Here is a 72,089-nt window from a genome sequence, read left to right as displayed (position 1 = left end):
GGAAAATATACTTGGCTCACCTAAGATGGGTTACAATCAGCAAGACACCAGTTGAAAAGGGGGTGGCCCAGTCCAGTCACCTCCGGTCTCCGACGGGCGCGGATGGGCCCGCCCTTGGACCAGGCTTCACCCGGGCACTCCCGCTCTGCGGGAGGACTGCGCTGAATAAGAGGGCCTCCTCATGCGCCCTCCGGTGGTGTGGTCACGCAAGGCCCTCTGGGAGGTGTAGTCCGCGACCGCCTGGCGGTTCCCCTCACGGCGGCGTGGTGCGGTTAAACTGCTATGTCCCAGGAAAGTCGGTGAGAAAGCTTCTGCTGTGGCGAGTAAAGAGGTGAGTGAAGTCGTTCCTCTCACGGCGTTAGAGCAAAGTCTTAGCGCGTCCCGCACTGCGGGAGGACCGTGCTGAATAAGAGGGCCTCCTCCTGCGCCCTCTGGTAGCGTGGTCACGCAAGGCCCTCTGGGAGGTGTAGTCCCCGACCGCCTGGCCGTTCCCCTCACGGCGGCGCGGTGCGGTTAAACTGCTATGCCCCAAGAATGCAGGTGAGAAAGCTTCTGCTGTGGCGAGTAAAGAGGAGAGTGTGGCGAGTAAAGAGGAGAGTGTAGCCGTTCCCCTCACGGCGTTAGAGCAAAGTCTTAGCACGTCCTTTGTAACATCTTACAAGTATAACTTCCAATTGGGACGAGATAGAGAAATCTAGTTTAGTGTGCCTAAAATTAGAATGTAAAAATGCATCTTTTAGTAAAGATGATTTTTATGTTGTGCGTTTGAAAATACCACTTTTAGAAAGTAGGTATTTTCTTGCTTAGCCATCCTGTGTGCCTCTGCTGTGTTGTGGATTGACTATCTGGCTTTGGAGTGACAGGGGCTGGGGATATGCATTCACTGAAGACAGCCACTGGTAGGGTTGAGGTGTGTCCTGCCTTTCCTGGATGAATCAGGGCTGGGCTGAATAGACCTGGGTTGCATTCATAGTGGTGGGAGGAGATTTACCTTGCACCTGAATGGGCCTGGTCTGCCTTGGCAATGCTGTCTCCACCTCCTGCTGGGAAGCTGGATCATAGTGAACAGAACTGGTTTGGGTTGAGCACAGACACTCTCTGCCCAAAAGAACATAGAGAAACTGAGCATGCATATTGGGGCCCAGACCCCAGAACTGCACATTACTGCTGAACTAAGGAACCTGCCAGGAAGAAGAGCTGGAAATATTATCAGGAGGACCTGCCACTTTGCTGCGTACTCTGCTGTGTCAGTCCTGCTGCTTGCTGCTGGTTAGAGTTTTTTCCAAGGGCTTGAAGTAGAGCTTGCCTCCTGTTGGAAGTCTCAGGGAGATAAAAGACTTCAAAGAACTGGACTAGATCAAGGAACCTGCCAAGAAGAATAGATGGAAGAGCTGCCAGGAGGAGTACTGCCCCTTTGCCATGTTGTTGCTTTGCTGGGTTGGCTTGCAGTTTCTGCTTCTACCTTGGGCAGTGAAAGAGCTGGAATGAACTTTCTTCACTTGTCGTTGAGTATCTCCAAGGGCTTGAAATTGAGCTTGCCTCCTGTTCATGAAGTCTCGGGGACAGCAAAGACTTCACTTACCTCTTGGTACTGCCAGTGGAACCATGGGTTTCAGTTTCCACAGAGGGGGAAAGCCGTTGGCACGGTCACCCTGATCCCATTGATGACGACGACCACCACCGCCACGGAACCAATGCTTGCACCATGATCTGTGGACACCGCACTCCGCACTGCCTCACTTCACTCTGCCCTGGTCTCACCGACTAGGACACTGCACGCTTACCTCAACACCCGTGAGTGCACTGTGGATTGAAGGTACTGCTCGTAAGTCACACGATGCACTGCCCTGTCCCACAACGCAGTCTAGGATGACTGACACCAGCTCCTGTCAACCGAGATTGCCGCTTGCATGATGAACTGTCAGCAACGCAACGAGCACCGCCCTGCTTGCACCACATCCCTGGTCTCACCAATGCTACAGGACGACGTCACTGAGCCGCTGCTTGCACCATGACTCGAGGGCACCGCACGCCGCAATGCTACACTTCACATCACAACCACAAGACCACCTGGCACCTACGCCGTTGGCTGGGACCAAGGGTACTGTTTACTAGTCTGTTGACACTAATGCCAGTCCACACCAACGCGGTCAGCCGGAACCATTAGATTCCATTGTTTTCTTCACAGTGGTAGCCCCGGATGGAGCTACCGGTTTCAAGGACCTGCATTTTAAAGTTATTCTTGCAAAGTGCATATTTTTGATTACTTTATGTTGGTCCTTTATCGTTTCGGTCTTGTTTGCTCAGATAAATATTGGTTATTTTTCTAAAACTAGTGTGGTGTCCTTTTGTAGTGTTTTCACTGTATTACTGTTGGTTAGGTGCAAATGTTTTCCACACTGCCTCAGAGATAAGCCTGACTGCTTCTGCCAAGCTACCAAGGGGGTGAGCAGGGATTATTTCAGTAGTGTATCCCCCTTATCCTGACTTAAGGAAGGGTCCCTATTTGGACAAAGGTGTAAACCATTCTAACAATTAGCCACTAAGGGCCTCATTACAAGTTGCCCGGCAAGCGGTCTGGATTTCACAATGATTCCAGGTGGGGAAATTCTGTACCATTGTAAGTTGGACACTGAGGATCCACTGAGAAAAGAGGATTTACTGGGTATTCAATAATTTTGAGTCTAATTCCTCCGGTAATTCATCATTATTCCATGCACATTCACACAGAGATTTTAGCTGTTTAAAGTGACCAAAATTTCCATGTAAAAGTAAACTTATCCCCTTGGATTTTGAGATCATGTGGATCTCATTCTGATGGTGCCAGAAACTGTAGCTCCCAGCTCTATCAGAATCAGAAGAGGACAGTCGTACTGAAGGTCTAAGGCTCTTACTACTTCTGAAATGTAAATCAAATTCAGGTAAAAACAGGAGATCTGCCTGAATTGGAATTTTGGGTTGTGCAGAAAGCCCATACTGTCCAGTTACCTTTGCCACATAGATTTTGCCATGGATACGCTGGTGAAATATGCACAGTATTGCTTTATTTAAGACGGTGGATTCCCGTGTTCGGCACCAGCTCTACCGTGTTTGGCACCAGCTCTAAAGTGTCATCACTGGAAGTTCAAGGAAGTGGCCCGATTAGGGTAACTGAGTCACTAATGACCAACTCTTAGCCTTCCCTACCAAATGAAGATTTGGTCAGACAGTAGAGAATACAAACCAATAACTGTTTATTAAATACACTCAAAGCGGAGTCCAGTCTGCCCAGTCGCTAGGAGTGCTGCAGAGGGACTGAAATTGACAAACAAAAAGATACATTTTGTACGTTTTGTAACTGAGCCAAAACATGCCCATAATGGAATTGTCCAGGCAGGTGCAGCTAGGCAATGGAATACAAAGAAAAACAGTCTCAGAGCTCATATCTTACACAAAGTTCCGAAGTCCAAGGTTGTTCTAGTCAGGCCCGTCAGACAAGTGGGAGAGAGCCTCTATCTAGTGAGGAAGATATGTGCTAATAGGAACAGTGTACTCATTACGGGAACAGACCTACATGGCAAAAACAAAACTCAGACTGGGGCATTTCTCGAAATTAAACTAGATCGGTTTCAAACAGCCTAAAATGGCACCTGTAAAGAGAATGGCATAGCGAATGCTAACTTACACACGGAAATGCACAAGCGTGAACATTTACTAGTTTAACAGACCCTCCTTTTAACATGAGCTAAAACATTTTCTAACAGCAACAAGGAAAACAGAAAATCAATAAAACAGAAAACCACAAACAATGATAACAATTAATCCTTACGAGTATCCCATGTTATCAGTATCGGGATCGGGACAGAAGACTGTAAGGAGGGAAGAAGTCTCAAAAATGCCCTCATCTATTTTCATAATGTCCGCTATCTCTTTATGTACCATAATTGCAGCGTTCGTATCATGAATCGATATTTTCCGTTTAGGGGTGAGAGTGGTGGTACAATAGGAGCAACAGAAGGGAAGGCACTGAATAACAGCAAAGCACCAGTATTGCAATCATGTAAATCACCTTTTCAAGAATCCAGCCACAAATTCCAAAAAGATTCCAACTCCAATTTCCACTTTCCATTCCCTTGACGTTGTCGAGGATGTCTAGAATATGCTTGGCAATATTCTTTTTCATATTTTTGATCCCGATCACACACTGGTCTCCCACTACCGCGCATACACCACCACTCTTGGCTAAGATGAAATCAACCGCGTATCTTGTCTGCTCAGAATATATTCACATACTTTCCAACTGAGTGGTGATGTTGCGTAAAGCTGCTACGGTAGTATTAGATAAAATTTGTAATTTTCACCTAAAATATTCTCTAGCTTTCTTGCCCCGCCGATTGAAGTACCACCTAAATTGAAAATAGAAGAAAGGATGTATCCAAAAGTAATCCCATTACTATAATTATTGACCTCTATATCAGTCACTCCCTCACAAAATCCAGCAGACATTAGGCTTAGCATATTTACAGGGTGCACCTAAGGGCAACACCATCCCAAGAGCTATGTCGTCTGTACCATTATGAACGTTAGCATAGGTACCATTAGACAAAAAATAAAACCCCAGGTGTGCATAAATTGGCCCTTCATAATCTACTGCAGCATGTCTGATGTTCATTCCAATCTTTGTCATTCACTATGACTCGTATTTTTATACACTATTCCAGAACAATTGATATATAAAAAAGTATCCTTACTATTCACGATAGGGCAACGAGCAGGATAATTCCCAGCCTCCCGTGTAACTATCAATTCCTTATAATGCCAGCCCACCAAATTAACATTCTGTTTTTCCAAATAAATGTTGTCACAGTATGTGTTATTATCGCAACCTGGATAACCCATTCCCAGTGGCTTTCTAGAATATAAACAAGGACCTGGATAGCCAAACCCCAAAACTCCCTTCACTTCTGTAAGTTGTGGTGGATGAGTATATGTATAATTGGCAAGTGACAATGGATATTCAGTCCATAAACTAGCAACAGATTCAGTGGGGTAATAAACTGTCCCTTCTCCAAAGAATCTCTTGGGTGTGTCTAGAAATATTTTGCTCGGGCTGTTCTTTTCTTTCTTGTTGGGGAGATAACCTTAACCTTGGTACATAAAGGCACATCCTGATCATTTTCCAAAACCCATGACACCCCTCACAATAATATTAGCAACAAAACCACAAGAGCAACTCATGTTATTTTCTGCTTACGGGTCCACATCATGCTGAGCAACAAGAATCATTGGCTGCTCCTTCTCAGCAACCGGTCTACCAAAGGGATGAATATTGATTGACGAATAAGGGGGCAAAATGCAAAGGAAATATACATGTTCCCAGTTTCCGTCAGAGCCTCACTGGTACTATTGTCCATCAATATGTTGGCACTCTTGAGCATGGGTGGTGGAGCTAGCTCTGTCCTAAGCTTGTATCCCACGTCGATCAAGATGGTATACCTTCACGGTATACTCAGTCATCCCTATTTAATATTCAAACAACTAAACTGAAGTAAGCAGAAATCCTTTACTAATCTCAACTAATTCCATTGGTACTATAACTCAGAACAACCTGTCTTAAGCAGCCCATCCCTAATCTATTTTCTCCGTAGTTGCATTTTACCTCAGCCGAGGGCGCAAATTATACCTGGTAGCCCCAGGCATCGTGTGATCAGTGAACAAATGTTCTTGGATAGCTCGTATTTCTGGGGGAACAGCCTTGTTCAACACATTCTCATTCGCTTTATCCGTTTATGTCCACGTTAACTGAGCATGACTGAAGGGGACAAACCGAAGCACTTGCTCGCACTCCGAGTCCCCAATTCCATCCTTGACCCACTGGTCTTAGGATAGGGGCAAGGAAATCCTCTTACAGTGGGTCGCATAGACCCAGTTCTTACGGCCAGCAACCTTCACAGCAGTTCGCGTCACCAATAGAACCTGCTCAAGACTCTTCCAGTGCGGCTCCAAACTTTTCTTCCTCTGTAAGTTGTGCAACAGGCTGTAGTCACCTGGCTTGATATCGTGGCCAGGTACCTCTGGTGTGGAAGGTAGGGTTTCACGCACCTGTTGGTGAATAGAATGCAGACTTTCTGTTAAAGTGGCCATGGTAATTGAGCAGCACAGGGTACTCAATATCAGAAAACCTATGAGGACGCGGGACACCCCTGACATTTGCTGGGTTCCCAAACATGACCTCATAGGGAGGCAATCCAGTCCCATCTCTTTGCCAACTTCAGTTTAAGACTCCCATTGTACTTCTCAACCAAACCCGCTGACTGTGGATGATTGGCAGCATGGAATTTCTGCTTTACATGGAGATCCTCACAAATCAATTGAATTACTTTCACATTAAAATGACTTCCATTGTCACTCCAGATTACTCGGGGCAAGCCGAATTGAGGAAACAATTCCTTCAGGAGTACCTTTGCAGTTGTAATGGCTGTATTATCTTCAGTAAGGCAAGCCTCAACCCATTTATTAAATGCACATACAACCACCAAAACATATTTGATTTTTCCATCTCTCTAATTTAATATAATCCATCTGAAGCACTTCAAAAGGAAATGTGGGTGGTGTAAAATTGCCAGGTGGTGTTGGGGTACCCTTCCCTGGATTATGCATCATGCAAACCATACAATATTAAACTAAATGCACAGCTGTCTTAGAGATATTGTCATTCTGCCATACAGGGGCTAACAGCTTACAAATGCCCTTGGCACTAAGTTGAGCTGGACCATGTGCCATAGTGACCACAGAAAGAACAAATGCATCTGGCAACATCCATCTCTGTATCCCTGATTTATCAATCCAACATCGTTCCTCATTCAATTGCGCTGTACTTTCCTGCCATTTCGCTAACTCTTCCATTGTGGCTTCACTTTGTATCTCCTTTACACTTTCAAGGGTATTCTCAAACATGTCCACTTCAGGAACCTACCTAGCTGAACCTGCTCTAAACATATGTTTCATCTCTGTTAGGGCCGTTTCCTTAGTTGCCTGATTTGCAAAAGTGTTTACCCTCCACATGTCATGAGTAACCTTCCTGTGGGCACACATTTATGAATAGCCAATTTATTGGGGAGTACCATAGTGGACAAAAGCCTCAATATGCGGTGCCCCTGCTGAATCTCGGCACCATGGGAAGTAAGGAACCCACTCTCTGCCCAGAGTTGCCCAAAATTATGCGCGACCCCAAAAGACATACTGGCTGTCAGTATAGATGTTGACAACCAGTCCCTGTTAGAAGTTGGCCTGGTATATGCTGGTCACTAGTTAAAGTGGCCACCTTGCACCAGTACAATTCATCTCTTATGGTAGATAGGTTTAAGACAACCTTTTAAAGAAAGCTATCCTAGTGGTAGCTGTGGAGAGCAGCCTTCAGGCTAAGTCTCAGAGGAATGTAAAGCAGCTTGTTTTACCTTATAATCTCTTGAATTACTAAATGAAAGGACACCACACAGGTAGATATATAAAATATATATGTATTTATTACTAGACACACTCTACTAAACTCTTTATGAGATTAGAAGTCAGGAACATATGCACAAATCAACATTTCACAACAAATTAAGCACTTATATGGCTGGGGCCCTAGGGGCGTACTAGACAATATACTAAAAAAGAGGTTTAGGAATATCGACTTGAGAGGGGACAAGGCCTAGGGCCTTCAGAAGCGCTGGGGCCTCACTAATCCACCCAAGGAAGGAAAGTAAAGGACCCACGAGAGACGCATGCAGTGTGAGAACACAGCCGCGGATCCCAATAGACTTCAATGGAGCAAGTCGCGGTTGGAATTTTAAAGTTTTAGGATACTTCGGGAGAGTCTGCAAGCAAGTCACTTACGGGGTAAGTAGTTCTAGAGCTAACACACACAGGAGCACCATAGTGCTGGAGTTACCTCACCCAGGGAAGCCGGGTGCATAGGTGTCTTTTGGTGTCGGGTCGTGGCGTAGTTTTCAATGGGAGCCAAAGAAGACTTGCTGCTTGTGAAGACAGAAGAGGTGTCCGTGGAATCCAAGGCTGGATTCAGAAGAAGGAAGACCTGAAAGCAGAGTAGACAGTGTTCAAAGTCACTTGACAGTGACCCTGGGCAAGGAAGCTGGATGCCCACAGTCGTCGGGTGATTTCAGATGATCACAGGTGTCTTGACTCTTCAGCCACGAGGTCCAGGAGGCGTTGATGACAACCAGGAGCTGGATTCAGCGTATCCCACAAAGTCTGCAGCTAACTGGGGTGTCAGTGACCAGATTGGAGCCAACAAGCCTGGTAACAGCAAGTCTCGTGGAAAATGTAAAAAGTCAGCGGTGCGGACCAGCAAGGACTGAGGGACTCACCCAGCAAGGGTAAGTCAGGGCAGTCCTGGAGCAACCAGGGGAGCCCTTTGGTTCTGTAGAAAAGTCTTCTGGGGACCAACAAGCCAAGTGGCAAGGGATCGCGAAGACTCCTCGGGAGGATTCTCTCAACAGGAGCCCACGGTCACTCGGGAAAAGATAGGCCTCTGATCTTCAGTGGAAATTTTGCTGAAGGCGTGGATCATACGTGGTCCAATGCACAAGTTCTTCGAACGTCATGAATGGGTTGCAATTGAAAATAGTGCCTGGTACACAAGTATTGCGGTTCCTTGTCACTCGTGGGGTCCACTTGCCTCAGCTTCACTGGGGACTCACGATGGCCGTGGAGAAGTCAGAAAATCCACTTCCGGGGCTGCAGGGACTTTGGACTCCGGTGGGAGCGGGAAAGTTTGCAACCCTTGATTCAAAGTTTCGGTGCCTGCCAAGCAGGGGAGTCACTCCTTGACTCCAAGGGAGATTCTTCAGTCTTCCAGAGGTAGTGGAACATCAAAGGTCCAGGATTCTTCTTCAGAGCTCATCCAGGGATATCTAGTTTGCAATGGCAAGGGTTCCCTAACTTATCCTACAAGGAAGGGAGGGACTAGCTCTATGACCCCTCCTATGGAAGGGTAAGGGGAGTGGGTGGCTACACCCACTTCCCTTTGTCCAGTTTCACGCCAGAGAAGGGTCAGGTAGCCCTTGAACTGGTTTGAGCTGGCATATGCACAGAGGAGCCTACTGCTCCCCCAGTGCAGGACTTCAAAGCACTCTAGGAGTGCACCCACCCAGCCCTAATACACTAAACCCCCTCTGGGAGGTGGTTACACCTCCCTGTGACAGGATGCCTATTGTTGGGCCTCCTCCACTGCGAGTTTCGGTCAGCAGCAGGAGAGCAGGCCAGTGTCTGTGCTGGTGGCATCCATTTTGTGATGCCAGGGCTCTTCAGGATTCTACTGTGTTTCCACAGTAGGTACATGTCTATCCCTCTAGACGGGTGGGATCATACTTCCACACCAGTTACTGGTGTGGGGGTATGATTCCAAAGCGTTTGACACCAAACACAACATGTTTTGATGCAGCCATTCCAAAGTTGGCGTTAACCGCGAGTTTATAATGCACTTAAGAGTATATGGTTTAACCGCATCCACAAACAGCCACAGAGAATGGACTCTGAGAGCTGCAGAGGGGCCCTGCTCAGGCAGAGGCAACCCCTCACATGGAAACCAAGCACCCTGACCTCAGGATTGATAGGGTCTGCCTTAGGGGTGACTGATAGGTTTATATGTGTGTGCAGTTAGAGATATGGTGTACCTATATCTCAGTGAGGAGTGCTAACACTACCTCACCCAGGCTGCAGTAGCAGGCCTGTGGTGTCAGATTTAGTCTGCTTCCCAGGGGTGGCATAATTCATGCTTCAGCCCCTGGTAGGCCTGTGAAGAACCTATGCCCTTGGTACCGAAGGTACCATATACTAGGGGATCATAAGGTACCACAGTATCCAATCACTATTGCATCTAATATGCACTCCAAGCTGTTCAGAGAGAACAGAGAGGCTGGGGCCCTGATTAGCAGGGTCCCAACCAGACTATAGCCAGAAACCAGTGTAAACATCAGAAAAAGTGGGGGCAACGTAAGTGCAGATCCTACTCTCCTACACAACCCCCCCCCCAAACGCAGGGACACTAAACTAACCTTGACCAGTTGAGTCTTCGTGTTCTAAGTGGAAATACCTTGAGAGTCCATCTGCATTGGCATGTTGGGTCCCAGGTCTATGTTCCACTGTATAGTCCATCCCCTGTAGGGAAACGGACCATCTTAAAAGTTTTGGGTTTTCACCTTTCATCTGTTTGAGCCATAGGAGGGGCTTGTGGTCAGTCTTAACTATGAAGTGAGTACCAAATAAGTGTGGCCTCAGTTTCGTCAGGGCCCACACCACAGCAAAGACCTCCCTCTCTATAGCTGACCAACATTTCTCTCTAGGGATCAGCCTTCTGCTTATAAAAGCTACTGGCTGGTCTTGACCTTCATCATTCAGTTGAGACAGTACAGCTCCCACACCCAGCTCAGAAGCATCTGTTTGGACAATTAACTTTTTGGTGTAGACTGGACTCTGTAAGACGGGGGCAGTGCACATGGCCTGCTTTAGGTCTTCAAATGCCTTCTGACAGCTAGCTGTCCACTGAACTTTTTTTGGCATTTTCCTTGAGGTAAGATCATTTAAGAGGGTCACTATAGATGCATATCCCTTAACAAACCTCCTATAGTACCCAGTCAGGCCTAAAAAGGCTCTCACCTGTGTCTGGGTGGTTGGAGCAACCCATTCCATTATGGTTTGGATTTTGCTCTGTAAAGGCTGAACCTGGCCTCCACCTACAAGGTGGCCCAGGTACACAACCTGACTCTGCCCTATCTTGCACTTAGTGGCCTTGATAGGGAGGCCTGCTTTTTGCAGGGCCTCCAAAACATTTCTGAGGTGGACCAGATGATCCTGCCAGGAGGAACTAAAGACAGCAATATCATCTAGATAAGCTGAGCAATAAGTTTTCATCCCTGTCAGAACTTTGATCACCAACCTCTGAAAAGTGGCAGGTGCATTCTTCAATCCAAAGGGCATCACCACAAAGTGGTAGTGCCCACTAGGGGTCGAAAATGCTGTTTTGGCCTTGGCATCCTCAGCTAACCTGATCTGCCAGTAGCCAGCTGTTAGGTCAAATGTACTCAGATACTTGGCTGAGGCCAAAGTATCAATCAGCTCATCTGCCCTTGGTATGGGATAGGCATCAGTCCTGGTGACTGCATTGAGGCCTCTGTAGTCAACATAAAACCTCATTTCTTTCTTACCACCCTGGGTATGAGGTTTGGGTACTAGGACTACTGGACTAGCACAAGGGCTATCTGAAGGCTCAATCACACCTAGTTCCAACATTTTCTGGACTTCAGTCCTGATACAGTCCCTGACATGGTCAGGTTGCCTGTAGATTTTACTCTTGACGGGCAGACTGTCCCCAGTGTCCACCTCATGGGTGCACCAGGTAGTTTGACTAGGGGTCAGGCTAAATATATGCCTGTACTGTTGCAGAACTTGTCTGCACTCAGTTTGCTGATGGTCAGTGAGGCTGCTTACCAAAGCAACACCATCTACTGACCCATCATCAGGGTTCTGTGAGAGCAGGTCAAGGAGAGGGTCACTCTCCTCCTCCTGTTGCTCATCTGTTGCCATGAGCAAGCCCATGTCAGCCCTGTCAACATATGGTTTCAATCTGTTGACATGGAGCACCCTAAGGGGGCTCCTGGGAGTTCCAAGATTCACCAAGTAGGTGACTTCTCCCATTTGCTCAACAATTTAGGGCCACTCCATTTGTCTTGGAGGGCGGCTGGGGCCACAGGCTCCAACACCCACACTTTCTGTCCTGGCTGGTACACAGTCAACACAGCCTTTTGGTCATGCCAAGTTTTTTGTAGTTCTTGGCTGGCCTCCAGGTTTTTAGTTGCCTTCTTCATGTATTCGGCCATCCTGGAGCAGAGACCAAGTACATAGTCCATCACATCCTGTTTGGGAGGTTTGAGAGGTAACTCCCATCCCTCATTCACCAAACATAATAGACCTCTTACAAGATGCCCAAACAGAAGTTCAAATGGGCTGTAACCAACCCCCTTCTGTGGAACCTCTCTGTATGCAAACAGAAGGCAGGGAAGTAAAAGGTCCCATTTTTGCCTAAGCTTTTCTGGGAGGCCTTTAATCATTCCCTTGAGGGTCTTTTTGAAACGTTCAACTAACCCATTGCATTGTGGGTGATAGGGAGTAGTGAATTTATAAGTTACACCACACTCCTTCCACATTGCTTTTAGATATCCTGACATGAAGTTGGTTCCGCTGTCAAATATGACCTCCTTTGGGAAACCCACTCTGGAGAAAAACTCCAATGAGGGCTCTTGCCACCACAGGGGCTGTGGTGGTCCTCATGGGAATTGCCTCTGGGTACCTGGTGGCATGATCCACTACCACCAGGATAAACCTGTGCCCGGACGCAGTTGGAGGGTCAAGGGGACCAACAATGTAAATCCCTGCCCTTTCAAAGGGTACCCCCACCACAGGTAGTGGTATCAGGGGGGCCTTTGTTGTGCCACCTGACTTGCCACTGGCTTGGCAAGTGACACAGGAGCGACAAAACTCCTTGGTGTCCTCTGAAATATGTGGCCAATGAAAATGTGGAACAAGCCTGTCCCAAGTCTTGTTTTGGCCCAAGTGACCTGCTAAAGGGATGTCATGTGCTAGGGTCAAGAGGAACCCCCCTAAACTTCTGAGGTATTACCAACCTCCTGGTGGCTCCAGGGGTAGGATCTCTAGCCTCAGAATATAGGAGCCCCTCATCCCAATAAACCTTATGGGACCCACAAGCACTCCCAGCAGCAGCAGCTTGCTGTCTGAGGGGTTCAAGAGTGGGGCAGCACTGTTGCTCTTTGCTCAGATCTTTCCTGGAAGGTCCCCCTGCCCCCAAGAACTCAACCTGACCAGGCTCAAGTTCCTTTGGGGCAGTTCCTTCTTCAGGCATCAGTCCTGGTGATTGCATTGAGACCTCTGTAGTCAACACAAAACCTCATTTCTTTCTTACCACCCTGGGTATGAGGTTTTGGCACAAGGACTACTGGGCTAGCCCAAGGGCTATTTAAGGGCTCAATTACACCTAGTTCCAACATTTTCTGGACTTCAGTCCTGATACAATCCCTGACATTGTCAGGTTGCCTGTAAATTTTACTCTTTACAGGCAAACGGTCTCCAGTGTCCACCTCATGGGTGCACCAGGAAGTCTGAGTTGGGGTCAGGCTAAACATATGTCTAAACTGTTGTAGCACTTGTCTACATTCAGGTTGTTGATGCTCAGTGAGGCTGCTTGCCAAAGCAACACCATCAACTGACCCATCATCAGGGTTCTGTGAGAGCAGGTCAGGGAGAGGGTCACTCCTCCCCCTCCTGGTCCTCATCAGTTGCCATGAGCAAGCCCATGTCAGCCCTGTCTACATATGGCTTACGTCTTTTGACATGGAGCACCCTAAGGGGGCTCCTGGGAGTTCCAAGATCCACCAAGTAGCTGACTTCTCCCTTTTTCTCAAAAATTGTATGGGGGCCACTCCACTTGTCCTGGAGAGCTGCTGGGGCCACAGGCTCCAACACCCACACTTTCTGGCCTGGCTGATAAACAGTCAGGACAGCCTTTTGGTCATGCCAAGCTTTTTGTAATTCTTGGCTAGCCTCAAGGTTCTTAGCTGCCTTCTTCATGTACTGTGCCATCCTGGAGCGGAGACCAAGTACATAGTCCATCACATCCTGTTTGGGAGGTTTGAGAGGTAACTCCCATCCCTCATTCACCAGACATAAGGGTCCTCTCACAGGGTGCCCAAACAGAAGTTCAAAAGGGCTGTAGCCAACCCCTTCTGTGGAACCTCCCTGTATGCAAACAGAAGGCAGGGAAGTAAAAGGTCCCATTTTCGCCTAAGCTTTTCTGGGAGGCCTTTAATCATTCCCTTTAGGGTTTTGTTGAATCTCTCAACTAACCCATTGCATTGTGGGTGATAGGGAGTAGTGAATTTGTAATTGACACCACACTCCTTCCACATTGCTTTTAGATATCCTGACCTAAAGTTTGTACCTCTGTCAGATATGACCTCCTTAGGGAAACCCACTCTGGAGAAAACTCCAATGAGGGCTCTTGCTACCACAGGGGCTGTGGTAGTCCTGAGGGGTATAGCTTCTGGATACCTGATGGCATGATCCACTACCACCAGTATAAATCTGTGCCTAGATTCAGTCGGAGGGTCAATGGGACCAACAATGTCAATCCCTACCCTTTCAAAGGGAACCCCCACCACATGTAGTGGTATCAGGGGGGCCTTTGTTGTGCCACCTGACTTGCCACTGGTTTGGCAAGTGACACAGGAGCGACAAAACTCCTTGGTGTCCTCAGACATGTGTGGCCAATGAAAATGAGGGACAAGCCTATGCCAGTTCTTGTTCTGGTCCAAGTGTCCTGCCAATGGGATGTCATGTGCTAGGGTCAAGAGGAACCCCCCTAAACTTCTGAGGTATTACCAACCTCCTGGTGGCTCCAGGGGTAGGATCTCTAGCCTCAGAATATAGGAGCCCCTCATCCCAATAAACCTTATGGGACCCACAAGCACTCCCAGCAGCAGCAGCTTGCTGTCTGAGGGGTTCAAGAGAGGGGAAGCACTGTTGCTCCTTACTCATATCTTCCCTAGAAGGTCCCTCTGCCCCCAAGAACTCAACCTGATCAGGTTCAAGTCCCTCTGGGGCAGTTCCTTCTTCAGGATATGCTTCTCCTCCCTCAAGAGGCAAATCTGTGACCTGAGACAGAGGGGAAGGCACTGCCTTAACCCTACTGCTCCTCTTCTTGGGAAGCATCTGGTCCATAGTTTCAGGATCCAGAGCTGGTTCAGTTTGATGCATTTTGGCCTGTGACCCGGTCACAGCAAATACCTCTGCAGGGATGCCCAACATCTCAGCATGAGTCCATAACTCTATTTCAGACCAGGCTGAAGTCTCTAGATCATTGCCCAATAGACATTCGAAAGGGAGGTCTGCACTGACTACTACCTTCTTGAGGCTAGTTACCCCTCCCCAGGAGAAATTCACAACTGCCAGCCTATGGTTGGTCCTGACATTGCTTGCATTGGTAACCTGGTACATTTCACTCAGGATGATCTGTCCAGGGTCCACAAGATCCTATGCCACCTTGGTGACACTAGCGCCTGTGTCCCTAAATGCCAAAGCCGGTTTGCCATTTATTACAGGCTGCTGTTTGTATTTGCCCAGATTACTGGGGCTCACTAGGAAGGACATATCAATGTCTCCATCACAAATCAGCAATGCCTGAGTGGGCACTCTGACTTGGCCAGAGTCCACTTCAGATCCCAGGGTCAACCCTACTACACCCTTATTCTGAGTACCACCTCCACCAGTAGCTGAACTAGGGGGAAAAGATAACTTAGGGGCAGGAGTGGTGGTGGTTTGGTCTTTGAACTTGATACAGTCAGAGGTCCAGTGTCCTTTCTGTTTACAGAAATTGCACCAGGGCTTCTTTTGGCCTTTTCCCTTTGTAGAGTGTAAATCCCCACCAGATGCAGATTTTTGGGGCCCTTGCGAAGACTTCTGGTCTTTTGACTTATCCCCACCTTTCTCAGAGACTTTAGGATCTTGCTTCTTGGTGTCACCCCCTTGGTTCTGGGTTTTCTGCCTCACCCTGGTTCTGACCCATTTGTCTGCCTTCTTTCCCAATTCTTGGGGAGATATCAGATCAGAGTCCACCAGGTACTGATGCAACAACTGGTTCTGGCAATTATTAAGGATCTGTTCTCTCATCATAAGATTATACAATCCCTTAAAATCAGTACCTCTACTACCAACCAGCCAACCCTCCATAGCAGTGGTTGCACAATCTACAAAGTCAGTCCAGTCCTGAGTCTGTGCTTTCTGGGTGTCTCTGAACTTCAACCTGTACTGCTCAGTGGTTAAGCCAAACCCATCTATCAATGCACTCTTAAGGACTTCATAATCATCAGCATCCTCTTCTCTTAACAGTGAGGAGCTTGTCTCTACCTTTATCTAAAAAGGAGAGCTACAAGATTGCTGCCCACTGCTTTTGGGGGACCTGTTGTACTCTACAGGCCCTTTCCATAGCAGTTATCCATTTGTGGATATCATCCCCACTCTACTCGGGTACGGAGGAACAACCTTGGACAGGTTCCTATGGTCTGGAATGTATTCTGACTCTAGGGACACTGTTGCTGCCACCAGGGGGTTCTAACCCCTCTCTTTTAGAAGCTCTCTGGAGCTCAAAGGCTTCTCTGTCTAATGCCAACTGCTTCGTTTTGAGGGCAAATCTTGCTTCCTCATACTGAAGCACTTTGTACATTCTTTCAGAGGAGGTCTCTCTTCTACTAAAGTATGAGTTCCTCTGCTGGAGAGATTCTCTGCCAGAGTGATAAGAGTGGTCAGACTCCCTAGGAGGGGACCTAGGCCTCTCCTCCACTCTGTCAGTTCTCTTAGGGAGAATTTCTCTGTCCTTTTCAGATCCTTGTGGATCTGGCCCTTCAACTTCAGAGTCCAGGTCATCTTGATTTTCATCATCTGACCCAGACACTGTAATTAACCCACCCCCTGATTCAGACCTACTAGCTCCTAGAGCTAATCTAAGATCATCTGCTGTCAGCAGATCTATCAGGTGTAGTGTGGAGGGACTCTGTCCTAGCTTCAGGTGCCTTGCAGCACACATGGCTTTCAAGTCAAAGAAAGTCATGTCCTTATACTGAGGCTGAGTGGACCCATTGGCTCCACCCTTTAAGGACATTCTAGTGTTGTGCAGTGTTGTACTACCTACACTAGTTTGTGGCCTACTGATCCTAGCTTGAGCTGTAGAAAGGATGTGCTATCCCTTCACACACAGCTCTAAGTTCAGTAGAACTTATTGATACTAAGCTTGACTGTTTATGTACCTTGAGTACCTTTAGTGGTTTTCAGTTGGTAATTCAAATAGAGATTTTCCGGTAAAACAATAGCAAGCTGGAATCACACACGCTGCCCACCAATGTGAGAAGTTGGCCTGGTATATGCTGGTCACTAGTTAAAGTGGCCACCTTGCACCAGTACAATTCGACTCTTATGGTAGATAGGTTTAAGACAACCTTTTAAAGAAAGCGATCCTAGTGGTAGCTGTGGAGAGCAGTCTTTAGAGATAAGTAAAGCAGCTTGTTTTACCTTATAATCTCTTGAATTACTAAATGAAATGACACCACACAGGTATATATATATAAAATATATATGCATTTATTACTAGACACACTCTACTAATCTCTTTATGAGATTAGAAGTCAGGAACATATGCACAAATCAAAGTTTCACAACACATTAAGCCCTTATATGGCTGGGGCCCTAGGGGCGTATCAGACCATATACTAAAAAAGAGGTTTAGGAATATCGACTTCAGAGGGGACAAGGCCTAGGGCCTTCGAAAGCGCTGGGGCCTCACTAATCCACCCAAGGCAGGTAAGTAAAAGACCCACGGGAGACGCATGCAGTGTGAGAACACAGCAGCGGATCCCAATAGACTTCAACGGAGCAAGTCTTGGTTGGAATTTAAAAGTTTTAGGATACTTCGGGAGAGTCTACAAGCAAGTCACTTACAGGGTAAGTAGTTCTAGAGCCAACACACACAGGAGCACTGTAGTGCTGGAGTTACCTCACCCAGGGAAGCTGGGTACACGGGTGTCTTTTGGTGTCGGGTCGCGGTGTCGTTTCCATTGGGACCCAAAGAAGACTCGCTGCTTGTGAAGACAGAAGAAGTGGCCGGTGGAATCCAAGGCTGGATTCAGAAGAAGGAAGACCTGAAAGCAGAGTAGACAGTGTTCAAAGTCACTTGACAGTGACCCGGGGCAAGGAAGCTGGATGCCCACAGTCGTCGGGTGATTACAGGTGATCGCAGGTGTAGGGCCCCAGTCTCTCTGTTTTCTCTAAACGACTCGGTGTGCATATTAGATGCACTAGTGATTGGATACTGTGGTACCTTATGAGCCCCTAGTATATGGTACCTTAGGTACCTAGGGCATTGGTACTTCACAGGCCTACCCGGGGCTGAAGCATGTATTATGCCACCCCTGGGAAGCAGACTCAATCTGACACCACAGGCCTGCTACTGCAGCCTGTGTGAGGTAGTGTTAGCACTCCTCACTGAGATATAGGTTCCTATATCTCACCATACACACACATATAAATCTATCAGCCACCCCTATGGCAGGCCCTATCAATCCTGGGGGCATGATGCATGGTTTACAATCTGAGGGGGTGCCTCTGCCTGAGCAGGGCCCCTCTGCAGCTACCAGAGTCTATTCTCTATGGCTGTTTGTGGATGCGGTTAAACCATATACTCTTAAGTGCATTAAAATGCTAACTTTGGAATGACTGTATCAAACAGGTCGTGTTTGGTGTCAAACAACTTGGAATCATACCCCCACATCAGTCCATGATATGGGAGCATGATCCCACCCTTCTAGAGGGGACGACATGTAAAACGATAGAAATCATATAGAGCCCTGGCATCACAAAATGGATGCCACCAGTACAGACACTGGGCTGCCTCCTGCTGCTGACTGAAACTCGCAGTGGAGGAGGCCCAACAAAAGGCATCCTGTCACAGGGAGATGTCACCACCTTCCAGACAGGATTTAGTGTATTGGAGCTGGGTGGGTGCACTCCTAGAGTGCTTTGAAGTCCTGCACTGGGGGAGCAGTAGGCTCCTCTGTGCATATGCCAGCTCAAACCGGTTCAGGGGCTACCTGTTTCTGCTCTGGCACGAAACTGGACAAAGGGAAGTGGGTGTAACCACCCCCTCCCCTGACCCTCCTAGAGGAGGGGTCCTAGAGCTAGTCCCTCCCCTTTCTTCACTATAAGATAGCAAGCATTGCCCTTACAAATCAGATAACCCTGGATGACACTCTACAAAGAATAATCCTGGCCCTTCGACGTTCCACTACCTTTGGAAGACAGAAGAATCTCCCTTGGAGTCAAGGAGTGACTCCCCTGCTTGGCAGGCACCAAAAACAATCAACGGTTGCAAACTTTCCCACTCCTGCCGGAGTCCGAAGTCCCTGCGACCCTGGAAGCAGATTTCCTCTCCTCTCGACGGCCATTTCGAGTCCCCAGTGAAGCTGTGGCATCTGAACCCCACGAGCGACTAGGAACAGCAATAACCAGGGACCGTGCACTATTGTCGAGTGCAAACCCTAAGCAACGTTCTACGAACTTGTGCATTGGATCATTTGTGGCCCAAGCCCCCAGCAGGTCTTGCACCAAAAATCAGCGGCCTACCCCGTCCCAAGTGACCGTGGGCTCCTGTGAAGAATTTCCTGTGGTGGCATCTTTGCGATCACTTGCCCGTTGGCTAGTGAGTCCCCCGAAGACTTTATCAACTCAAAGGGCTCTTCTGGTTGCTCCAGGCCTGCCCTCACTTACCCTTGCTGGGTGAGTCCTTCAGACCTTGCTGGTTTGCACCATCGACTTTCTTTAGTCTACACGAGACTTTCATTTGCCAAGGCTTGTTGGCACCAATCCGGTTGACAACACTGCCATCAGCTGCAGACGTTATGGGAAACTCCAAATCCAGCTGCTGGTCATCGTCAATCTCTCCTGGACCTCGTGAGCGAAGAGTCAAAACACCATCAACAACCTGAATCGACGCAACATCTGTTGTCATCCATCTTGCTGGCCACCGGTCACTGGCAAGTGACTTTGAACACTGTCCCCTCAATTTTCAGGTCTCCTCCATCTTGAATCCACCTTCGGATTCCACCGGACACTTCTTCAGACGACGCAAGCAACAAGTCTTCTTTGGTCTCCATAGAAAACAGCGACGCGACCCGACACCAAAAGACACCTATGCACCCGGCTTCCCTGGGTGAGGTAACTCGTGCACTCCGGTGTCCAAGTGTGTGTTGGCTCTCGAAATACTTACTTTGTAAGTTGCTTGCTTGTAGTCTTCCTAGAAGTACCCTAGAACTGTAAAAATCTAACCGCGACTTGCACCACTATAACCAATAGGAAACCCGCGGCTGTGTTCACCCACTGCACGCGTCTCCCGTGGGCCTGTTACTTACCTGCTAACACTGCAGTAGTGAAGTCCCAGCGATTGCCCAGGCCCTAGGCCTTGTTATTTTGTAAGTCGACATCCTTATACCACTTTTTTAGTATATGGTCTGGTACGCCCCTAGGGCTCCAGCCATATTTGTGCTTAATTTATTGTGAAACGTTGACATATTGAATGTGTACCTGGTTCTAATCTCATAAAGAGATTAGTAGAGTTTGTCTAGTAATAAATACCTATATATTTGATATATATACCTGTGTGGTGTCCTTTCATTTGGTAATTCAAGAGATTATAAGGTAAAACAAGCTGCTTTACATTCCTCTGAGACTTAGCCTGAAGGCTGCTCTCCACAGCTACCACTAGGATAGCTTTCTTTAAAAGGTTGTCTCAAACCTATCTACCATAAGTATCGAATTGGACTGGTGCAAGGTGGCCACTATAACTAGTGACCAGCATATGCCAGGTCAACTTCTCACATTGGTGGGCAGCGTGTGGGATTCCAGCTTGCCATTGTTTTACCAGTACTCTAGGTACATATAAAGTCAAGCTTAGTATCAATAAGTTCTACTGAACTTAGAGCTGTTTGTGAAGGGATAAGCACACCCTTGCTACAGCTCAAGCTAGGTTCAGTAGGCCACAAACTAGTGTAGGTAGTGCAACACTGCATAACACTAGAATGTCCTCAAGGGATGGAGCCAGTGGGTCCATCCAGCTTCAGTACAAGGACATGGGCTACTTTGACTTAAAGGCCCTGTGTGTTGCAAGGCACCTGAAGCAAGGACAGAGTCCCTCCACACAACACCTGATAGGTCTGTTAGTAGCAGATGATCTTAGACTGGCTCTAGGAGCTGGTGGATCTGGATCAGGGGGTGGGTCAGCCACAGTTTCTGGGTCTGATGATGAAAATCAAGATGACCTGGAGTCTGTGATTGAAGGGCGGACCCAGAAATGTCTGAACAGGACAGAGGAATCCTCCCTAAGAGGGCTGATAAAGTGGAAGAGAGGCATAGATCCCCTTCAAGGGAATCTGACCACTCATGCCACTCTAACAGAGATTCTGTCCATCAGAGGAACTCATACTCACATAGAGAGACCTCCTCTGAAAGAAGGTACAAGATGCTCCAGTATGAGGAAGCCAAGCTTGCCCTCAGAACCAAGCAATTGGCCTTAGATAGAGAAGCCTTTGTGCTCCAGAGAGTTTCTAGAAAAGAGGAGTTAGATACCCCTGGTGGCAGCAACAGTGTCCCCAGAGGCAGAGATTACATTCCAGACCATAGGAACCTGTCCAAGGTTGTTCCTCCCTACCAGAGTGGGGATGATATCCACAAATGGGTAACTGCTATGGAGAGGGCCTGTAAAGTTCAACAGGTCCCACAGAAACAGTGGGCAGCAATCTTGTGGCTCTCCTTTTCAGATAAAGGTAGAGATAAGCTCCTCACTGTTAAAGAAGAGGATGCTGATGACTATGATGCCCTGAAGAGTGCATTAATAGATGGGTTTGGCTTAACCACTGAACAGTACAGGTTGAAGTTCAGAGATACCCAGAAAGCACAGACTCCGGATTGGACTGACTTTGTTGATTGTGCAACCAAGGCTCTAGAAGGTTGGCTGGTTGGTAGTAGAGTAACTGATTTTAAGGGATTGTATAATCTGATAATGAGGGAACAGATCCTTAATAATTGCCTAAACCAGTTGTTGCATCCGTACCTGGTTGACTCTGAACTGACCTCTCCCCAAGAATTGGGAAAGAAGGCAGACAAATGGGTCAGAACCAGGGTGAGGCAGAAAACCCAGAACCAAGGTGCTGACACTAAGAAGCAAGATCCTAAAGGCTCAGATAAAGGTGGGGATAAGTCAAAGGACCATAAGTCTTCACAAGGGCCCCAAAAATCTGCATCTGGTGGGGAGTCACAATCTGCAAAGGGAAAAGGTCAAAAGAAGCCCTGGTGCAAATTCTGTAAACAGAAAGGGCACTGGACTTCTGATTGTACCAAGTCCAAAGACCAAACCACCACCACTCCAGCCCCTAAGGCAACTGTTCCCCCTAGTGCAGTCATTGGTGGAGGTAATAATCAGAATAAGGGTGTAGTAGGGTTGACCCTGGGTTCCTGAGGGAGGAGAAGCAGAGCCTGAAGAAGGAACTGCCCCAAAGGAACTTAAGCCTGGTCAGGTTGAGTTCTTGGGGGCAGGGGGACCTTCCAGGAAAGATCTGAGCAAAGAGCAACAGTGCTGCCCCACTCTTGAACCCCTCAGACAGCAAGCTGCTGCTGCTGGGAGTGCTTGTGGGTCCCATAAGGTTTATTGGGATGAGGGGCTCCTATATTCTGAGGCTAGAGATCCTACCCCTGGAGCCACCAGGAGGTTGGTAATACCTCAGAAGTTTAGGGGGGTTCCTCTTGACCCTAGCACATGACATCCCATTGGCAGGACACTTGGACCAGAACAAGAACTGGGATAGGCTTGTCCCTCATTTTCATTGGCCACACATGTCTGAGGACACCAAGGAGTTTTGTCGCTCCTGTGTCACTTGCCAAACCAGTGGCAAGTCAGGTGGCACAACAAAGGCCCCCCTGATACCACTACCTGTGGTGGGGGTTCCCTTTGAAAGGGTAGGGATTGACATTGTTGGTCCCATTGACCCTCCGACTGAATCTAGGCACAGATTGATACTGGTGGTAGTGGATCATGCCATCAGGTATCCAGAAGCTATACCCCTCAGGACTACCACAGCCCCTGTGGTAGCACGAGCCCTCATTGGAGTTTTCTCCAGAGTGGGTTTCCCTAAGGAGGTCATATCTGACAGAGGTACAAACTTTAGGTCAGGATATCTAAAAGCAATGTGGAAGGAGTGTGGTGTCAATTACAAATTTACTACTCCCTATCACCCACAATGCAATGGGTTAGTTGAGAGATTCAACAAAACCCTAAAGGGAATGATTAAAGGCCTCCCAGAAAAGCTTAGGCGAAAATGGGACCTTTTACTTCCCTGCCTTCTGTTTGGATACAGGGAGGTTCCACAGAAGGGGGTTGGCTACAGCCCTTTTGAACTTCTGTTTGGGCACCCTGTGAGAGGACCCTTATGTCTGGTGAATGAGGGATGGGAGTTACCTCTCAAACCTCCCAAACAGGATGTGATGGACTATGTACTTGGTCTCCGCTCCAGGATGGCAGAGTACATGAAGAAGGCAGCTAAGAACCTTGAGGCTAGCCAAGAATTACAAAAAGCTTGGCATGACCAAAAGGCTGTCCTGACTGTTTATCAGCCAGGCCAGAAAGTGTGGGTGTTGGAGCCTGTGGCCCCAGCAGCTCTCCAGGACAAGTGGAGTGGCCCCCATACAATTTTTGAGAAAAAGGGAGAAGTCAGCTACTTGGTGGATCTTGGAACTCCCAGGAGCCCCCTTAGGGTGCTCCATGTCAAAAGACGTAAGCCATATGTAGACAGGGCTGACATGGGCTTGCTCATGGCAACTGATGAGGCCCAGGAGGAGGAGGAGTGACCCTCTCCCTGACCTGCTCTCACAGAACCCTGATGATGGGTCAGTTGATGGTGTTGCTTTGGCAAGCAGCCTCACTGAGCATCAACAACCTGAATGTAGACAAGTGCTACAACAGTTTAGACATATGTTTAGCCTGACCCCAACTCAGACTTCCTGGTGCACCCATGAGGTGGACACTGGAGACCGTTTGCCTGTAAAGAGTAAAATCTACAGGCAACCTGACCATGTCAGGGATTGTATCAGGACTGAAGTCCAGAAAATGTTGGAACTAGGTGTAATTGAGCCCTCAGATAGCCCTTGGGCTAGCCCAGTAGTCCTTGTGCCAAAACCTCATACCCAGGGTGGTAAGAAAGAAATGAGGTTTTGTGTTGACTACAGAGGTCTCAATGCAATCACCAGGACTGATGCCTATCCAATTCCCAGGGCAGATGAACTTATAGATACTTTGGCCTCAGCCAATTATCTTAGTACGTTTGACCTAACAGCTGGCTACTGGCAAATCAAGTTAGCTGATGATGCCAAGGCCAAAACAGCATTTTCAACCCCTGGTGGGCAATATCACTTTGGGGTAATGCCCTTTGGTTTGAAAAATGCACCTGCCACTTTCCAGAGGTTGGTGAATAAAGTTCTGACTGGTATGGAAACTTATTGCTCAGCTTATCTTGATGATATTGCCGTCTTTAGTTCCACCTGGCAGGATCACCTGGTCCACCTCAGAAATGTACTGGAGGCCCTGCAAAAAGCATGCCTCACTATCAAGGCCACTAAGTGCCAGATAGGGCAGAGTCAGGTTGTGTACCTGGGCCACCTCGTTGGTGGAGGCCAGGTTCAACCATTGCAGAGCAAAATCCAAACCATAATGGAATGGGTAGCTCCAACAACCCAGACACAGGTTAGAGCCTTTTTAGGCCTGACTGGGTACTATAGGAGATTTGTTAAGGGATATGGATCTATAGTGACCCCCCTTAAATGATCTGACCTCTAAGAAAATGCCAAAAAAGGTTCAGTGGACAGCTAGCTGTCAAAAGGCATTTGATGACCTCAAGCAGGCAATGTGCACTGCCCCCATCTTACAGAGTCCAGATTACCAAAAGAAGTTCATTGTTCAAACAGATGCTTCAGAGCTGGGTGTGGGAGCTGTACTGTCTCAACTTAATGATGAAGGTCAAGACCAGCCAGTAGCTTTCATAAGCAGAAGGCTGACCCCTAGAGAGAAACGTTGGTCAGCTATAGAGAGGGAGGGCTTTGCTGTGGTGTGGGCCCTGAAGAAGCTGAGGCCTTACTTGTTTGGATCTCACTTCATATTTCAGACTGACCACAAGCCCCTCCTGTGGCTGATGAAAGGTGAAAATCCTAAACTGCTCAGGTGGTCCATTTACCTACAGGGGATGGACTATACAGTGGAACATAGACCTGGGACCCAACATGCCAATGCAGATGGACTCTCAAGGTATTTCCACTTAGAACATGAAGTTAGTTTAATGTCCCTGCATTTGGGGGGGTTGTGTAGGAGAGTAGGATCTGCACTTCTCTCTAAACGACTCGGTGTGCATACTAGTTGGCTCAAGCTGCTGAGCTCGCTGCTCTTATTTGAGCTTGTGAATTGAGCGAGGGACTGTAGGAGAGTAGGATCTGCACTTATGTTGCCCCCATTTTTTTCTGATGTTTACACTGGTTTCTGGCTATAGTCTGGCTGGGATCCTGCTAATCCGGTCCCTAGCCTCTCTGTTCTCTCTAAACAACTTGGAGTGCATACTAGATGCACTAGTGATTGGATACTGTGGTACCTTATGAGCCCCTAGTATATGGTACCTTAGGTACCTAGGACATTGGTACTTCACAGGCCTACCAGGGGCTGAAGCATGTATTATGCCACCCCTGGGAAGCAGACTCAATCTGACACCACAGGCCTGCTACTGCAGCCTGTGTGAGGTAGTGTTAGCACTCCTCACTGAGATATAGGTTCCTATATCTCACCATACACACACACATAAACCTATCAGCCACCCCTATGGCAGACCCTATCAATCCTGAGGGCAGGGTGCATGGTTTACAATGTGAGGGGGTGCCTCTGTCTGAGCAGGGCCCCTCTGCAGTTACCAGAGTCTATTCTCTATGGCCGTTTGTGGATGCGGTTAAACCATATACTCTGAAGTGCATTAAAATGCTAACTTTGGAATGACTGCATCAAAACATGTCGTGTTTGGTGTCAAACAACTTGGAATCATACCCCCACATCAGTCCATGATATGGGAGCATGATCCCACCCTTCTAGAGGGGACGACATGTAAAACGATAGAAATCATATAGAGCCCTGGCATCACAAAATGGATGCCACCAGCACAGACACTGGGCTGCCTTCCTGCTGCTGACTGAAACTCGCAGTGGAGGAGGCCCAACAAAAGGCATCCTGTCACAGGGAGGTGTCACCACCTTCCAGACAGGATTTAGTGTATTAGGAGCTGGGTGGGTGCACTCCTAGAGTGCTTTGAAGTCCTGCACTGGGGGTGCAGTAGGCTCCTCTGTGCATATGCCAGCTCCCCTGACCCTCCTAGAGGAGTGGTCCTAGAGCTAGTCCCTCCCTTATCTTCACTATAAGATAGCAAGCATTGCCCTTACAAATCAGATAACCCTGGATGACACTCTACAAAGAAGAATCCTGGCCCTTCGACGTTCCACTACCTTTGGAAGACAGAATAATCTCCCTTGGAGTCAAGGAGTGACTCCCCTGCTTGGCAGGCACCCAAAACCTTAAATCAACGGTTGCAATCTTTCCCACTCCCGCCGGAGTCCTTAGTCCCTGTGACCCCAGAAGCAGATTTCCTGACCTCTCGACAGCCATTTTGAGTCCCCAGTGAAGCTGTGGTTTCTGGACCCCACGAGTGATGAGGAACAGCAATACCCGTGGACCATGGATTATTGTCGAATGCAAACCCTAAACAACTTTCTATGACCTTGTGCATTGGACCATTTGTGGCCCAAGCCCCCAGCAGGTCTTGCACTGAAAATCAATGGCCTACCCTGTCCCGAGTGACCGTGGGCTCCTGTGAAGCATTTCCTGTGGTGGTGTCTTCGCAATCACTTGCCTGTTGGCTAGAGGGTCCCCTGAAGTCTTTCTCATCGACTCAAAGGGCTCTCCTGGTTGCTCCAAGCCTGCCCTCACTTACCCTTGCAGGGTGAGTCCTTCAGACCTTGCTGGTCTGCACCATCGACTTTCTTCAGTCTACACAAGACTTGCATTTGCCAAGGTTTGTTGGCTCCAATCCGGTTGCCGATACTGCCATCAGCTGCATACGTCGTGGTGCACTCCAAATCCAGCTGCCGGTCATCGTCGATCTCTCCTGGACCTTGTGAGCGAAGAGTTAAAACACCATCAACAACCTGAATCGACGCAACATCTGTGGTCATCCATCTTGCTGGCCACCGGTCACTGGCAAGTGACTTTGAACACTGTCCCCTCAATTTTCAGGTCTCCTCCATCTTGAATCCACCTTCGGATTCCACCGGACACTTCTTCAGACGACGCAAGCAGCAAGTCTTCTTTGGTCTCCATAGAAAACAGCGACGCGACCCGACACCAAAAGACACCTAAGCAACCGGCTTCCCTGGGTGAGGTAACTCGTGCACTCCGGTGCCCAAGTGTGTGTTGGCTCTCGAAATACTTACCTTGTAAGTTGCTTGCTTGTAGTCTTCCTAGAAGTACCCTAGAACTGTACAAATCTAACCGCGACTTGCACCATTATAACGAATAGGAAACCCGCGGCTGTGTTCACACACTGCACGCATCTCCCGTGGGCCTGTTACTTACCTACTAACACTGCAGTAGTGAAGCCCCAATGATTCCACAGGACCTAGGCCTTGTTATTTTGCAAGTCGACATCCTTATACCACGTTTTTAGTATATGGTCTGGTACGCCCCTAGGGCTCCAGCCATATTTGGGCTTAATTTATTGTGAAACGTTGACATATTGAATGTGTACCGGGTTCTAATCTCATAAAGAGGTTAGTAGAGTGTGTCTAGTAATAAATACCTATATATTTCATATATATATACACCTGTGTGGTGTCCTTTCATTTGGTAATTCAAGAGATTATAAGGTAAAACAAGCTGCTTTACATTCCTCTGAGACTTAGCCTGAAGGCTGCTCTCCACAGCTACCACTAGGATAGCTTTCTTTAAAAGGTGGTCTTAAACCTATCTACCATAAGAGTCGAATTGGACTTGTGCAAGGTGGCCACTATAACTAGTGACCAGCATATGCCAGGCCAACTTCTCACAACAGGTGTCTGGACTCTTCAGCCAATAGGTCCAGGAGGTGTCAACAACAACCAGAAGCTGGATTCAGCGTGTCCCACAAAGTCTGCAGCTTACTGTGGTGTCGGTGACCAGATTAGAGCCAACAAGCCTTGGTAACAGCAAGTCTCGTGGAAAGTGTAAAAAGTCAGCGGTGCAGACCAGACTGAGGGACTCACCCAGGAAGGGTAAGTCAGGGAAGGCCTGGAGCAACCAGGGGAGTCCTTTGGTTCTATAGAAAAGTGTTCTGAGGACCCACAAGCAGACTGGCAAGGGATCGCAAAGACGCCTCGGGAGGATTCACTCAACAGGAGCCCACGGTCACTCGGGACAAGGTAGGCCTCTGATCTTCGGTGGAAATCCTGCTGGAGGCTCAGACCACACGTGGTGTAATGCACAAGTTCGTAGATCATCGTAAAGGGGTTGCACTTGAAAATAGTGCCCGGTACCCAGGTATTGCAGTTCCTCGTCACTCGTGGGGTCCACTTGCATCAGCTTTGCTGGGGACTCACGATGGCCTTGGAGAAGTCAGGAAATCCACTTCTGGGGCTGCAGGGACTTCGGACTCTGGCGGGAGCGGGAATGTTTGCGACCGTTGATTCAAAGTTTTGGTGCCTGCCAGGCAGGGGAGTCACTCCTTGACTCCAAGGGAGATTCTTCAGTCTTCCAGAGTTAGTGGAACGTCGAAGGTCCAGGATTCTTCTTCATAGCGTCGTCCAGGGATATCTAGTTTGCAATGGCAAGGGTTCCCTAACTTATACTACAAGGAAGGGAGGGACTAGCTCTATGACCCCTCCTATGGGAGGGTCAGGGGAGTGGGTGGCTAAAGCCACTTACCTTTGTTCAGTTTTATGCCAGAGCAGGGACAGGTAGCCCCTGAACCGGTTTGAGCTGGCATATGCACAGAGGAGCCTACTGCTCCCCAGTGCAGGACTTCAAAGCACTCTAGGAGTGCACCCACCCAGCCCCAATACACTAAACCCTGTCTGGGAGGTGGTTACACCTCCCTGTGACAGGATGCCTATTGTTGGGCTTCCTCTACTGCGAGTTTCGGCCAGCAGCAGGAGGGCAGCCCAGTGTCTGTGCTGGTGGCATCCATTTTGTGATGCCAGGGCTCTTCAGGATCCTACCGTGTTTCCACAGTAGGTACATGTCTATCCCTCTAGAAGGGCGAGATCATACTCCCACACCAGTTACCGGTGTGGGGGTATGATTCCAAAGCGTTTGACACCAAACACAAAATGTTTTGATGCAGCCATTCCAAAGTTGGCATTAACCGCAAGGTTATAATGCACTTAAGAGTATATGGTTTAACCGCATCCACAAACAGCCACAGAGAATGGACTCCGAGCTACAGAGGGGCCCTGCTCAGGCAGAGGCACCCCCTCACATGGAAACCAAGTACCCTGCCCTCAGGATTGATAGGGCCTGCCTTAGTGGTGACTGATAGGTTTATATGTGTGTGTAGGTAGAGATATAGTGTCCCTATATCTCAGTGAGGAGTGCCAACACTACCTCACCCAGGCTGCAGTAGCAGGTCTGTGGTGTCAGATTTAGTTTGCTTCCCAGGGGTGGCATAATACATGTTTCAGTCCCTGGTAGTCCTGTGAAGTACCTATGTCCTTGGTACCTAAGGTACCATATACTAGGGGCTCATAAGGTACCACAGTATCCAATCACTAGTGCATCTAGTATGCACTCCAAGTTGTTTAGAGAGAACAGAGAGGCTGGGGCCCGGATTAGCAGGGTCCCAGCCAGACTATAGCCAGAAACCAGTGTAAACATCAGAAAAAAAATGGGGGCAACATAAGTGCAGATCCTACTCTCCTACAGTCCCTCGCTCAATTCCCAAGCTCAAATAAGAGCAGCGAGCTCAGCAGCTTGAGCCAACTGATAGGGGACCTGTGATGTCTCTTCCACTGTGTGTAACATGGGGACAGCATAAGCTGTCATTGTAGTACCATCTGGTAATTTAAAACAAGAGCCCTCACCGTATAGTTCTCCTTGGGGGTCAGATAAGGGAACATCAGTCAGGTCTACCCATCCCTTCATCTCTTCTTCTGTATGATAGATACAGTTATGTTTATTGACTGCATCATTCTCAGAAGGGAGTAACGTGGCTGTATTCAGAGTGGTACATCTTTTAATTGTAATATGCTTAGCAGAGAGGGTCAATTCATAGCCGGTGAGACATGCACTGGTGAGGTGATGTATTTTTGTCTTATTCAAAAGTGTATCCACAGCATGGGGTACCAGAATTGTGAGGTCACTATCAAGCACGAGTCCAGCTGATTGTCAGATTGAAGTGGCCACAGCCGCAACTGCTTTCAGACGGCTCAGGAGGGCCCTCGCGACAGGATCAAACTCAGCAGAGAAACAAGCACATGGCTGTTGCTTATCCCCAAACAATTGTATTAGGACAGAAAGCATGCAGTCAGCCATCTCATGGACAGAGCAGAAAAGGCTTGCCATAGTTAGGAGTATCAAGCACTGGAGCTGAACAAAATGCAGTTTTCAATTGCTCAAAAGACTGCTGATATTCGGGCTTCTAAGGTAAAGGCTCATGCACTTCTTTCGTTGTTAATCCAAGCAAAGGTTTAATTAGTAGCAAATAGGTATCCACTGACGACAGTAGGACGTGATACCTATAAAAGAGCACACATCTTTTTGAGTTTGTAGAATGGGCATTTGAACAATGGTACTGATACGCTCAGGGGTCAACCTCCTACCCTACTTTAACAGTAGATGACCTATATAGGTGACCTACTGTCGACAATACTGAAATTTAGAAAGGGAAACCTTTTGCCCATGATGGGCCAAATGCAACAACAATTTAATTGTACTATCTCTGCTACCCTGTTCCGTATCAGAAGCAATAAGGAGATCATCAACATACTGTACTAATGCATTACCTGGAGGAAGCAATAGTGAATCCAGTTGACCCTTCAATGAGTGACCATAAATGCTAGGACTCTCCGTATAGAACTGAGGAGTGCGACAGAATCTAAAACTCCTACCAGCCAGTGTGAACCCAAACAACTATCTACTGTCCGGATGAATAGGAATGCTAAAGAAAGCATTTTTCAAATCAATAACAGAGAAGAATTTTTTGGTAGAAGGAATCGTCGTCAAAAGCGTGGTAATATCAGGAACCACAGGAAACTGCAGAACCACGATTTTATTAACCTCGCGCAGATCAATTTCAAAACGATAAACTTCGTTAGAGTCCTCAGAGGAGGCTGAGAGTGCCCTTTTAAGAATCGGAAGAATAAGACTATTACAGATATTGCCAGACATTTCCTCAACTACTCCCTTTTGTATCAAATCCTGTATAATCTGAAGAAAAGCCAGTTCGCCTGCTTGTGGTATCTTATACTGAGGAATGCAAGGCAAAACAACATTCTCTTTCACTTGATAGTATAGAAACTTGTGGTTTGTGCAACAGCCCTACATCTGTGTCACCCGTCGCCCATAGAGTGGGTGGGATATCAGCAAATTCAGCTGGAAGGGGTGTATCCAGAGACAAACACTGTTTAGTACTCACATCCGGACCCATAGTGATATAAACACCCGCAGGAGAGCAATAGATAGTAGCGTGCAACTTCTGCAGCAAATCCAAACCCATCAAATTCTCACCCCAGTTCGATGTCAACAAAAACGGAGATTCCACAGTAAAAGGACCAACAGTTAATGCAAGGGGGCAGGAAATGGGGCTTATAACCAGTACACCTGAGAAACCTACCGAAACATCATTGTGGCCAGACGGGGCTGCCCCAGAGACCATATGTCGAGAAACATAACTTTGTCGCACCTGTGTCCTCGAAAAATTCCTTAGTCGAGCCTTGCAAATCTGCTGTGACAAAAGGACCACGCTGATCTACAGGTATCTGAACTGGTACCTCCTCCTGTCTCTGGCTGTCCTAGCTATATGACATACAAGTCACCTCATCCATATCGTAATCATCATTAAGGTCAAGTGGTATGTGGTGTCACTTCCGCTACCCTCATAATTTTTTTGTTATTCAATGCCCATGCTTGTACTCTAAGAGGGGACTAAAGAATACGTAACAAAATGGTGAATAATTAAGCAAATACTGTAATACCCAAAGCAACAAATTTCCAGAAGGACTTGAGGAGAGCCAGATATAATAAGACCTCCAGTAATCGGTCTATTGAATTTGACACAATTAAAGGGCCAAAGGAGCCCATTATCTACAAGAGGTTGGTTATAGAAGATTTCACAAGCCAGAACAGCGTTGTGAACAATTTACTATTGTTAACAAAGCAATCCTAGTTCAGGGATAGACGTTCTGCTGCAGCAGAGAGGAATAAAAGGGGAGAAAGAGCAGAAAGACAGAGGAGAGAAAACAGAGACCAGAGAGAAAGAGAACAGGGAGAGAAAGGGAGAAAAGAAGAGAAGGACAAGGGAAGACAGGAATAGCGGAGAGTGAACAGTGTGGGGAAGAGGAAGAGAAGGACAGAGAGCAAGAGAAAAGGGAGACGGAGAAAGCATGGAGTAAGAGAGAAGGCAGAGGGAACGAATGGAGGTAGCAAGTGAGGCTTAAGGAAAACAAGAACATGACAGCATCAGAGCACTGCGCTGAGTGACTATGGGCCAGAGATATAGAGAACAAATGCAACTCAGTGCTTTAAGCATCATTGCTGCACTGTGTTTCTTAAATGGGAGAGAGCAGAACAGCGTCATAGCTAATAAGCATAGGGTTTGAGCTCGAAGAGATGTTGCCGCTGTTTGTGCTATACAATTGGCACACATGAAAGTGGGAAAAACAAGTAAAATAAAACATTTTTCCTCGTTACGCCCACCTCAAGATGGCACAGGATTTTGATGCAAATAAATGTCTATAATTCTTTGAGAATAGGGACGTGCATCAAAACCCAGGTGGTTGCATGGGATCACACATGCACCACCCATGAAATGCCCCCATTGCGCAACATAATGCAAGGCAGCGCGGTGCACTGCTTTGTGTTACTTTGGGTTACAGTTCAAAGCAAGTTGTGATTCATATAGGATTGTAAATCCCACCACAACACCATGTGTCAGATTTGCATTAGAAACGTAACACAAACTGATGTTAAAGCGGGATTAGTCCGTTTAGGGGCAGGATGCACAAGCAAATGGCATCTTTACTATTAGGACCTTTTATTGCCAGTTAAGGCCGAGGGCCAGAATCCTCTAACTCCACCACTCTCATATTTTTCTAAACCCACTCTCATATTTTTCTTAATACTCCTTTCAACCCCGGCTGACTGTTATTTGCTACTCTTTTCCACAGTTTAACAGTACGTAATATTTGTTGCTTACTTCCAATCTCTGGGTAAACTCCCCTTAATTATTCTTTGGTGGTTTGACAGTGCCTCTAAAGAATTGCTCATTTGCCATTACTAAATGGACAACACTAATGTACACTTGGTGGTTAAACAATGACTCTAGTGGGAGAGCTCATCTGCTGCTCCAGTGTAGACTGCCTACTATTCCTTGGTAGTGCAACATTGGTGCTAATTACTTAACATTCTGATGCTCTTAGGTAAACTCGTCTCATGACTTCTGATGCACATCAGTGACAGTTTCTTTATTCAAAACAGCCCACCCACAATAAGGTAGTTACCTGTGTGTGCAGCCAGCTGTGCCTATTATATCACTACTGTTCAGCATTTACACTTATGCTCAGTGATACTCAACACCGTCAAACCTCATGCACCAACTCAGCATATAGCTTGTAGGCCAATCCATAAAACATTGTTTCAATCATACGGTGCAGCAGATCTTCAAACAGCGACATTCCAGGTCAGCTTAAAATTACAAATAACTTTTTTTTTTTTTTTAAACGTAGTTGGCAAACACAGAAGTGGTTGAAACCACAACACACTACATTGTTCCTGATCATCGGTGGTGCTTCCAAACACAAAATGGTGGCATGCTGTATTGACGTGTGCCGGGTGGCTCACACCACATCAATGCTGCCAAGCGTCCAACAGCAGCTATCCGGGATCCATAGTGACGAAGACTTCATGCAAAGACTTCATGCGTCAACAAGATGACGGTAAGAGTGTGCGCGCTACATGCGGCTCGAGTCAGCATTTTCAAACTACACCCGAAGCGGTTTAAGTGGCAATGTTGAAAGGGGTCCTCAATTCAAAATCAAAAAATAAAAGAAGAAAAATGTCTCACCAGCAATGTCCCACTGCGTGTACCAAAAGCACCCCATGTTGGCAAATAATGTCAAACCAATACTGTCAGAAACACTCCAAACAGGATGATGTGCCAAACTTTAACAGAGCATAACAGTTTTACCTGCCATTACACAGGTGAGACACTTGGGCAGAAGACCCACTGTGTAGTGATTTCTACTCCAGTGCAGATAATAAATCAGCATGAAGATACTACATTATCTCCTTCCTATAAAATAAAAGAATAATGAAACCAAACTTTTAAAAACTATAGACAACATGAAGATACTACATACACTTCAAGGGGTGTCCAACAAAGGAAAAAGAGACAGAAAGCTCACAAACGTACTGCCCATTTTGCAAAAAAAATGAAGCCCATTAATGATAGGAATACAGAGGGGAACCTATGAAACATTCACTCTACAACTAGCCTTTACTAGTAAATATTCTAACGTCAGGATTTAAAAGAATGTCAATAAAAGAAAAACTCTTACTGCAGACTGATTCACAAAGGTGAAAACTAAATTCACGAAGTATCTATTTTACACCCACAACCAAGCAGCCTGATGTAAAATAATCTTTTCAAACTCAGCCCTTGGTGAAAGTTTCATTATGCCGATTTAATCTCGCGTAATTTCTGGTATTACTAGTTAAGCATATTTCCCGTAATTCTGCATTATGCCTAGTTGCACAATTACATTAAAATTGCATTTGCAGAGCACAGGAAAAACACAAACAATCAGAAAGTGAGCTGCACTTGTGTTTTTTCAGTACAAAAAAAACAATGGTCCTAACTCAATTATTGATACAACGCAATAGTCTTATACAGTTATGTCTTTCCAGATTAGAGCTAATTACACAAAAAAGCGTTTGCAACATCCAATTCTTGAATCACCATATATTTATGTACAAAAATCTCATAGATTATATAGTGTTCGACACATGGTTGCTCCAGAGGGAACGTGCATAAACAAGAGTGCTAAAGAGTGAGTGTGTAGAAGGAGTTCATTTGAAAGACAGTAAAGCAAACATTAAAATCCTTTACAGAGTACACGGTTAATTCACCGTTTGAAATGGCCTGGTCACGTTTCAAAATATCACCAATCAATTAAGTATTTCATACACAGAATCTAATTCTTGTTATGGCACGTTTTTGGGAATTGCGTGTACCAGGCTTTACAACAAGAGGGGTATCGACGTTTCGACCCGTCTAAGGGTACAGAGGTATTTTGAGGCCTTGACCGTGCGGGTCTTCTTCAGGACAAAGGGGAGGGTGTTGGGGCAACCTGACGTGGTCCTCGACTTGACTCTGTATCTGGTATAAATCCAGGTATTCAGTTCCCATAGGTAACGTGTAAAATTCAATCAATTAACATGTAGGCAGTCCTGTCTCGTATGATTGCACAGGCTGTCAAGCTGCAGTCGTGGGATCAGTCAGTTCTGCAGTGTCACAGGCCTTTTTTTTGTGTTTTTTCAGCATTTTTGTAGTAAGAAATGTGCCTTTGCATCTAAAATGGACACAAGGACTCAATTCACTCTAAAATATAGTGCTAATGCTGGATTTCCATTTCATGCAATTTAATTTAGATGCATATAATTATCTTAAATTCCATGATACATGAATAAAAGATTTTAACACATCCCTATTCGCAATTTCCAAATGCTTAGTAATAGTACAGGGGATACATTACTATATTACTGAGGGAGTCATGTGTTTTCAACTACATCTCTGCCACTACATACATCTACAACAAACCATGCCTTTGCAATATAAGGGCCTGATTCATAAAGGGTGAACTTACACTTTTGTTTAAGTTTAGAATTGTTTGGTATTCACTAAGGTATTTACAGGTATGATCTTTACGAGTGTGGGGTTTCTGCTCATAACAAGATAGGACAGCCTTATCTTAGTATCTGCAGAGACTCTGCACTGGTAAAGTTACTACTGGTAAATCCCTTTCTGAAGAGCAAACTTGTAAGTTTACCTTTGTAAATACGGCCCTAGGAGCACTGCATAAATATGCAAAACACAAGGAGGGATACTTCAGTTGTTCACAGTTTTGAGGTGAAGAGCTGCTACTTTATAAGGATCACATCTAAAATACAACCAATACTCATTTTCATATAAGCTAGAAAAAGAAAAAAAGACTTGCCCCTTGTGACCCTTTCAGCCATTCCAGTAACTGAGGGAATTGTTTGGGATAAAGTACCTTAGGTTATATTCAGAACTAGAGAAATACTGAAGATTCTTTATGTTTTTAGGGTTTCTATGGGTGATGTTATTGTACCAGAGTTACATTCTAATGATTGGGATGTTGAGACGGTAAACTCCATACTCTCTGAGCTGGAATACTACACTATTGTTGAATCAGGGGACCTGTGTCTAAATTCTGCTGATTATGGTGAAATATTCTGTTACCATCATTATGGACATCAAGATAGTGTTCAACGCATACTTTTTAACAATACACAATGGGAACATGGTCCTACTCCCTCACATGGAAGTTCCAAACATGTAGGGATAAATTCACAGATTTTTCTGGACCCGATGCACTAGATCCAAAATCTTTGTATTTGAAACTTGTCCCTTCACCAGCAAAGAAACATGTACTTACACAAGTAAAGATAATACATACAGATTTGTTTTCCACACAACTAGCTATGAAAGGCTATCAGTGTTGGAAGGATACCATTGACATGAAATCAATTTTGGGTACTAAATCTTGGCAAGTTCAGGGTACAGACACCTTGTTCTGAGCCCGCTTAATTCCAACACAAATTATTTTTCTGAATGGTATATTTCAGCAGACTACTTGTCTAGGACTGGCATGAATTAAGGGCATGAATGCACCTCACATTTCTTCCATTGCCATATTTGACAATTGGAAACGTATAACGTAGTGCACTGAACAATAGAATGTTACAGAATGGTACATTTAATCTTACATTTTTAGGTCCCAACGGGTGGCTATTGTGGCCAGTGATCACAAATGGCTGTTATGCTAATTTTGTGAATACCACACTGGCGTTTAATGCAACCCGACCCAATGTTTGTAATTGATCCAGATAATTTGGCTAAAGTGTTTGCTGTTCTTGATAATAGTATTAATACTTTTTTCTTCTCCCATTTACAACCAGCCGCGGTCGGTAGTGGGAGTAGCTTTCGGGCAGTGACGTGGGGAGGGGCAGGGTGGGGGGTAGTAAACTATGGATTACGGAGGTTTATAAGTAAACATATAATTTAATAAAAGAAATGTTGTTGCTTGTACTGCATCGCATTTGAGGATGCAGTGCGCGCAACAAAATTCGTTTTGTTAATTTATTTGTTTACTTACCTGTAAACCTCCATAATCCATAGTTTACTACCCCCCACCCTGCCCCTCCCCACGTCACCGCCCGGCAGCTACTCCCACTACAGACCGCGGCTGTTTACAACCTGCATAATATTGTGTCATCGGTTATGGATATTATGCACAGTGACATGTCTTCCTTAGACCATTGGCAAAATCAACTTTGATCCAGCATGCAGGTTAGTTGGAAACAATATCAGAGACACCCTCTGCATTACGGTTAAGACATAGCATAATACCTTTGCCAATTTCAACATTTCAGTTCACAGCCTGCATGAAACATTTTACAGTGGGTAGATATGAAGCCCTAGGAGGGAGCTTTATTCATGAGTTCTGGTCTTTACCCTTTTCCTACTGATGTGAGTGCACTGAGAGAAAGGTATTTCTTATGGGAAAGGAATGTAACTCTTCTGTTGGTCACTCACTTGTCTGTAAATACGTTACCATTCACAGAGCATGCAATAATTTGACAGTGAATTTGGCCTGTTTTCCCCAAAAAAATACCAGCACCTTCAATTCTTCCCCTGATTATTGTCCTTTCAAATGGAAGCTAGTTAATATTAAGCACAAAAAGACTGTTGTGGCATGAAGTCCAGTTTCTCATATATTTAATTGGTCTCCCAGATAGTGGCCTGCAGCAACACTGTGCTTTTTCCACCTTTGCATACGGTCTCTGATAGTTTGTTGTGACCTTCAATTCAAACTCTGAAGTCAGACTTTAACGAGCTAAGCAGTCTCAAAGACTCATCGTTTAAAAAAAAAAAAAAAAAATGTAGCATTAATATTTACCTGAGAAACTTTTGAACTACAGGTTGTAAAGATGTCCAGTGAAGTACAGCACTTCTGGAACACAAATCTCCCATTACACTTTGGCAAGCTTTTGCACCGAATCTTTCATGCTTCCAATACCGCCAGCATAGCACACTTTTTAAAAATAATTGGGACTGTCTTAGTCAGTACCTTCTAGATGATTTTTGGATAATACCGACATTAACCCATTCAGTATTTTCCAGTGTGTTTGGGGGCTTACCCTTGCTATTATTCCTCATTTGTGGCATTGTGGTTCTATTTTTGTTACTCTGCAATGGATGTTCCATTTCTAAGCAAATTGGTACTGCAACTATCACTGGTCCAGCTGTGCTGTGAGTGCATAATACAGGCTCTTTGCAGTCCCCTTGCTTCAGGAACTACAAACTGACTGGTCATGGTTATCTCGACCTGCTTGGTTCACCTGCCTACAACCTATGTTTCATTGCCTGTGGTGACCCTTCGAATGGGCACTGGACCTCTGCTATGCTTTGCAATTGCCTGTTCCTGTGGACATGAACCTGTTGACGAGTCCAATAATAACCGATCTTCTGAGTTGTCCCATGAACTTGTGGCTAGTTCAAGAAGGATGATACGAGTCATTGCCCCTGGGGGAAATGGACGCTTCAGCAACAGGAATGCTGAACTCTTGCTTTAGCCCCTACGATGATCATGACGAGCTGGACTCGTCATGGCACAGAGTGGTCGTGTGCTCATGACGAGTCCAGCTCGTCATGAAACATCACGTAGGAAATCCCTTTAACCTAAAATAGCCTCGGGAGCTGGGGAAGAGCTTCCCCAGCTCCCGAGGCCACCCCCCCTGGTTTCCCTGAAATGACGGTCGACGCGCACGTCGCACTGACGTCATTTCAGTGAAATCGAAACTGAAATGAGCCAAGAGGCTCATTTCAGTTTCTACAGGCTCAGGGGGCTATCTCAGCCCCCTGAGCACGTAGAAACTCAGGAGAGGTATTGTTGGAAAGGGGAGAATCTCCCCTTTCCAATGGTACCACTCCCTAGTTGATTCCTGCTTGGGGATCGCCCCAGGAGGACAATCTCCAAGCAGGGATCCACCCACTAGGCACCAGGGAGGGGGGAGCGACCCCTTGGGCAAGGGCCTTTGCTCCCCCATAAATTGTTTTGGCACCATTAGTCTTTCTGCCCCCCCGGGGGATAGATGGGGGCAGTAGCCCCAAATCTGCCCCCCCCAGGGGGGTAGAAAGCCCACTAGACACCAGGGATTATCTAATAAGTACTTAATTAGGGGTGGGAGCTGCCCAAAACGGGCATGCCGATGCCCCCACCCGCCCAGATACAAGATTAGTCCTTCTGCCCCCCCCTGGGGGGTAGATGGGGCAGTAGCCCCCAATCTGCCGCCCCGGGGCGGGGGTAGAAAGCCCACTAGACACCAGGGATTCTCTAACAAGTACTTGTTTAGGGGTGGGGGATGCCCAAAACCGACATGCCGATGGCCCCCAGGCACAAAATTAATCTTTCTGTGGGGGGCAGATGGGGCGGTAGCCCCCAATCTGCCCCCCAGGGGGGGCAGAAAGCCCACTAAATGCCAGGGATTTTGTTTTTGCCCCATTTTTGGGGGGATGGGGGCTGCCCAAAACGGGCATGCCAATGCCCCCACCCCCCCACCATTACAGCCTTTCTGCCCCCCCCGGGGGGGGTAGATGGGGGCAGTAGTCCCCAATCTGCACCCCCGGGAGGATAGAAAGCCCACTAGACACCAGGGATTTTCTTATGGGGTATTAATTAGGGGTGGGGGCTGCCCCAGCCACAAAATTAGTCTTTCTGCCCCCCTGGGTGGCAGATGTGGCAGTAGCCCCCAATCTGCCCCCCCCCCCCCGGGGTCAGAAAACCCACTAAACGCCAGGGATTTTGTTTTTGCACCATTTCTTTTTAGGGTGGGGGCTGCCCGAAACGGGCATGCCAATGGCCCCACCCACCCCCATTACAGCCTTTCTGCCCCCCCTGGGGGGTAGATGGGGGCAGTAGTCCCCAATCTGCCCCCCCCGGGAGGGTGGAAAGCCCACTAGACACCAGGGATTTTCTTATGGGGAATTAATTAGGGGTGGGGGCTGCCCTGGCCACAAAATTAGTCTTTCTGCCCCCCTGGGGGCAGAGGGGGCAGTAGCCCCCAATCTGCCCCCCCCCAGGGGGCAGAAAACCCACTAAACACCAGGGATTTTGTTTTTGCACCATTTCTTTTTAGGGTGGGGGCTGCCCGAAACGGATATGCCAATGGCCCCACCCACCCCCATTACAGCCTTTCTGCCCCCCCCCCTGGAGAGCAGATGGGGCAGTAGCCCCCCCATCTGCCCCCCTGGGGGGCAGAAAGCCCATTTGACGTCATGGATTTTTTTCACGGAATTCTTTTTTAGCATGGTCGGTCTAAAACGGGCACGCCAATGTCCCCACCCCCCCACCAATCTGCCCCCCGGAGAAGTAAAAATTCCACAAGACACCAGGGATTTTTTTGGGGCAAATTTTAATTAGGGTGGGGGCTGCCCAAAACAGACATGCCCATGCCCCCCACACCTCCCCTGCAAGAATTACAGCCTTCCTGCCCCCCCTGGGGGGCAGATGGGGGCATTAGCTGCCAATATGCCCCCCCGGGGGGCAAAAATCCCAGTAGACGTCAGGGATTTTTATGGCAAATTTAAATTAGGGTGGGGGCATTGGCATGCCTGTTTTGGGAAGCGGTACAAAAGGGGGTAGTGATGGACGGAGCATCAAAACCAATCAAACACTCACACCCAGTCAACAGATCTGGGTTTGATCCATCACTGTTCTTTAGCCCACATTGCCACCCCAGTTCAGACATGGCCATATGCAAATCAGTCTGACCCTGTGCCTCATGGGAACAGTCCAGCCCGAACTGCCAAGCCATGTCTTCCCTGGACCGGAAACAAGCTTCCTAGGACCGGTTTCTGGCATTTCAGCCGTCGTCAGCCAGGCTTGCTTGAATCCAGTGGCAAAGTGAGCAAGGGACTCACGTCTGAGCATACCCTGCCAACTTATGGCGAACAAAGCGGTACAAAAGGGGGTGGTGATGGACGGCGCATCAAAACCAATCAAACACTCACACCCAGTCAACAGATCTGGGTTTGATCCATCACCGTTCTTTAGCCCACTCTGCCACCCCAGTTCAGACATGGCCATATGCAAATCAGTCTGACCCTGTGCCTCATGGGAACAGTCCAGCCCGAACTGCCAAGCCATATCTTCCCTGGACCGGAAACAAGCTTCCTAGGACCGGTTTCTGGCATTTCTGCCGTCGTCAGCCAGGCTTGCTTGAATCCAGTGGCAAAGTGAGCAAGGGACTCACGTTTGAGCATACCCTGCCAACTTATGGCGAACAAAGCGGTACAAAAGGGGGTGGTGATGGACGGAGCATCAAAACCAACCATACACACACACACACACACACAGTCAACAGATCTGGGTTTGATCCATCACCGTTCTTTAGCCCACTCTGCCAATGTATGACATTGTTCTGCATTCTGTCCATCAATTGTTGTTTTTGCATTTGTCACCCCGAGTGGGACGGGTATGCTCAGACGTGAGTCCCATGCTCTCCATGCCACTGGAATCAAGCTATTCTGGCTGAAGAGGGGTGAAACCCCGAAACCGGTCCTAGGATGCTGGTTTCCAGTCCAGGGAGGACCTGGCTTGGCAGTTCGGGCTGGACTGTTCCCATGAGGCACAGGGTCAAGACTGATTTGCATATGGCTGGATTCAAACTGGAATGGCATGGCATTGGTGAGCAAAAAAACGATGGATTTGGGCCCAGATCTCTGTACTGGGGTGAAGGTCTGACATAGTTCTGCATTCTGTCCATCAATTGTTGTTTTTGTTTTGGGAAGTCCCCACCCTAATTAAAATTTGCCCAAAAAACTGCCTGGCATCTCGTGGACTCTCAACCCCCCCTGGGGGGCAGATGGGGGCATTAGTCCCCAATGTGCCCCACCTGGTGGGGGCAAAAAGCCCACTAGATGCCAGGGTTTTTTTTGGAGCAAATTTGAATTAGAGTGGGGCTGCCCAAAACGTGCATGCCCATGCCCCCACCCCCTAAACAAATAGCCACAGTGTTTCTGCACCACTTGGGGGCATATCAGGGCAAACCCACCCCCGATATCACCCCCAGGGCGGCAGAAAGCAGACTAGGCACGGATTTGTTTATAGCAATATGCCTACCTGTCGATTTTGGGCCCTAGCGCAGCCGGCACATAGGGAAACCTGGCAAACCTGTACATTTTTTAAAACTAGACACCCAGGGGAATCCAGGATGGGGTGACTTGACTGGCTCTCACCAGGTTCTGTTACCCAGAATCCCTTGCAAACCTGAAACTTTGTCCCAAAAACACATTTTCCTCACATTTCTGTCATGGAAAGTTCTGGAATCTGCGTGGATCCACAAAATTCCACCCACCCCACGTTCCCCAAAGCCTTCCGATAAAAGCGGTGCCCCACTCGTGTGGGGAGGCCCAAGTACCTGCGACAGGCAGGGGCCCAAAACGTATTGAGGCGACATCAAAATTGCCTATCACCAAACAACCTGGTTTTGCAAGGGGTGGGGGGGGGGGGTCACGTGGGTTTTTGGTCCCGTGCTCGGCGGCGATCTAGGGAAACCTACCAAACCCACTAATTTCTGAAAACTAGACACCCGGGGGCTTCCAGGGAGGTATGACTTACGTGGATACCCCAACGTTTCCTTACCCAGAATCCCCTGCAAACCTCAATTTTAGCAGAAAAGAAATCACTTTTTTGACACATTTCTATGGTGGAAAATTGTGGCATCACTTGGCTCACACAAATTTCCCACCACCCAGCGTTCCCCCAGGTTTCCTGGTAAAAATGGTGCCCCACTTGTGTGGGAGCCCAAGTACCCGCGACAGGCAAGGGCCCAAAACATAGTGAGGCGACATCAAAATTGCCTATCTCAAAACCACCTGGTTTTGCAAGGGGGGTCACCTGGGTTTTTGGCCCCGTGCGCAGCGGCCATCTAGGGAAACCTACCAAACCCACACATTTCTGAAAACTAGACACCCGGGGACTTCCAGGGAGGTATGGCTTGCGTGGATCCCCCAACGTTTCCTTACCCAGAATCCCCTGCAAACCTCAATTTTAGCTGAAACAAAATCACTATTTTCACACATTTTTGTGTGGGAATGTTGTGGCATCACCGGGCTCACACAAATTTCCCACTACCCAGCGTTCCCCCAGGTCTCCCGGTAAAAATGGTGCCTCACTTGTGTGGGAGGCCTAAGTACCAGCGACAGGCAAGGGCCCAAACATTTTTTGATAGGCAATGTTGATGTCGCCTCACTCCGTTTTGGGCCCTTGCATGTCGCGGGTACTGCGAAATTGAGGTGTTACCACATTGCATTTTGCGCCGTTTCCTGTTGCGGGCACTAGGCCAACCCACACAAGTGAGGTACCACTTTTCTCACAAGACTTTGGGAAACGCGGGGTGGGTGGAAAATTATGGATCCACGCAGATTCCAGAACTTTCCACCACAGAAATGTGAGGAAAATGTGTTCTTTTTGACAATTTTTTAGGTTTGCAAGGGATTTTGGGTAACAGAATCTGATGGGAGACAGTCAAGTCTCCCCATCCTGGATTCCCCTGGGTGTCTAGTTTTCAAAAATGTATAGGTTTGCTAGGTTTCCCCAGGTGCCGGCAGAGCTAAGGTTAAAAAAACTACAGCTAGGCACTTTGCCAAAAAAGGGTCATGTTTCCCTGCGAAATTGAGGTTTGACCATGTTGCGTTTTGCACCGTTTCCTGTCACGGGCACTAGGCCGGCCCACACAAGTGAGGTACCATTTTTCTTGGAAGACTTAGGGTAATTCAGATTTGTAAAGCAACTGTTATTACCTATTGATTGTTGATGCATTTCTGTCTTCCAAATTAAAGACATTGTGTAAAAAAGAAGTCATTTTGAAAAATGACCGATAATTCTCGTGCTGGTATTGAGGTTCTGTAGCGATCCGAACCCGTGATTTCGGTATCGTAGTACTGACACGATTTCGGTACCAATGAACCGCAAATGATCCATCATATGCATGACAGTGTTTTCGCTACGCAACTAGCATGAATTCACTGAGAAATAGGGCATTCTGTTGTAAAGTCATGGCATCCATTTTAGTTACGGCATCCATTTTGTTTCTTGCCCTCACATAGTCAATGAACGGGTGATGACCCCGGCAGAGTCACCTTGTTAAGGACACGTAAGCTCGAGCCCCGAAAAAGGCTGACGCTGCATGACTAGGCAGAATCAAGCTGCCTCCCTTGCCTGAGGCCAGTCCTGCTATACTGGTTCTCGTGTCCGTTGTCCTTACTGAAAGGCTGAAGACGGTAGCCATGCCCGTTTATGATCCATAAACACCTCTTATCCTACTCTTTCAATCCTTTGCACCTGGCTCTGCTCCTCTCCTTCTGGGCTTTTACAATGGGGAGGTAACGATTTTTATGATGGGGAGGATCGGGCAAAGAATGGAAAACTGACAAGGGGACCTGATCGAATACCGAAAACCTATGATTAGTTATTGTTTGATATCTATTTACTGTTTGTTTGGGATACCGGGTTGGGCATGAGAAATATTCGTGTAATGTTGCCTAAAGACATTTTTCGTGTATTTAAGGAACAACCCACTTAATGCAATTTGAACAGTCTCGTAGATTCTGCCTCTGTGTGGTTCCTATAACTTCTGTGTCCCTGCAGTGAATAAATCTTGGTCTGACGCCACCATCGAGAAACCCACGTCTCTGTTTATTTGTGCACCAAGACAGGAAGGAACTCAGGGGTCTTCGGGTGTTGTTTCCCTGACACCTCTGGACTCTTAAAAGTCCAGAATCTCAAATTGGCGCCCAACGTGGGGCAACGTCATCCGGTACCGGTCCAAAGCCTGAAAAGTTCGAGAAGTTTCGTGTGAAGATTCCGGAGGGAGGTACCCCGCTTCATCGATCCCTGCATGTCGTAAAAGTGGCCCGACGATCTCTTCCACGAGGGTTCCCGTTCCCAGACGGCTACAGAGGACCGCTGCCCTGACTGTCGCCCTGTCTTGGACCCGAGGTGCAGACCTTAGTACGGCGAGACGTAGACGGGTTCTCCTTGGTGACGTCTTCCACAATTCAGTTAAGTGTTAAGTGGGTTACGCTCAGTTTGGTTGTTCTTTGTTGCTCTGGTTTAATTCGTAGATTATCATTGGTTACTCTTGTTTAGATAATCTTTGTTTTGGTATTAGTTTATTTTGATAGGCCTAAGTTCTCTGCGCATTTTGTTGGAATTTTTCTTTGTTTGTCATGACTACCAGTAGTAATTGTTTCCTGTCCTGGTTACGTTGCAACGGGGATTCCCGGTTGGAGGATTCATGTTCGGTTCCTCCGATTGGAACTCCTACATATGAGCTCTATTGTAAACATGGTGTGGGTCCTATTACGTATAATGAAGTATGGGTCCGTTATACCAGGAAAGATGGTGTCCTTAGTTGGCCACCGCATGGTAGCTTCGAAACCGAAATACTAGACAATCTAGAAATGAAGTTGTTTAAGAAAAAAGCCCGGCCGGCAATGTTTGATTCTTTTCGCGTATGGCGCAAAGAAGCCAAACAGAGAGAAATTAGGAAGACGAAGAAAGAACAGAAAGAGAAAGGGTTGACTTTAATGGAGTCTGCTAGGCAGCTGCATGTCAACGAGACTGAGAAAGCAATAGAGATGGCGAATAGAAAATATAATTTGGCAATTGATAAATGTTACCCCGTATTGCCATCTTGTCCTACTAAGCCGGAGGATCATGAAAAGGATCCTCTGTTGTCTTACCTGTTGAATTCACCTCCACCGTATGCACAGGGTATTACAACACCACAGTTACTACCTGTTGTACAGCCAGCTGCTGGTCAGCCTGGAATAGTTGCTCCACTTCCTTTGATTCCAGCTCCTGTCCTTCCCATGGTTAATGTTCCTTCGGCACCCCCTCTTCCTGGGTCGCCTGTTCCGCCTTTGCCTGTCGTTTCGCAAACCGCTTTACCTGCTACTCCCACCCTTACTATTTCATCTGCTTCAGCTGCCCTGCTCCCAAACCCTGTGAACATTCTGACTCCGCTTTCCGTTCGTCGGAAAATAACCGACTCTGTAACTAATATCTTAACTCCTCTCTACAGGTCTTTAATTGGGACCCCCGTTTCTGACTCTATACAGAGACGTAGCCAGCTTCCTGGTCCCCAGGAACGAGAAATGTTAGATTCGACAGCTCTTAGGTGGATGTCGAAAGCTGTGAAGTATGATGCACGAAGAGTGTTAGATACCTTTATGCAATGGAATGAACCAACTCAACGTTACGTTTTTGACGTGATGTGTTCTCTTGTGCGTGAAGAATGGGAAGATGATGACTTAGATTCCGTCCCCTCTGATCTGATAAATGTTCAGCAGAAATTCGCCCCAGGAATGGTGATAGGTTCAGAAGTAAGAGGAGCGATAGAACTGATTTTAGCTTATAGGGATGATTCCCCTCTTCGAACACTAAGGGACCCTGATGGTTCACCGATTACTAGGAAAAGACGAGGTCAATATCCGATGAGGGAAGTTCCACCGATATGGCGTGATGCAGTTCAAGCTGATGCGGCTCAGGGTATTTTAGCTGCTCCGGCACAATTCCAGAGAATATGGATACACATCCCTTGGAAGCGGGTCGAAGTATTAGCAGTAAAACAGGCGTTGCCGGACCCGCGTAAAAATCCTGATGGTTATTATAAAGAGTTAACGCAGACAGTTCAAGCGTGTGTCATGAATCTAGCGGACATTGAAATGCTATTTGGCAATGTAGTGCCACAGCCTATATGGGCCAAGATTCGGCAAGAGAACCACCCAGTCGCCTTAGGAGGTGATTGGCCAGCTATTGTAGCAGCAGATGCGCAACAAGTTGGCGGTGCTAAACCTGAACCTCTGATTGCTGCCTTACCTGGCAGAATAATTAATCTGATGAAAATGCTGATGCCAGCGTTACGAGTAAATTGGGATAAACTATCGGCATGCAAGCAAAAGAAGGACGAAAGCGTCTCTGACTTTTTCACTAGATTTGAAGAGACCTTCGTAGACCACAGTGGGCAAGATATGAGTACTGAGGGAGGCCAGAGGTTATTTGTCGACAAGTTCGTGTTTAATTTACTACCTGAGCTTAGTAACAAGTTAAAGGATTCTGAAAGTGCATGGGCAGTGTCGAGTACAGCACAGATACTTGCAACTGCTCAGTATTACGAGAATAGAGAGAAAGAAGAGAAGGAAAAGTCAGAAAAGAAAACGAAAGATTTAAAGACTAAAGTTCTATTGCAACAGGCGTAACCGCCTCGCTCGAATCAGTCAGATTCACAGCAGCGACCCCAGTTTCAGCAACAGCCACAATTCCAGCAAGGGACGTCCCAAAGATTTAATTATGGTTTTTCCCGACAACAGTTAGCATGGAATCAGTGTGCCTATTGTAAAAAGGAGGGTCATTATAAGAATGAGTGTCCGGTACTGCACGCACAGACTAGTGGTGTCCCAGCTCAGAGAGGTAATGTTGGGTTTATGCAAGCTCCTAGAGGTAGAGGACGTGGTACAATGACACCACAGGCTGATCGCCCTTCAAATTATTTCGATCAGCGAAATGTACAACCTGCGCAACCAGGTAGATCTCCACAGTATCATGTTGAAGATTATTATGACCATAATGAAGAGATTCAGAGAAGCGAGTACTAGGACAGCCACAGGCAAAGAGAGGGAGTAGTATCAGTTCCAGTTGATCAGAATGGACCTTATGTCGCAGTAGTTACATCAGGTGTGGTCGAACCGTTTCTGTTGGATACTGGTGCGGCAAAAAGTTCAATTATGCATGCGAAACTCCCTGGCGCACCTTTGTCTGGCTTAACGAACACTTCAGTAGGTTTCTCAGGCGCCCCTGTTCACAATCCTGTTTCTAGTCCTTTATCAATATCTGTTGGGCCATGCGAACTAGAAGCACCCCTTATTCTAACAACCGGTTGTAATGAGAATCTGCTTGGTTTAGATCTGTTGAAACGCCTGCATGCGACACTGTACTGTTCTCCTTCAGGAGTACAGCTCACACTAGGCAAAAGAGTCATCTCTCCAATGTATATGTCGATGGATAATCTCCCACCGGAGCTGCGCTCTCTCCCTGATACTCTTTGGGCGACTGGTCCTAACGATGTAGGCCTCTTGGAAATTCCCCCTTATGTGGTAAGTCTGAAAGCAAATGTTAAATTCCCACGAATCCCACAGTATCGGATTTCGAATGAAGGTGAACGTGCACTCTTGCTGATTGTGAAAGACTTAATACAGAAAGATGTGATAGCGGAAACTAGAGGAAATGTCTGCAATAGTCCTGTTCTGCCGATTTTGAAATGCACTGATCCGTCCAAACCTCCAATCTACAGATTTGTGATTGACCTCAGAGAAGTTAACAAAATAGTGATTCCGCAGTTTCCTGTGGTACCAGATATCACTGCATTATTGACGTTGATTCCTGCCTCAGCCTCATGGTTTACAGTGATCGATTTGAAGAATGCCTTTTTCAGCATTCCGATAGCTGAGGAAAGTAGAGACATTTTTGGTTTCTCCTTAGGAGGTCGCAGTTTCAGATTCAAACGCGCTCCACAAGGTTATTGTGAGAGCCCTTCAATTTACAGCCAAGCATTGAAGAGTCAATTAGATGCTCTTGTGCTTCCTCCTGGTGTTGCTCTGATCCAATACGTAGACGATCTTTTACTGGCTGCTGATGACAAGGAAACGTGCAAAATAGCTACAATTTCTTTATTACGTCATTTGTCAGACTTACATCACAAGGTTTCACCTTCTAAACTGCAATATTGTTGCCAAGAAGTGACCTACTTAGGTCATCTTTTGTCAAAGGAGGGAAGAAGGTTGACCCCAGAGAGAATCAAAGCAATTTCGCAGATGACTGTACCAAGCACACAGAGAGAAGTACGTGCGTTTTTGGGTATTACGTCATACTGCAGGCAATGGATCCTAAATTTTTCTCTCATGGCGAAACCATTGGTAGCCCTGACTGGAAAAGGTGTTCCGAGCCCTTTGCCATGGTCTGATGAATGTCAACAGAGCTTCTCCGACTTACGTAATGCGCTGTGTTCAGCTCCTGTGTTGGGTACTCCTGACTACAGTAAGCCGTTTACTTTATATGTCCATGAAAGAGAAGGTTGTGCGTTGAGTGTATTAACGCAACAATTTGGTGACAAACAGCGGCCTTGTGCATATTTCTCATCCACATTAGATCCGGTAGCCAGAGCATTGCCAAGTTGTTTGAGAGCTACAGCAGCAGCTGCAGTGTCTATCCGACAGTCTGCTGGACTAGTCATGAACAACATGTTAGTAGTCATGGTTCCACATGCTGTGGATACACTCATGAATCGAACGAAAACTCAGCACCTCACCAGTGCTAGACTATCAGGCTATGAGCTGACGCTTTTGGCAAGTCACATTCAGATCAAGCGATGCAACATATTGAATCCAGCAACGCTGTTGCAGACTACTCAGGAGTCGAGTGATTCAGAGCCCCATGACTGTTGTTTCAGAACTGAGGAAGAGACAAAAGGTAGGATTGATTTAAAAGATACTCCGTTACTAGATCCAGACGGCACTTTATATGTCGATGGGTCGTGTTTCAAATTACAGAATGGTGATGTGACGGCCGCGTATGCAGTTACGACTTTGAGTACGATTGTGGAGACCGCAAGAGTGAGTCAGAATTCTGCCCAAGCTGCAGAATTAATGGCATTAACAAGAGCGTGTGTTTTAGCTGAGGGAAAGAGAGTGAATGTGTTTACTGATAGCCAATACGCCTTCGGCGTAGCACATAGCTTTGGACGTCTCTGGAAAGAAAGAGGTTTTCTCACGTCCCATGGGACTAGGATCCAACATGGACAGTTAGTCAGCGATCTATTGGAATCCCTGACCCTACCAAATGAAGTTGCGATTGTGAAATGCAGTGCACATCGAAAGATTACGGATGATGTTGGCCGAGGGAATGCGTTTGCTGATGAGGTCGCTAAAGAAACGGCCAAGAACATGACGAGCCGAATGTACGTTGCAAAGTCTGCGAGATGGATTGCCGAGTCAGGAATGTGTGAGAATATGATTGAAAGTGTGAAGGCAATCCAGAATGAAGCAACTGAAAATGAGAAGAATGATGGAAGGAGAAAACGGGTAAAATGGATTCAAGTGGATGTTGGGTTGATTTGTCTGAGCAGCAGCGTTGGATGTTACCTGATGCGTATGTGCTCGCAGCAGTCACGATGGCGCATGGAGCGGCGCACATCAGTTCGAAAGGGATCTGTAAAATGTTAGCTCCAGTATGGAAGAATGATGGAATTACTAAGTGTGCGGAAAGAGTGGTGAAAAACTGCATGATATGCCTGATGCATAATCCTGGCAAGGGAACCCCAACCCCAACTGGTCATTTTGCTCCCCCTTCTTGTCCCTTTGAAGTGATTCAGTTGGATTTTATCCACATGGACAGGTGTAATAATCTTAAATATGTCCTAGTGGTAGTCTGTGCCTTTTCAAGATGGATTGAGGCATATCCGTTAAAGGATAACACTGCTATGTCCACTGCCAAAATCCTCCTCAAAGAATATTTCCCCAGGTATAGTATGCCACGGATTGTTTGGTCGGACAATGGAAGTGAGTTTGTAGGGAAAGTCATGAAGAGTGTGTGTACGGGTCTGGGTATTACCCAGAAATTCCACAGTGCGAATCACCCACAGTCAGCGGGTTTGGTTGAAGGGTACAATGGCACCCTGAAGCTGAAACTTGCTAAAATTCAAGCTTCCACTGGTCTATCTTGGCCAGATACACTGCCTTTAGCTCTATTGTCCACCAGAGCGACTGTACACTCTCGAGTAGGGCTTAGCCCATATGAGATTGTGTTCGGTCGTCCTGCTAATGTTTGGGGAGTCCCTAGGCCAAAGGAATTCAAACAGATCGAATACCCAATGTTGATTGATTACCTTTATGACCTGACTGCTAAACTAAGCCTTATTCATCAACAGGTATTCGAATCCTTGCCTAAACTGCCAGAGAGTCCAGGCCACACGTTGAAACCAGGCGACCAAGTTGTGGTGCGGAATTTTGAGCGAACTCGGAACCTCCAGCCAAGATTCGTGGGTCCGTTCCAGGTACTCCTAACAACGAGAACTGCTGTACGCCTAGCTGGAAGGAAGAATTGGGTGCACGCTAGCCATACGAAGCGTGTCCCTCTCCCACTCCCCTATGACAACTGGGTTAGACAGGGATTTGGTGTATCCGAGACAGAACCTGTTCCTAGGCACATCCCTTTCAGTGATGCAGAGTACATGACGGACCCACGAACTGAAACGCAGAACTTTGACACCTCAGCAGGAACCGCTCTTTTGAATCCTGGACCGAGTGTTGTACAAAGTGAACATTTGTCACCTGTGGAGTCGAACATTTCCGCATCTGTAGACCAGCTATTTCAAGATCAGACAAGACCCGGAAAGTACAGATATAATCTACGTTCTCATGTTATGAACTAATGACATTGCATAATTACCTTTCTGTTTGAAAACTGTTTTGATCTTATTGCATTCCATTCAGTCAGGAAGTTTGCTCTAAATTTTATTTTTTTGTTTTTGTTGTTTCTCTCGCCTTGCCGTCTGGGTTACCGTAGGGTCGTAACGTGTGCCTTGTTTTAATTTGCAGGGAACCAGACACAAGGTCGGTTCTTTCTGTTTACTTTGGGAACTCCCAGGGTAGACAGAGGCAAGTTTTTAACAGGTACAAACCATCCGTTGCGAACGGTTGTAGAAGATGGAGCTTCCTGAACTGCGACGAGTTAACGTCATAAATGTGCACAAGACAAAACTATATGACATATTGTATAGCAAATGTTTTCTAATGCAATGTACTCTGACACTTCTAATTGTTTTTATAACTTTGGTAGGCGGAATTATTTTTGGTATTCAGTTGATCTTTACACCTGTTACATCTACAGTATCTCCCCATGCTCCTGTTTCTCCGACTGTTGTTTCTCTTCATTCCTTCCATCCTTTTCCTGCCCACGAGCAAGCTCGACGCTCTGAGTTTATAAATAACACTTTCATTCAGCTCTTGCACCAACATCAACTAGTGGTTAACACAACAAACTGCTGGGTGAGTGGCTTGATACCACATACCATGGACAAGGGCATCCCTTATCTGGTTCTGCCCTTTAGTTATAATGGATCATTCTGGGCATTTCAGACCATGTTCGCTTATGCCCTAGAGACCTATCCTCCACGACCTCCGCGTTCCACTAGGTATAACTCTGCTAATAGAGCTTTGGTAAAAGGAATCACCGACATGGTTAGAGATGTCAATAACACTCCGTTCATTCCCAAGGATGAATTGCGAGTTTACATGGGTTGGAATGTTACGGAATATGGCATTACTTTGGGTGAGAACAAACGTAAAAACTCGACTCCGATCTGGGTCGTACCCCACCAAGGTCAGGTCTGTTTGCAAGGAAATGGGAGGAATCCGAAAGCTCGACTAGGGAAGAGTGACTGTATCGAAACATATGTTTTCCCGTCACAATCTTCCCCTGCATTCTTAGCTGCTAAGGGTACCTATTTTGTTTGCCAAGACAGAGCATATACATGGCTGCCTGCTGACTTTTCAGGCTCATGTTATATCGCTCAACTGTTGCCTCCGACATACACTGCTGCACCGGATTATCACAAAACTAGAGTTGTGAGAGGTGTTTTCAGTAAAGAAGATACTGCAGGCCAAGAAGCAGGAGACTTCTTCAAAGGTTTCCTTCCATTCTGGGGGCCTATGGCCAACAGTAGAAACTTACGCCAACTAACACGGGTAGTTGAATCCACTATCACTGAAACTGCGGGTGCCCTTAGTAACCTGACAGCTGAGCTTCAAGTGGATCGCCTCATGACGTTACAGAACCGTATGGTCCTTGATGTGTTACTTGCAGATCGAGGTGGAGTATGTAAGATGATCCAATCGAGTTGCTGTGTTTTTATCCCAGATAATGCGCCAACGGTATACAAGGCCATCTCTAAGTTACACAAAATCTCTGACTCTATTCATGTAGAGGAAGGTGACTGGTCATTAATGGGATGGTTCTGGAGCCTGTTATCTGCGTGGGGATGGAAGGTTCTAATAGTCACTGGTGTTGCGTTGGTATTTTTATTTTCGTGCTGTCTCATTGTTCAGTGTGGTCCTGCCTTATGTAATCTCTGCGTTTCAACATGCGTAAGAAGACCACCTGTCTTTAGAGATACGCCATGGGATGGAGTAATGCTTCAACAACATATCAGTGACCTGATGAACATAGAAATGGACTCTGACATAGAGTAAGTTATTGCCTATGTAAGGGCAAAAGGACGGTCTGAGGTTCTGTAGCGATCCGAACCCGTGATTTCGGTATCGTAGTACTGACACGATTTCGGTACCAATGAACCACAAATGATCCATTATATGCATGACAGTGTTTTCGCTACGCAACTAGCATGAATTCACTGAGAAATAGGGCATTCTGTTGTAAAGTCATGGCATCCATTTTAGTTACGGCATCCATTTTGTTTCTTGCCCTCACATAGTCAATGAACGGGTGATGACCCCGGCAGAGTCACCTTGTTAAGGACACGTAAGCTCGAGCCCCGAAAAAGGCTGACGCTGCATGACTAGGCAGAATCAAGCTGCCTCCCTTGCCTGAGGCCAGTCCTGCTATACTGGTTCTCGTGTCCGTTGTCCTTACTGAAAGGCTGAAGACGGTAGCCATGCCCGTTTATGATCCATAAACACCTCTTATCCTACTCTTTCAATCCTTTGCACCTGGCTCTGCTCCTCTCCTTCTGGGCTTTTACAATGGGGAGGTAACGATTTTTATGATGGGGAGGATCGGGCAAAGAATGGAAAACTGACAAGGGGACCTGATCGAATACCGAAAACCTACGATTAGTTATTGTTTGATATCTATTTACTGTTTGTTTGGGATACCGGGTTGGGCATGAGAAATATTCGTGTAATGTTGCCTAAAGACATTTTTCGTGTATTTAAGGAACAACCCACTTAATGCAATTTGAACAGTCTCGTAGATTCTGCCTCTGTGTGGTTCCTATGACTTCTGTGTCCCTGCAGTGAATAAATCTTGGTCTCTGACGCCACCATCGAGAAACCCGCGTCTCTGTTTATTTGTGCACCGAGACAGGAAGGAACTCAGGGGTCTTCGGGTGTTGTTTCCCTGACACCTCTGGACTCTTAAAAGTCCAGAACCTCAGTATGAGTATTTCCAATTTCGAAAATGTGCAAATATGTACTGTTTCTAAACTCTATAATTTGTTTCCATTTCAGAAATACATAGGTGTCTTTCATACCGATTTTTCCATGTATACATTTTCCCACAATAATTGCTATATACCTGGAAAATAATAAAAGAACCAGTGCAAATTGCTGCTCAGTTTTTGACTCTGGGTTCGTCGGGTTCTTGGTGAACCTACAAGTCCTATATGTCCCCAAAACCAGGAATGTCCAGCGGATGTAACGGTATATTGCTTTCAAAGAGCTGTCATAATTACAAGAAGTTGCAGGTGAAAACGTTGACACAAGATGCTGTTTTTTTCAACTAATTTTCAATTTTTCCTATATTTAACTGTTAGTTTCTATAAGGAAACCTTGATGGATCTACAGAAATGACCCCTTGCTAAATTCAGAATTTTATCTACGTTTCTAAAATGTATAGGTTTCCAGGATCCATTATTGCTTTCACACCCATTTCTACCATTAACTGGAAGGAGGTTGAAAGCACAAAAGAAATAGCAAAAATAGGCTATGTCCCAGAAAAATGCCAAAACTGTGTAAAAAAAATGTTGGTTTTCTGACAAAAGTCTGTCATTCCCTAAAAAGTGGGAAAGTGGTGATTTCAGCCCCACAAACCCTTTTCTAATACCATTTGCAGAGAAAACCCCAGATGCATTCATTTGCAGCCCGTTTTTCCCATTTTTCCCAAAAAAAACAAAATGTTGCTCTATTTTGGCTAATTTCTGGGACCCCTCCAGGGGAATCCACAAACCCTGGGTACCTTTACAATCCTCATGATGTTGGAAGAAAGGAACACAAATTTGTCGTGGATACCTTATGTGGTCATAAAGTTACAGGGGCCTAAGCGCACACTACCCCAAATAGCCAAAAAAAAGGCTTAGCACAGAGGGGGGAAAGGTCTAGCAGCGAAGGGGTTAATAATATGGATGCAGGTCATTAGGCTAATTCCTCAGCATCAACAAATAATGAGGATTATGTATAGTCTTTGGGGCTTTCCATTCTGGATTCACTAAACATTGATCTTGCGGAAGAAATCTTGGGTGCATACGACCTTAATTTGGTCATGTTTTCAAATTTTTCATGTATATTTTTTATTATGATTATCATTTTTTTGTATGGCATGCATACTGGCATCGCATGAAATCTGCTAAGCTTGTGCTTGCGACATGTTTTAGGCTACCTCTGCTTAGCACAGTCACACATAATACATTTGTTTTTGTGACATAATATTTTTAGAAATAAGCTGCACATATTTTGTTTTATTCAGCAACTCTTCTTGGGATTCAGTCTGAACATCTGGTACAAGGTCAAGCAACATGGTGTGCTGTATTCTTGTGCCCAGTCAGAAACATCTCCTAACGTTTGAAGACATAAGATGGTAGCACAGCTGCAGTCTTCCAAACAGTAGATCTTATCATATTAGGGAGTCCTAAACTTGCTGCTGCTGCCGCCACTTGCCTTTCTCGAGGGGGACCCGGAACCACAAGCCCCAGCCTGTTTGCGGCGCGCACACCGCCGACAAGTTTTTTCTTTGCACCAGGAGGCGTTTAAAGAACTGTCACAGCTCCTGCAGCGCGGGAGACCTAAACTTGCTGCTACTGCCACTTGCCTTACTCGAGGGGGACTTGAAACCACAAGCCCCAGCTTGCTTTGCAGCGCGCACGCCGCCAAGTTTTATTTGCTCCAGTAAGAGGCAGGGTAGGGCCACCCCCCTTTCATTGGACAGTCGGACAGTGCGGGCCACGCTGTTGACTGACATTAGCTAATGAGTTACTGTGTGAAGCATTTGTGACATTTTGGGGCAATACCACGCAGAGCCAAGTCGCAAACAGTCCCATGGGCAGAGACTCCTTGTAGAAACACACGTTTTGTTAACACTTTTTATTTATTTTTAATTTATTATCCATACTGTTTTCTAATATTAATTTACTGGATAAAAACAATCCTTATAGGGCCAAACATGGGCAAAAGGAAAAGCATGGAGGGAACAGGTGGGGGCGGAATGGTAGGACAGACAAGGGGTAAAAGGCAAGAAAATCAACCAAACACTCAGGTGCCAACTGTGTGTTAGACAGGATAGACTCCCTAATCAGTGAGTGTGAAGAATCTTAGTCAGTGAAGTTAATATCTCATACCAATGGTCAGTCACCTCCTAAAGCCGCTAGCCCTTCCCACCCAACCACTGTCCCACCATGTTCCATAAACCCTCTCAAAAGGGGGCTTCTTCATCTAAAAAAGTAGCATCACAAGAGCCATTGATAATACCAACAAGAAATCCTCACTCCCCACCTTCACCTACCTGCGCTAACAACCTCCAGTCTGGATTTTCTAGTCCTTGTGCAAATAAATTCTTGCCACTGGCGTACCTACCCGATATTTATAGGGAAGATTTACCTCAGCCTCACTGTATATTCATCTCAGGACCAAACGAGGAGCGTAATCTAGTAGCTCAAGACCAACTACAGCTGCTCAATACGTTAAGGCCTGAAATAGGCATTATGAGGGATAGGATTGAAGAACTCACTACACATCTCAAATCTTTACCTTGAAAAGATTCTCTATGCCATCAGTGTAGAAACTCCATACCAGAGCACCACCCACAGCTTCATATGACGTGCTGACTGGCAAGGATAGCGATAAAAACAGGTCATGACCCCCTAATGGCCCCCTAAATGCACCATCTTATACGCATATTCCATCGAACTCCGAGACTAGTCATGCACATAAGCCTATACACAGCTCTCACAAGAATGTATGCAGCTTGGCCCCTGTCCAGGACCCCCCCCGCAATTCATGCTACCCCTCTAATTTTAGTGCAGGATCAGCGTCCCTCACAGACCGCTCAGCAGTGGCGGACCCACTCTGCTACTCCCATTTTGTATCATGCCTCAAAACTTTTTATGCTTAATGTTCCCAAACTTGGCCCTATGAGTGGTCCTGAAAATTAAGATTCCCTGATTAATAAAGCCATTCGCTGGATCCCTCATATCAGAGGGTGTCGATCAGTGATACGAGGTGCCATCACCAGGGCCCAAAAATGCACATCTCCTATACACCCACTTTACTGCATAGCGCTTACTTTGACAAGTACGAATCTGGATGAGAATCTTCTCGCCTTGGAGTATCGTACCTGTCCTCTGGGTACCTCATGCATACAGTTTAGAGGGTTCCAGGCAGCCATAGGGAGTAGCCCAACCACCTTGCAGCCATTAACTACATCAGATAGGTGGTCTTCTTTGGAAGCTATTTACTGACTACAGCTTGAGTATCACCCAAATTAGGTACCACACTTTCCCTCTCAAAGCACCGAACTTAGCCCCTATATTCTTTGGGACCCCAGTACAGGTTACGAGACATCCACAGACACTTTGTGAGGGAAGACAGGCCAAAGTGGCCCCTCTATACATAGTCCGAGGGGTTAGGCTTTAGAATAACTTTCCTCTATAGACTCTGCGATCCTTCCTCAAGCGTCAGGCTTGCCTAGCCAACACACTCCAAGTAGAAGCAATGCCATTGCCCCAGACTCAGATCATCAACTGAAGATCATATCCTGGAATGTGGCACAGCTAAGCAGCAAATTGCCTGCCTCCCATTGGAATTAACTAATTGAGGGTTTCAACATTTGCATTTTCCAGGAGACTTGGAGTCTGGTTCCATTGTATAAGTCAGGCTAAACCTGTTTCCATTCACCTGCTATTACTAAGGGGAGGGGGTGCCCATCAGGAGGCCTGATTATTTGGGTGAATATAGCCTTGCAATGCCGCATTACCATACAACCCACCTCTAGTCCTGACATTCTGAGACTTACAATTAGGGTGGCAGGAGAGGGGTGCACCCTTGACATGTTTAATGTGTACATCACGGGAACTAAAGAAGGCAGATCTTCACCTATTGTCACAGCTTTGGGAGACATTTTAGCTAGTTTTTCACCTCACTATAGAAAGGTGGTCCCAGGAGACTTTAACTGTATGTTTGAACCCCTGGACATTGAGGACATGTTGGCTACCGAGGAAGCTGACAGCAAATGGGCAGTCCCCCGACTCAATGTCCCTCCCATCAAAAGATGGACGCAGTTAGCTCTGCAACTCAATGCGCTTTCCGTTGAATTTGGTTTGAGGGCGTAACAAACGGAGGACCACCGTCAGATAGCCAAGGGGCAAATACTTACAATAGAGTTAGTTGCCCCTCACTCATTGATTAGATCTCACTTGATATAAGGCTTTGGGGAGATGCGACCGATATGCATGTGGGCACCACTCTCAATAGCGACCACAACCCACTTTGTGCTAACATGAAAATCCCGTGGGCATCCCCCACAATTCTGAGTGTTTGCGACCCTCAATCTCCACTAGAGAAGTTGCCCCCTCAAATTGCAAAAGGTTCCTAAAATCGTGCAAGGTAGCTTTACAAGAATCCAAAGTCGCCGATATCTGGCAAGCTCTTGCCTAAAGCACATCAGTGCTTTTAGCGGCAGCTGCTGAATCGGGGGGGGGGGGTGGGGGGGGGGGTGTCGACAGCAATCCCCATTATTCACTCTGGCATGATGTACCAGGCAGGGGCGACAAACCAAGTATACATTCTAAAGGGTCATACTCATGGTACACTAAAGAGTGTAAGCAGTAAAGGCAAGCCCTAGCCATGGCAATTAGGGATAAGAAATGTCCCATGATCAAGGAGGCTAGGAAGCAATATAGAGTAGCCTTACATCAAGCAAAGATTAAGTGGGACGAATCACATTGGCAGGAGTTGAGGGAAGCTAGCTTAGCTAAGGATTCCAACACATTTTAGTCCCTAGTAAACCGGGGGGACAGGAAGGACCTTTGCCTAATTCCCAACCATATTTCAAGTCATGATTGGCAGGATCATTTCGAGAAGCTTTATTCTACATCAGACTCTATGCTTCCTGAGGAGTCTTGTGACTTATTGATCTCTGCTAGCGCTGAAAATGTTAGAGAGCATTTTGTTCTGTCCAAAATCGAAGCTGCGCTAAGGAAGATTGTTCCCGCCAAAGCAGCTGTTCCGGACGGCATACCAGGTGACTTGTTCCTTGTAGATTGTACAAATTGGGCACGCTATATTCTTCTACATGTCAACGCTATTGCTAGTGGTTGCCGAGTACCGGAGTCCTGAAAGGCCGCAGAGGTGGTCCCAATTTATAAAAAGGGTGCAAGGGAAAACCCCTCTAACTACAGACATATTAGTCTGATAGACGCCATGCAGAAGGCCTTAGGGAGAGTCCTCTTAAAGAGGATTGAAACTTGGGCAGAGGACGAAGCCATCTTATCCCACTACTAGGCCGGCTTTATGACCAGTACAGAAATGGTCAATCAGGTGTTCAGGCTACTCCTCATATAATGGAAGGTTGTGGTAATTGAAAAGGGCAGTCTTTATCTCGCCTTTATTGACTTAAAGACTGCCTTTGACTTGGTACCCAGACACATGCAATGGCATACATTCGGATGTATGGGCATTCCCTCATTTATTCTGAACTTGCTGATCAGGCTCCATGAGGGTAATTATGCACGGGTAGGATGGGGATCACAGGGTCAGCTGACAGAGCAGATTCCTGTCAACAGGGGAGTCCACCAGGGCTGTGTTATGGCACCCATCCTGTTCTCTCTATATGTGAACGGGGTGGTTAGCTTCCTCTAAGAAGATTCAGCTGATGCCCCAGCCCTGGCGGGCGACAAGGTACCAACTCTCCTGTTTGCTGATGACACCTTGTTGGTCTCTAAGACCCTGGCAGGGCTGCATAAATTGCTGACCCGATTCCAATCTTTCTGTGACTCTCTGGCCTGGTCATTAACACCTCAAAAGCAAAGCTTATGGCATTTAACCCCCACAAATCCTTTAGAAGCAATCTTGTGCTGGGTGGAGCACACCTGAAAAGAGTCACCACTTTTGTTTATCTGGGAATTCGACTTTCTGATAGAATGTCATGGAAGCCCCACCTAGTCAAGATGTTGCTGAGCCACAAAAGCGCGGCCGGAGCTCTAGCGAAAGAACATCTCTCGTCACAAAGCAGACTGGTTGCCCCGGCTTTTGCGATTTATGACGCCAAAGTAGTCAGCACAGCCCTTTATGGTGCTGAGCTATGGGGGTTTGATAACATTGATGACATTAGCAGATCTGCGCATAAGTTTCTGAAGAGTTTGGTAATGCTCCCCCATAATGTCCGACTATCACCCTTGATGTTAAGCCATGGGCAGGAGGCCGATTAGAAATATTGTCAAGTTGCGCCCACTGCTTTTTTGGGCCCGCTTAAGACGGACCCCTGAACTTTTAAAGTATGCCGAAGCACTAACCTAAGTTAGGAGTCAAGAATTCAGCCATAGAATTAGCTAGATAACAAGTATCAGGAAAACACTGATAGCTTTGGGTCTTGGAGAGCACTGAGATAGGCAAGACGCACCCAGTAAATTGAAACTCAAACGAATAGGTTGAGAGTGGGCGGACAGCCAGGAAACAAGCAAACAAAATGTGGGCAGATTATCGGAGGAATTGTATCTCTATTAAATGAGCAGAGGTCTCGAGCCTTACCTGGACATAATTCAGGTACCTAGAGATAGGATGCTGTACACTCATTTTAGATTCGGCACGCTTCCTGTAGGTGCATTGACTGCAAAATGGCACCCACCCTATCAGACAACAGAGGATTTTCCATGCTGCAGAGTCCCGCTGGAGTGTGTCGCTCATGTCATGTTTGCTTGTCCAGCATACAAAGCAGCAAGGCTAAAATGGCTTAAACCAATCTGCCAACATCTGGGCACACTGAACCATCAGGTCGCTCTGCGTATTTTGAAATCTGACGCAAGAACTCTTTGCGTGCGGTGTGGCCAAGTTTCTTAGTTGTGCCTGGATAGTCAGACAAAAGGCCCTGAGAGGGGGGACCAACATTACACCCTAGGAGCTGCAGAGTCAGTACCCCAGCCTCAGATTTAAGCTCGACCTACTGCTTAAACATGATTTTAAGCACTCGCACTTTATACTAGCCTACAAGTCATTTGACAACTGACCCAATCATGTACTACTAGGGGGCAAGCAAGGAGGGCTACACACCTCCGACGGGCTTAAAAGTTTGGACTGCCGGGCTTGCATTTTTATTCTTTTTTATTGTCATTCATGTAACTGTATATGGTTTTTTACAACCAAATTTATAAGCTGTTTTTACTATGCAGAGTTTGACAAACTTAACGTTGTTGCTGAAATTTAGTGCCCTTTCATGATTTGGTTTTGTATGCAATATTTGAAAAAATTGTACTCTTGTAACATGGTTTTTTTACTGGATGCTTTTATGATATTCGATATCGAAATAAAGCACTAATAACATAACTAACTAATAACATAACATATTAACCGTGTCTTGCCCCCCCAGGTGGCACAGAAGAGAATTTCAGCAGAAAACCGCCCTGGAATGGAGGCAGCAGCCTCATGGAAACTGAGTTTACACCTATGATGCGGACCACCCAACTACACACATCAGGTATGGGGTCTGGTGCTAATCCTAGAGATCACTAGGATTTCCGGCCAAACTCCTGAAACGGCTCCAACGCATCCAGAACGCCTCCGCACGCCTGATCCTCGACATCCCTCGCTGCAGCCACATCACACCCCACCTGAGAGACCTGCACTGGCTCCCCATCAACAAGAGGATAACCTTCAAGCTCCTCACCCACACAAGGCACTCCACGACACTGGACCAGCGTACCTCAACAGCCGACTCAGCCTCTACACCCCCACCCGCTAGCTCTGCTCACCGCGCCCTCGCCACCGTCCCCTGCATCCGAAGAGTGACTGCCGGCAGCAGATCATTCTCCCACCTCACCGCCAAGACATGGAACACCCTCCCCATCCGCCTGCGGCAGACCGAAGACTTCCTTACCTTCAGGAGACTCCTAAAGACCTGGCTCTTAGAACAGTAGCAGCGTCCCCCCTCCCCTAGCGCCTTGAGACCCTCACGGCTATGTAGTGCACTTTATAAATGCTATGATTGATTGATCCCTATGCTCACATAGTGAGGGTAGGCCTAGATAAATATATTAGTTGCAATGGTTGGGTTGTACTGGTCTACAGCCTGCTAGTAATGCTGATTACGTTGCTTGGTTGTATTTGTTTACTTATCGCAGCTCACTTGCTTTAAAATACACTACGATAGTTTCAATAAATATATTATACATTTGCTTTGTGTCTTTCTTTCGCTTACTTTGGATATGCATGAGTGAGAAATGAAAGGTGATGATCTGTTTCCATGTTTTCCTTGGGGACTAGAGGTTCACGTTCTAGGTTTACTAAAATCACCTGCTACTCTGGAATGGGTAGTAGTTCAGGTGAGGCACTGTGAGCTAGTTGGAGTTGGGCCTACAGGTACTGGTGTGATAGAGAGACTCAGTCCCTACAGTCCAACGTCTTATTCTCACAAGGCACAAGTCTGCTACCAAGCAGAATCCCTGCAACAAGAACACTAGAAATAAAGCCTCAGAGTCAATAAACCAGCAGCAGTCCAAAAATGAGGGGGTGAACATGCAAAAAGAGGCATTTCCTTGCATAATGATATACATCATTTTGAATTATTTACTTTTTATTCTAAATTACATTAGAAATAAAATATGTAAATTGTCTAACTTGAGGGGAGAACATAAACCCACTTTTTTAAAGTGAAATTGAATTAATTTCCCTTGTCAAAAGGACCTGCTCCAAATTGTTAACATATAAATTAAAAAGAAATGGGGACAGGATACACCCCTGCCGGACTCCTCTCTGTATTACGAACTTTAGGATAACCCTAAGATCTTTTGTGTAACAAACCACCGCCTTAATATCTCTATGGAGAATGGTATCCCTTATAAGGAGAACAATATCTCTGTCTACGCCAATGGACAACATAATCTGCCAGAGCTTGGTCCTGTTAACGCCATTGAAGATGGAAGACAGTTCAATCAAGGCCAGATGGATGGTAATGGAACAGGCAACGGTGTACTTGATAAGGAGCATATAAAGATTCAGACATTGGTCCACCCATGACCGTCTAGGGCAAAAGCCATACAGAATTACTGATAAAATATTATTTTCTTCTGCAACAAGAAAATGGGGTAGTAATGTATCAGAGGATGCACATCATAGCAATTATTGACATCAAATTGGGTGTGTAGTGATACTTGCTGGAAAGACAGTGAGATCGGTAACAAATTGGATAAGTGGTGCCGCTCGGGATTAGAAAGCACCCTACTACCTGAGTGCTGAATTATACGTGTCATGCAATGCAATCCCCGTAATTAACAGATTTTATACATAAATTAATCCCGGCACTCAGAAGTCATCTAATATTCTTGATGGTTATTGGCCAAGAAAGAGAAGGACACAATGACAATAATGGAAAACTGGCTGCGGAACATATTAGGTCCTCACGAGAGTATATGTCAGAAAGTGATTTAATACACAATTTTTACAGAAAGGAAAAATACATTCATGAACAAAAAATCATCTGAACTCCCTAGTGTATTTGGTTCTAGTTATTATTTCATGAAAATTAGAACGGGCACGCAAACAGGAAGTGTCCAGGTGGTGGGACTCCATTATCTTAAAACGATACTTGGATATCAAACAAGTTCCACGTGGACTACGAATTATCATTTTCCCCACCTTCGAAGACCTAGATGCAGATCTTTTGAAAGAATGGGAAGAATTGAATCTTTCATCATCATATAGAATGATGGACATTCTGATACGACATGCAGATAGAAAAAGAGAGCTGTTGTTACAAGAAATAGACAAATTAGAGACAGAAATCAAAGGTCTAAACCTAGAGGAGGCAACTGCCAAAAACTATAAAATTCTGAAAGATGTGCTTAATGCACACCAATTGTATATCAAGGAGAAGAAATTGCGCAAACTAAAAAGAGACGACAATGATTACAAAAATGGCAGAGTTTTCACGTTTGCAAAAAAGTTTGACGATATACAACCGAAACAGTCAAATGTAACCAAACCTCCTAAACCAGCTAGTACTGTACCTTCAACCAGTGGATCGGATGTATCTAGTATACACAGTGAGACCACTAATGAGGAAGAAACCGAACCGACTACAACCGAGACATTACACAAAACAAACTCATCCTCTTTTTTAGAGGAAATGGTACGTTACCGCAAAGGGAACCGTACGAACTATGTCCCACAAAATTCAAAAAAACCAGGAGGGGGGGTAACAAATGAAAATCCAAGGGAAGGAGCCACCACTCGCTCGGCAGCCCGAAATCTGAAGAACTGAGTCTACCTCCTACCGTGACAGATTGTATATCTAATTTTGCTATCAATGACAATGTATCAATTATCAACTTGTCTGATCTCGAACTGTCTGAAATTGATATTAAAGTTCTTAGTAGGGGCTTGAGTTTTTGTCCTACAAAATTACCTGATTTCACCAGCATACATGTAGATGTATTCAAATTTGTCCGAAAACTGAAATTAAAGAAATTTTTTGCAAACCAAACTGTACCGGTGCTTTCTACCAAACCAGCTCCAATCCCCTGCAACAAAACTATCAAAGAAATACAAGACATACATCTCTTACTATCCCTTGACGACCTTTCGGACACACCCCCCACTCTGACTGACGTCCTTCTAGACTTAGACATCATGCCTGATTTATCTTTGGACAGTGGTCTCAAACAAAAGTCCACATTTGTACCCAACTTACATGCTGACAATGTGGTAGATACCTTCTACAAAGCGGTAACATCAGATCTCTATAGACTAGAAGATAGATACAATCGCAATCATGGACACATTATGTACAACCTCAGTAAGGAAGAAAACAAGGCCCTAATAAATCTTACAACAAAGCAAGATGTTATCTTTAAGGAAGCAGACAAAGGTGGAAATATTGTCGTCATGCGTGATAGTGACTACATACGAGAGATTGAAAGACAACTAATGGGCGAATCGTCTTACACAAAGCTACTAGGGAATCCCTTAAAAGAGATTACATCACTAATGTGCACCAAATTGACAGCTTGGCGGGAATCCGGTCTCATCTCCGAAGTAGAATATAGATACCTCTATAACCCAACGCCACGGTCTCCCTGCATTTACATGTTACCGAAGGTACACAAACCAAGTGCCTTTCCTCCGGGTCGACCAATAATTTCCGGGATAGGTTCCCCTACGGAACACATCTCAGAATATGTAGATGTTTTTCTACAACCGTTGGTACACAACCTTCCCTCTTATATAAGGGATTCTGGAGACCTACTGAGTAAACTAGAAGACATGGAGTGGACTAATGACCTTACATTTGTGACGATGGATGTGTGTTCTCTATACACCTGTATCCCACTAGAAAAAGGCCTCTCAGCCCTAGCGGATTGTCTCTCACATAGGGATGCCACATTCTGGGAACACACTCAAATGATTCTAGATCTAACCCGTCTTATCTTAGAAAACAATGTTTTTCTGCATCAAGACATCTGGTACAAACAGACAGTTGGGGTAGCAATGGGATCAAAATTTTCCCCTTCATATGCGAATCTCTATATGGGTCATTTTGAACAAAACCATGTATGGAAAAAGTCTGATACTCGCCTCATAGAACATATAGTCTATTGGGGTCGGTACATAGACGACATCTTCATTCTCTGGTCTGGTGGTGAAGAACTATTCTCAGAATTACTAACACATCTTAATGATAACACCTACAATCTTAACTTCACACATAAGATCAGCCAACGAGAAATAGAATTTTTAGACTTAATTCTATATGTGAAAGATAGGAAAATCATCTCAAGACTCTATAGAAAACCAACAGCTTGCAATGCGGTACTACACGCCAAGAGTGCACACCCCAGGTCCCAAATCAACTCCATCCCCATGGGGGAAATGATCAGACTAAAAAGAAATTGTAGTGACGACCTAGTTTTCAGGATGGAACTTGACAAATTGGAAAACAGATTCACCATAAGGGGATACCCTAGGACTGTCTTAGATCACGCCAAAAACAAAATATTAAATACACCAAGATCTAAATTATTGTCATCCGGACGCAGAAACAAAAAGAAGGATGGAGAACGAAAAATCGCCTTAGTGACAGACTACAACACACACAGTCACCAAATATACAATATTCTTCGGAAACATTGGCACATTCTAAAATTAGACACAACAATAGAGAAACATGTGACTAATAATCCGATGATTACTCACCGAAGAGGCACAACTCTTAGAGAACTCCTTTGCCCTAGCTATCTACCACCTAAAAAGAAAGAATCAACTTGGCTACCTGCAAAACCTGTTGGCTTTTACAGATGTGCTACTTGCAATATGTGCCAATTCGCTGCTAATAAAACAATTGATTTCCAATATAATACTACGACAAAACATGGCATAAAACAATTCATAAACTGCAATACAAACTTTGTGGTATACTGCATTATCTGCTGCTGTGGACTAATATATGTGGGCAGCACAATCCGCCCTCTTAAGATTAGAATACAAGAACATTTCAGAGCAATACGCAGTAACCTGACTAGCTATCCACTAGCGGTCCATTTCAATTCCCATCACACTCTAGTAGAACTGAATAAAATCAGGTTCCATGGAATATCTCACACCACCTTAGGCCTAAGGGGTGGTGACAGGACTCTTAACCTGAGGAAAACAGAGGCCCTGTGGATTATCAAACTACGAGCGGTAGAAATGGGCATTAATTTTGACAAGGAGATGCATGTTTTCTTAGAGTAAACACCAACTGAGAGAGGCATGACTCGCTATAAATAGTCTAAACTGACTGAAACTACAGAATGTTGTCAAAATATGTCCAAACATGTAAACTGTGAAATGTATATGGCTATTATCTCCTCCATGTCTGTGCTAACGTGAAAATTAACTATATCTAGTTAATACTCTGTGTCTCATAATGCTTTGATCAGCTCAATGAACTGTGTCACTGATATTAATGTTCTTCAAAGAATACGTTTATGTAACAGTATGCCCATGCATGGGCCCTAGTGGAACTGGACATGTAGTATTATCTTTTCCTGTGTTTCACTTTTTACTTAACTTGCAATTTCTTCTCTCCGATATTTTCATTTTTATCACAATTTGGCCTCACTACATATACTATACACCTTAATGTGGTAATAATGATTAAGGGTATGTATTCCACCTTTTCTCTTCGAAATTCCGATTTCTATCACTATTTGTTCTCACTATATATGCAGAATATCTTACTCGGTAAAGATGAAAAAGAGTTTACACTCGTGTTCGCCGCAAATACAGTTTATTACATTCCGCATTAGATATACACGAAATATCTTTCAAAATACACATTGAATCACAACATGAAGTACGATGCGGAAATTCGTTCTATGTGAATTTCAGGTATTAGAATTTCCAAAATATATGTGCCACTGTCCTAAACCACGTACCCATACTCGAAACACGTAGGAACATGTACTGTTCCAAGATGGCTACCTTCTTCTCTCCCTCCAATCATAAGGGATGTAACCAATCCAGAACCACGTATGTTACGAAGGCCAATCATGGATTGTTTCAGTACTACAAACCTCTTTTTTCTATAAACAACTTGGACTGCTCCAAGATGGCTGCTTCCATTTTGACATCTTAACTTTAGATGGCCAATCATGGACCGTCTCTTTCCTTCCCTTACGTGGTTTGAAGTATACAATTTTCGCGCCAAATTCGGTTTCCATAATATAAGAGGCTGCTACTTGTTTGACCTTACGTCCATTGCCGATACGAAGGGACGGGGGTCAATTTCCGGATAACTACTACTACACTAGTAGGTAAGCACATCTTGGATACTACCTTAAGGAACATTATTCTTTTAGGCAGATGGCCATGAGCTATATCTCTCATTTCGGGTGTACTTCGATAATCATTGTCTCTTACTAGTTATATTGTTGATATAAGAACCATTATTCTTCTTGACTATATATTATAATACTAATACAGACGAGCAGCAACAATTATGTTTCAGTATCCCAGTTACCAATTTTTGTAATGGGAAACGCATCGTTTTATGACTGAATTACGTGTTGTTCGTAATGCAATGGTTACTTGCTGTTGATTTAGCAACTATTCCCAATTTTACGGTCTAATAATTTACCGTTTTGCATTTCTCTCGTTTTTCTTGCATACAATGATTTTTGCAATTGGGCGAACATGAGAAGGTTATGAGCTAGCAAGCTTATTGTTTTTAAACCAACTTATAGACTTAGCTTATTTTATGGCTGTGCCACCTTTATGAACAGAATTTCATAATTAATGTCAAATAATTGGGCGACCATGAGAAGGTTACGAGCTAGCAAGTTTATTGTTTTTAAACCAACTTATATACTTAGCTTATTTTATGGCTGTGCCACCTTTATGAACAGATTTTCATAATTAATGTCAGCATCAGATATTTTTTTAAATACTATCAAGTGGGGTTTGCTGTATCTTTTAATGATTTATCTTCAAAATTTCAAACAATGCATTTCGTTTTGCACTGCTTTCTATAGGGCTTACCAGAGCCGGTTTGTGCACTTCACTTAATACGTTGAAGCCAACAAACAACTTACGAAGTAAGGAGACCTCTTATATTAGGTCCTTTTAACATATAATTTATCCTCAGAGGAACTTATTTCTTCAATCTTTATCTTCTTTATTTAGAAATCACCATATAGACGACTACTTGAAGACTGTCCCACCAACTTTGTCTCAAAAATCAATTTTATATCACGGTGCAGCATCCCTGAAATTTTGGGTATTGTATATAAGATCCCTTATTTCTAGAGTAAAAAGTGTCCCTTCTTTCGTATACACTTACTTACTGTTGTTCTATATCATCTCCAGAAACCTTGGTGGAGACTCGTTCTTTTCCAAACAAGCTGTAACCCGTCAATAACTCTCATTGAGTGTCGAACAACTTTCGTCCAAGGTCACATGAATCAGAAGTGTGAAAAAGTTTTTACTTGTGGTATACTTTCTCTGTAATAATAGGTATAGTATTTGAGACCTTTTCGAACCTGACATTGCCCTAACTTTATAGTTTTTCTGATAAAATTGAACCAATATCACCTTTTTCTGTTTGTTACTATTAGTAGAAATCACTGGGGAAGATCTGTTTCTGCCTACAGACAACTATACAATTTTCAGAAGAATTTTCCTTGACAAGAATTGTCCCTTCGAAACCTAATCCAGGTTCTAAAATCCCTGGGTATTTATAATCTCTTTCCTTTCAAATGGCATAATTTATAATTTGTCTTTGAGCACATCTATTAGTATGTTGCTGTTTATTGTCTATTTCCTAAACCTCTGCTCTCCATTATATATTCTTAACAGAACCATATTGTACGTCAGAATCCTTGCTTGAAATTATCTACACTGATTATAACACGTCAACAGAAGTTCAATTTATGTTTGTCTTATAAAGCGTCCAAAGACTCTGTCTATAGGTTAGTACTCACATTCCTGTTTGGGAATCAATGTCCTATTTTCTTCACACTGGATGTTGGTGATGGGGACAATCCATCCTTTAATCTAATCATCTTACTGGTCACTTCACTTTCTGGTTTCATTTCCATATTAGCACTATCCAAAACCAACCCACGTTTTTCTTTCTTTCTCTTCTCCCATTCTTCTTATCTTATAAACTCCCATATTTTGTGTATTTTTCACAATGGAACTGATAATAACAGATTGAACCAAATCACCAAATGTATAAATTGACACACTGACGGTGTCTGGTTTAAACTAAGATCTTGACATTTTCTTCACAGCCCTGAGGAAGTCACTATACGTGACGAAACACGTGTCGGCTGTCATCCATCTGTATCAAGACTCAGAAAACTGAACTCTCCCTCTCATGAAATAATAACTAGAACCAAATACACTAGGGAGTTCAGATGATTTTTTGTTCATGAATGTATTTTTCCTTTCTGTAAAAATTGTGTATTAAATCACTTTCTGACATATACTCTCGTGAGGACCTAATATGTTCCGCAGCCAGTTTTCCATTATTGTCATTGTGTCCTTCTCTTTCTTGGCCAATAACCATCAAGAATATTAGATGACTTCTGAGTGCCGGGATTAATTTATGTATAAAATCTATTATTTTCTTCTGCCAACCCAGACAGCCTATCTACTAGAACACATCCAACCACCTTTACCACCGAGTCAAGCAGGGAGATTGGCCTATAACAGTGGGTACTGTATCTATCTCCCTTTTTGAAAACAGAGATAATAGTAGTACCTGGAGGGCTAGTTACAACTGCTGCGTTGATGATGGAAGTAAGGCCGGTACCCAGATATTCATGTTGGAGACATAAAGATTAGGTGGAATCCCATCTGGACCTAGGGACTTATTTTTAGACAACTGCGCAATGCACTTTTTTTACTTCCTCCATTGTGAACACCACTGCAGGTTTTCCTTCACCCAAGCCCTGGCCTTCACTAAAGACGGAAGAGGACTGAAAAATGTCCTCGAAGTGCCTTACCCAGTCATCTTCTGTAATATGGGCGTCCAATAAACTAGCGCTATCCGCAACCAAAAAAGGACTGTTTATGATATTTCAGAACTTTGAACTGCTCTTCAAATTGCTACCCTTAATGAGGTCTGACCAGGTCTCGTCCTTCAGAACAGCCTTGCGTCCCGACAATTCAGCCTTGTACCGGCTGAGGTAATCCTTAACTAGGCGGGGGTCCCACGGTTTAGTACCTAGTGCTTCCTTCAATTTCCTGGAGGCACAGGAACAGTCAGAATCAAACCATTGTGGGGCCAAATCATGATACTGCACCACCAAGGACTTTAGTAAGTTTTCTATAGTGTCTGAAATAAAGGTAAAGGTCTCCATTATATCTGATGGATCAGCCTGCTGGGCTAAGCAAGCAGATAACTCTTTATGGCACTGAGCAAACAAGGACTTATAGACAGAATCTGGGGTTATCTGTGCCCACTTGAGTCTCCTGACATCATCCACAGCTTTCATGCACACCCTGTCTCCTGCCCCCATGAATTGTGCTAACAAGGGCCAACGGGTCTTAACACACAATGGGTTGTGGTTAGTATAAATATTCAACTGGATGGTAAAGTCCAAGATATAATAAAAGAAAGGTGTGGAAACAGAGATAAAATCAATAAACTCACTCCCCCACGCTATAAAGGTGGGGTTAATATCCTTCTTATCAGGGGGCAGCTTGCTCTTGGCCGGAATTAAACCAAACTCATCCATGATGGCATTGAGCATGCTACCCTGGTGGGTATGTTCTAGGTGCATGCCCATCAAGCGTGCACAACCCATCTCTTTCAGGCCCTCAGACCTCAGATCCCCACACAAATGGACATTCAAATCTTCTGCAATCATGAAATGAATAAAATGTTGATTGGGAGTACTCAATTTTTTTTAAAAAGGAACCCAACAGGGAGATTATACAAACATCTGGTTGAGGATATAGCATTATAAATATTCAGAAGAAACAACTTACGTGACCCACTGGAAAATAACAAGGCCTGCAAGCTGGGAGTTTCTGTGGGCAACACAGCAAAACTATCTAGAACTGCTAGAAACTCATAGACGATCAGCCCCCCCCACCCTTTGATCT

This window comes from Triturus cristatus, chromosome 6, assembly GCF_964204655.1.
Source record: "Triturus cristatus chromosome 6, aTriCri1.1, whole genome shotgun sequence".
NCBI classification, from domain to species: domain Eukaryota; kingdom Metazoa; phylum Chordata; class Amphibia; order Caudata; family Salamandridae; genus Triturus; species Triturus cristatus.
Note: the sequence above shows the minus strand (reverse complement) of the source record.